Here is a 72,089-nt window from a genome sequence, read left to right on the forward strand (position 1 = left end):
ATTGAAGTGATTCGAACAGCGACTAAAATGATCGAACGCGAAATCAACTCTGTGAATGATAATCCATTGATTGATGTCTCCAGGAATATTGCTTTACATGGAGGCAATTTCCAGGGGACCCCAATTGGTGTTTCAATGGATAACACTCGTTTAGCCATTGCTTCAATTGGTAAACTCATGTTTGCTCAATTCTCTGAGCTTGTTAATGATTTTTACAACAATGGGTTGCCTTCAAATCTCACTGGTGGACGCAATCCAAGCTTGGATTATGGCTTCAAAGGAGCTGAAATTGCCATGGCATCTTACTGCTCAGAGCTCCAATTTCTTGCCAATCCTGTAACTAATCATGTCCAAAGTGCAGAGCAGCACAACCAAGATGTTAACTCACTAGGCTTGATTTCTTCAAGGAAAACAGCTGAAGCTGTTGACATATTGAAGCTCATGTCTTCTACATACTTAGTTGCTCTATGTCAAGCCATTGACTTGAGACACTTGGAGGAGAACTTGAAGCAAACAGTCAAGAACACAGTAAGTCAAGTTGCAAAGAGAGTCTTGACAATGGGCATCAACGGCGAGCTCCACCCGTCGAGATTCTGCGAAAAAGACCTTCTCAAAGTCGTCGACAGGGAATACGTTTATGCATATGTTGATGATCCTTGCAGTGCAACATACCCATTAATGCAAAAGCTGAGACAAGTACTAGTTGATCATGCCATGATGAATGGTGAAAAGGAGAAGAATTCAAGCACTTCCATTTTCCAAAAAATTGGAGCCTTTGAAGAAGAACTCAAGACCCTTTTGCCTAAAGAAGTAGAAAGTGCAAGAACTGAATATGAGAATGGTAATCCAGCTATTTCTAACAAGATCAAAGAATGTAGGTCATATCCACTATACAAGTTTGTGAGGGAAGAACTCGGTTGTAGTTTACTGACCGGCGAGAAGATTCGATCGCCCGGCGAAGAGTTTGATAAGGTTTTCTCAGCAATTTGTGCAGGGAAGCTGATTGATCCCATGCTTGAATGCCTCAAGGAGTGGAATGGTGCTCCTCTTCCAATCTGCTAAGTTTTTTTTTTTTGTTTGTTTGCTCATAAAGTCTACACATGCCATTGTTGATTTGTAACTTTCTGTACTTTTTGATTTCAGTACAAATGTAAAATAAATTTGATAAGTGTTTATGATGTATCACACGCCTAGAATTGTCTAATTTTATCCTCCCAATCGAATAAACAAATTTTTATTTCATAAAATTATAAAAAAATTTTATTATTTAGTCTATGAGTTTTATTAATAATATGTATTAGTCTCTATATTTTAAAAATTAAACTATTTAGTCCTTCAATTTTGCTTCGTTCACATATTTTAAAACTTTCCATCCATCTTTCTTTTAATTTTAAAATTAAATTATTATCTAATCCTTGAATATTATAATTATTTATAATTACATTTCTCAATTTTGTAATTAGTTACAATTTCATCCTTCATCTTTATACCTACATCTCTCTTGTTCTCTGTCTCTCTCCTTTTATATATCTCTCTTTCCCCTATTAGAGAGGAGAAATAAAAGAAATAAAATTAATAGATTAAATTATAAATAATTACAAATTGAGATTATATAATAATTTAAATTTAAAATTAATAGAAATATGAGTATAACAACTTAAAATGTATAAAGGAAGCCAAAATAAAACAAACCAAATAATTTAATATCTAAAATATAAGGACCAAATTATTATTAGAGCTAAAATTCATAGACTAAATTGTAAATTTCAAAAATTATAGTTATCTTTCTTTTCTCATAAAGCCAAATAAGACAGAAAAATCAAGAAATGATATCCTAATATATAATGAATAAATACAAACTAATGCTATTTTTGTAGTGATATTTTCAATAATAGAAGCAGTGTGATCAGTATTCGGTTCAAATTAAAAAAATTGATCGAACTGAATTAATTTTAAAATTTGGTTCGAGTTTTTATTCAATTCGGTTTGGTTTGATTTTTAATTTTAAAAATTTCGGTTATTTCAGTTCGGTTCAGTTTTGATAAAAAAAATCGAAATAACCGAACCGAACCGATTAGTGATAATAATATGTTATTTTCAATAATATAGAAAAATTAAATTATATTAAGATTAAAATATTTTAATTAAATTTTAAAATATTAAAAATAAAGTGTAAAAAATAAAAAATTTATTAAAAATCGAAACCGATTAAACCCGAACCGAATCGAACCGAATCAGACTGGTTCGATTCGATTCGGTTTCTGATCAAAATCGATTCGGTTCAATTTTTATAAATACTAAAATTTCAATTTTCAGTTTATTCGGTTCGGTTCGATTTTAAACCAAACCGACCGAACGCTCACCCCTCTGAAAGTACAATGAAGCTTAGCTTAATATCTCTTAAATCCCTAGATCTTGAAATTTTGCCCAATTTTCTTTTAGCCTTTGTTTATTATACAATTTTTCTAATAAAAAAATTGAATTCTATCAATAGAATTCAATTCATATCTATTCATAAAAAATTATTTATTTAGAATCAATTTAAATGTAATAAAATTCAATAGAAATCTTTTATATTAAATAAATTAATAATAAAATTTAAATTAATTTAATTTATTCATATTTTTATTATTTTTGAACTACACATAAATATTTATTCTTATAAATAATAATTATTTTTATTTCGGTGAAAAAACATTATTAATATTTTTATAACATTTAAGATTTAAATTTTACATAACTTTTTATTATTAAAAAATATAAAATTATATTTTTTTAAATTAATAAAATAATATAATAAATTTTTAATATTAATTATAAATGTATTAAGTATATATTAATAGTCACTATTAAATTAAAATAATTTTTATAAAATGCAGTTAAAAATAAAAAATGAATTTAAAATTAAAACAAAAATATAAAGAATTACAAAAAAATTAAAAGTTAATTAAATAATTTTAAGTAAAATTATTTTTTTGTAAAATTTTAATAATTTTAATTCATGAACCTGGCATTGCAAATATCAAGGCTTCCTGTGCTGTGTTTACAGAAGATGAAAGATGACGATGATGATCTATTAAATGAATCTGATTTTTGAAAGTAGGGGAGAGCATAAATCGATCTGAATCAAAAAATCGAATCGAACCGATCAATTTCGGTTTAATGGTTCGATTAATTAGAAGGTTCAGTTCAATTCGATTAATATTTTTCAATTTATTCGGTTTTCGATTCGGTTCGGTTTAAACGTGTTAAATAACTGAAAAACTGAAAAATCGATTTTATACATAAAAATACTGATTTTATATATATTTTTAAATTTTATATGGATTTTTTAAATATTATTATTATGTATTCAAACAATATTTATTGATAAATTTATGTGAAATATTTATTAAATTATTCTATTGAAATTAAAAGTAAAAAATTAAAAAAAAATTACAGATTTCGATTTGAATCAAACCGAACCGAATCGATTTTTATCGGTTCGATTCGATTCAGTTATATTTTTATAATCAATTTTTTTAGTTTTTAATATTTTTATAATTCGATTTTCAATTTTTCGGTTCGGTTCGAAACCGAACCGACCGATTGCATAGCCCTGTTTGAAAGAGCCACCACTCTGCATAAACCTGAATATCTTCTGATCAATTAATGTCATCATCGACAACTCATGAAATTTTATTTTAAAGGAGATATTTTTTTTTATCGCATAAATTTTTTTCAATTTAAATTATAAATTACCTTATTTTTTGAAATTATAATTTATTTATTAATTTACTAGCTCTTATTTAAAATCCATTGAAAAGTAAAATTTCTTAATTTTAAGATTAATTTGATTTTTAGTAAAGTAATATATATATATTATGAAACACCAAATAATATTAAAAATGGTATTATTTTTGCTTGAATTATTTTATTATTATTTTAATTAAAATAATATTTAAAAAATTATAAATATTTTATTTATTATTAAAAAAATAAAAATTTAATATTTTAATATAATAAGATCTTTTCGACCTTTAATATAAAATTATGACCTTATTTCACAAGAAAAATTAAAATGGATGTATTTGACGATGAATTTAAACTTATTTTCAATAATATATATTATTTTTAACTATATTAATTTATTTTTTAAACATTGTAAAAGTAAACCTATTTTGATGAAAAATATTTTTTTTTATAAAAATAAAAAAATTATAGCATAAAGAATTAATAAATTAATATCAAATATTTACAGTTCTATGAATTTCTATGCATTAATAACTTAAAATTGTATTTTTTTTTTGTTAATCTTATGAAAGACATCTTTTTTAATATATGTAATAAAACAATATTTAATGAATTATTAATAATAATTTTATTACATTACAGTTATTCAGTATTTTCATAAAATAAAATGGGTTTTCAATGAATATAGTTATCGTAGATAAGATTAAATATTAAAATTATAACTTATAAATTAAGATATATAAAATATATTTGTAGTTAGAAATAATTAGGATTCAATTAAAAAAAAGCGGGCTGAGATTATGGGGAGTATTTGGTCGGTTTGGTTCAAAATTGAATCGAATCGAATAAATTGAAAATTAAAATTTTAGTATTTATGAAAATCAAATCGAATTGGTTTTAGTTAGAAATTAAATCGAACCGAATCGGTTTGATTCAGTTTGATTCAATTTGATTTGATCAATTTCAATTTTTAATAAATTTTTTATTTTTTACACTTTATTTTTAGTATTTTAATATTTAATTAAAATATTTTTATTTTAATATAATCTAATTTCTCTATATTATTATTGAAAATAACATATTACTATCACTAATCGGTTCGGTTTGATTTTTAAATTTTTTTCTAATTAAAACTGAATCGAATCAAAATAATTAAAAATTTTAAAATTATAAATCGAATAGAACCGAAATAAATAAAAAATCAAACTAAAATTTTAAATTAATTTAGTTCAGATAATTTTTTCCGTTTGAATCAAATGCCGATAACTAATTTTAAGAAAAGAAGTTAATGGTAGGATATAATTAATTCAATTAGTATTATTAAATACATATATTTTTATTAAAAAGTTCCTTTTACTTGACAAAATAAAATTTAGGCATTTTTTCTCTACAAATATATATGGATAAAGTTATTGCCAACTATAGATTTCGTATTTGCAAAATAGCAACGCAATTGATTTCCTTGGTATTTAATTTAACAACGAAGGTTTTATTTTCTATTCTACTATAGATTTTTTTGTTATTTAGCAATGAAATTTATCATCTCTAATTTAAAATTCTTGCAGTGATAATTGGCTAAAATAATAAAAGAAGTGACTTATTCAGTTATTTTATTCAAAACAAAATAAAAACTACCCTTGTAATAAAATCTAATTAATTGAATTTTATGAAAATTTTTATTTTATTTTAAATTTTTCAGTATAATAAATTTGTTTTTATAATTATTATATTATATAAAATATATAATATTAAAAAAAATAATAACTCAAAAGAACTGAGGTTACATAACGATTGCTTAAAATGAATCATGAGTTGTTATTATAAGATAAGACTATATGACAAGAGTGTAATACCCGGCTAGACTCCGGTATCGGAATTCCTACCGTCCGGTGGAATCTCGGATGTCGGAAACCTCTAGAAGGGTAAAAGTATGTTTTTATGATATGTTTTCATGTTTTTAATAATTTTAAGTATGTTTTTAAATGAGTTTTTGTATGAAAAGTCTTTGGAGGAAAACCCAGGTTCGACCGCCGAAAGTCAAGTTCGGCCGCCGAACATGCATGCTTTTTGGAGGCACGTTAGGCCCCCGAAAACATGAGAAAAGGGGAGTCCAGGTTCGACCGCCGAAACTGAAGTTCGGCCGCCGAACATGGCATGCATGCGGAGGCACATTCGGCCCCCGAACGTGGCCTGGCCAGCCACCTATAAAAGGGGCACTTAGCCGAAATGGGCGAGTTTTCTCCCATTTTCGGCCACGGCTAGCTTCCGACCTCCCTCTCCCCAAATGTTGTGTTCTTTCTTCAAATCTCCTCCATTTTTCTTGAGTTTTAACCTCACATTGCAAGTTTTGAGCTTTTAAAACAAGTTTTGGAGCTTTGGAAACTCAGGAGCTCATTTGCTTGGATCTCCGGGTTTAGGTCGTCTCTCTCTCGATCTTCAAGAGGTAAGAGCCGATCTTAAGCTCATAGTATGTTTTAAGTAAGTTTTATGAAGTTTTATGGGGTAGAAATGCATGTTTAAGTTAGTTGAGCTATGTTAGGTTTTATGTGATTTTTGAGCAATGTGGCATGTTTGAGTATGTTTGAAATGTTGTAGTTGGGGTATATGTTTGTTTGAGGCCCCTAGGAGCTTGTATGCATGTTTTGGTTGAGTGGTATGCATGATTTGAGCTTGGGAGGCGAAATGCGCATAGGAGAGCTGAGTTTCTGCCATTCGGGAGAAGCTCAGGTTCGGCCGCCGAAGGGACTTTCGGCCGCCGAACCCCCTTTGTGGAGGCAGCATTCGGCTGCCGAAGCTTGCCCCCGAAAGAGGACTTTCGGATCTGTCTGGGACTTTCGGCCGCCGAAGGTGCCGTCGAAAGTGCCTGACTTTCGGCTCTGGAGGGACTTTCGGCCGCCGAACCTGCCGCCGAAAGTGCCCTGTTCAGCCATTTCATGCATGTATTTCTATGATTATTTCATTATGTTTTAGGGGGTTTTTGGGGAGTATATTAGAGTTATGTTTATGTATGTTTGGTCCCTCATTGGAGTCCACCTGTGTAGGTTCGGACCCGAGGAACCGAGGACCCCCGCAGTGAGCCAGCTGCTATAGAGTTTGTCTGAGCTAGCCAGAGGTGAGTGGAATAAACCTTAAGTTTAAATCAATGAAATATGAATTTTGAGCATGACCCATGCATCATGAATGCCATGTGATATTTTAGGTTGTTTGCATTAGATTCCACGAATATGTTGCATTGCATACTTGATGATGTTGTGGATGGGCATTGAATGATCCTTTAGTCCTTGATATGTTATGATGAGGCATGTTATGGTATGGTTGCCGGTTGTACCCATTCTACGTCCCGGCCAGAGTAAGAGAAAGACCAGGTTGTACCCATTCTACGTCCCTGGCATATTGGAATGTTATGTTATGTTATAGTAAGATGAAGTCCGGTTGTACCCATTCTACGTCCCGGCATTTTGGAATGTAGAGGACTAGAGGTGACAATACCATCCTTATGTGATATGTTTGTGATGTGTTGCATTTCATGTAAGCACGAAATTTTAATATATGTTTTCTCTATTCTGCTCACTGGGCTTTGTAGCTCACCCCTCTCCCCTAACCCCAGATGTGCAGGTACAGGGTAGACCAGGAGGTTAGCCAGAGTCTTGAAGGATGTTTGTGTAATAGTTAGGTTGTGGACATGACAATTGTACTATGATGTAATGTAAAAGATTATAGCATGTTATGTAATGAGATATATTGAGGTTATAGTTGTGCTTGACCCTATGGGTATTGTTGTCCCTTTTGATACATGATCTATAGATATGTTTATGATGTTCATGACGGTCGAAGCTCAATGTATGATGAGATACCCCATTGGAGCATTGATGAGGACTCCAGTGGTGGTTTATGTTTATGATTATGTAATGAACAGGTTGAGCTTGGTTGATATATGAGAAGGTTTACAGATTCTTTTGAGTTTGTTTGATCATGTATGGGTTTTACAGGTTTACAGGTTTTATGTCAGGCTTGCTACGGGTCCCGGCGGCCTTACGCCGACCTGAATCCTAGCGTCGGTAGCAGTCCGGATTTTCGGGCTGTTACAGAATGGTATCAGAGCAGCCTAGGTTCATATGGTCGGACCTAGAGTGTTGGGCTCATAGAGGTTATAGGAGGTCAAGCACAATAGGAAGGATCATGTCCACTAGGATAGGATGTAGAGTCCTGTCTTGTATGATGACGTGAAATGCCATGATTATATACATGTGCATTGATGCTATGATATGTATGCTATGTTTATGATGCAAGTTCATGTGTTTTCACATGAACCATACGATGCTAATGTTTGTGCCATGTGTGCTGTCTTTCAGAAAACAGGATGAGAGGAACTCGTCGATCCGCAAGATTGACTGGAGTGCCACCTCAGGACGAGGGCACTGATGCCCGTCCTCCAGCATTGCCTAGGGCAATGTCTAGTAGGTCTAGCAGAGAAAGAGCAGTGAGAGACCCTAGAAGGTCTTTGGATCTGGGTAGAAGCAGATCAGTAAGAGGAACAGTACAGGGCGGTATGTCAGAGGAGTTGGGGGATCAGATGGATGTGGATCAGAGGAGGGACATCAGTCTTGGAGTGAGTATGTCGGAAGAGGGAGTGGGAGAGTCCCAAGGAGGCACTCAGGCCTCGGGATTTGTTCAGCCACCTTACTACCCACCCTTTTCTCATAGCCCCGGGTATTCGATGGGAGGTACATCGGATTACCCCAGTTTTAACCCTTATCACTCTCAGATGCCATACCCACCATACTCACAGTACCCTATGTACCCACCTCCACCATATTACCCAGGTACAGCACATCCTACCCCGGGGGATGCTGCACCTTCTCCACCACCAGCAGCACCTACTGTCCCAGAAACCCAAATACCTCAACCTAGCTCATCTGGAGGGGGCAAGGTTAAGATGACCGACTACATGAAGTTGGGTGCCCCGCAGTTTGAAACTGGTGATGACCCGTTTGTTTATCTTGAGAGAGTCAAGGTGATAACAGATGAGATAGGGGCGGATGACAGTAGAGCCATTCAGATGGATGGGTTCACATTAAAATGTAAGAAGGCCCGTGAATGGTTCAAGAACTATGTGAACCCTAGGGTGGACAGTATGTCTTGGGAGGAGTTTGCCAACGAGTTTGCGGGATGGGCTTTCCCTGAAAGCTCCAGAGAGCTGAAGATGATTGAATTTGAACAATTGAGGCAAACAGATGAAATGAGTGTAGATGAATATACTGACAAGTTTATGGAGTTGCTGCCATTTGCTGGGCAGAACTTGGACACAGACCAGAAGAAGTCAAGGAGGTATATCATGAAGCTCCATTCCAGGTATTCCTCCTTGATACAGTCAGCAGATAGAGAGAGTTTCCACGCCATAGTGGATATGGCCAGGAGAATGGAGGCTAGTGCTATCATCGAGGGAAAAGTCAAACAGTCAGTGGCACAACCTTCTGGGTTCAAGACCCCAAGTGGGGGAAAGATAGACCCCTCTTCTCTGAGTTCAAGCAGTAAGAAGTGGAGTAACACCACCAGGAAATCAAAGAAGAATAAGTTTTGGAGCAAGATTAAATCAGGTTTGGGACTAGGAAGTGGTTCGAGCTCTGGTGCAGATAACGCTGTTTGTACAAAATGTGGTAGGCAACACTGGGGGGTGTGCCGGTTTGGGACAACAGCCTGCTACAGATGTGGGCGAGAGGGACATATGTCACGGGAGTGTCCTAAGGCAGTTCATACAGCACAGCCTCAGCAAACAGCATCAGGTAGTGTGGTGCAGCCAGTAGCTCCAGCTGCTACACAGGCCAGTGGCAGAGGCAGAGGGAGAGGACCAGCCTCTTCTTCAGCAGGGTTCAGAGGTGAGGGTCCGTCAGCTCTAGCAAGGATCTTCACCATGACACAGCAGGAGGCTAACACATCCAACACCGTGGTGTGAGGTAATCTCGTCATTGGGTGTTCTGATGTGTATGCATTAATGGACCCGGGTGCATCTCATTCTTTTATTGCTCCGAGAGCCATTCAGAGGTTAGGGTTGATGGTCTCTGAGTTAGAGTGTCCCCTATGGGTCAGTGGACCCAAGTGTGACCCGTCAATTGCAGAGTCAGTCTGCCAGTGTAGTCCAATTTTTGTAGAGGGAAGATGCTTGTCCGCCGACCTTGTGGTTCTAGATTTGACAGACTTTGACGTCATTCTAGGGATGGATTGGCTATCTACCCATGGTGCTACCTTGGACTGCAGGGACAAGGTAGTTAAGTTCAGATGTCAGGATGGGTCAGAGGTTGTCTTCAGAGGAGACAAAAGGGGCACACCTAGAGGTCTGATATCAGCTCTTCAGGCTCATAGGTTGCTTAGGAGGGGATGTCAGGGTTTTCTAGCTCATGTCAGAGAGCTAGACAGTCAGGTTAGAGAGCCCGCCTCAGTGCCAGTGGTCAGAGAATTCTTAGATGTTTTCCCAGACGAACTGCCAGGTTTACCACCTGCCAGGGAGATAGAGTTCGAGATTGAATTGATGCCTGGAACTAGACCGATCTCTATCCCTCCCTACAGGATGGCCCCAGCTGAGTTGAAAGAGTTGAAAGAGCAGTTGCAAGAGCTGGTAGACAAGGGCTTCATCCGACTGAGTACCTCACCTTGGGGTGCTCCAGTGCTATTTGTGAGAAAGAAGGATGGATCCCTTAGACTTTGTATCGACTACAGGCAGTTGAACAAAGTCACTACCAAGAACAAGTACCCTTTGCCAAGGATCGACGATCTATTCGACCAGCTAGCAGGAGCGGGTTGTTTCTCCAAAATAGATCTGAGATCTGGGTACCATCAGCTGAGGATCAGAGATGAGGATGTGCCAAAGACGGCTTTCAGGACCAGATATGGGCATTTTGAGTTCCTTGTAATGCCGTTCGGGTAAACCAACGCCCCTGCAGCATTCATGGATCTCATGAACAGAGTGTTTAGCCAGTACCTGGATCACTTCGTTATTGTCTTCATAGACGATATCTTAGTGTATTCCAGGAATGCAGAGGAGCATGCCCATCATCTGAGGATAGTTCTACAGACCTTGAGGGAACATGGCTTGTATGCCAAGTTCTCCAAGTGTGAGTTCTGGTTGAGGAGCATCTCGTTCTTGGGGCATGTAGTGTCAGAGAATGGAATTGAAGTAGACCCCAAGAATATAGAGGCTGTGACTAACTGGCCTAGACCCACCTCAGTGACAGAGATCAGAAGTTTCTTGGGTTTGGCTGGTTATTACAGGAGGTTCGTTCAGGACTTCTCCAAAATTGCAGCTCCTTTGACCAGATTGACCAGGAAGAATCAGAGGTTCGTATGGACCGACCAATGTGAGGAAAGCTTTGAGGAGCTCAAGAAGAGGTTGACTTCAGCACCAGTTTTAGCTCTGCCATCTAGTGATGAGGACTTTACAGTCTTTTGTGATGCGTCCCGTGTGGGACTGGGTTGTGTACTGATGCAGAACGAGAGGGTGATTGCTTATGCTTCTAGGCAACTGAAGAAGCATGAGTTGAATTACCCCACACATGACCTTGAGATGGCAGCAGTTGTAACGACCCGAAAATCGGACCGCTACCGGCGCTAGGATCCAGATCGGCTTAAGGCCGCCGGAACCCGTAGCAAGCCTGACATATAACCTGTAAACCTGTACAATCCCATACATGATCAACAACATGTATAAAAATTTAAAACTTTTCCTTAAAAACATCCAACTCAACCTGAACATACATGAACACAGTCCTAGTGACTTCCGGCTTAGGGCGTCTGCCACGACATTCGCCTTACCCGGATGATACTGAATCTTGCAATCATAGTCACTCAGCAACTCCACCCATCTCCTCTGTCTCAAGTTCAAATCTCTTTGACTCAGGATGTACTGCAGGCTCTTATGATCTGTAAAGATCTCACATTTTACCCCGTAGAGGTAGTGCCTCCACATCTTGAGTGCAAAGATTACTGCTGCCATCTCCAGGTCGTGTGTGGGGTAATTCAACTCATGCTTCTTCAGCTGCCTAGAAGCATAAGCAATCACCCTCTCATTCTGCATCAGTACACAACCCAGTCCCACACGGGACGCATCACAAAAGACTGTAAAGTCCTCCTCACTAGATGGCAGAGCTAAAACTGGTGTTGAAGTCAACCTCTTCTTAAGCTCTTCAAAACTCTCTTCGCACAGGTCGGTCCACAGAAACTTCTGATTCTTCCTGGTTAGTCTGGTCAGAGGAGCTGCTATCTTTGAGAAGTCCTGAACGAACCTCCTGTAGTAACCTGCCAAACCCAAGAAACTTCTAATCTCTGTCACTGAAGTGGGTCTAGGCCAGTTAGCCACAGTTTCTGTCTTCTTGGGGTCCACCTCAATCCCATTCTCTGACACTACATGCCCCAAGAACGAAATGCTCCTCAGCCAGAACTCACACTTAGAGAACTTGGCATACAAGCCATGTTCCCTTAAGGTCTGCAAGACCAACCGCAGATGATGGGCATGCTCCTCTGCATTCCTGGAATACACTAAGATATCATCTATGAAGACAATAACAAAGTGATCCAGGTATTGACTAAACACTCTGTTCATGAGATCCATGAATGCTGCAGGGGCGTTGGTCAACCCGAACGGCATTACAAGGAACTCAAAATGCCCATATCTGGTCCTGAAAGCTGTCTTCGGCACATCTTCATCCCTTATCCTTAGCTGATGGTACCCCGATCTCAGATCTATTTTGGAGAAACAACCCGCTCCTGCTAGCTGGTCGAATAGATCATCGATCCTTGGCAGAGGGTACCTATTCTTGGTAGTGACTTTGTTCAACTGCCTGTAGTCGATACAAAGTCTGAGGGATCCATCCTTCTTTCTCACGAACAAGACCGGAGCACCCCAAGGTGAGGTACTCTGTCGGATGAAACCCTTTTCTACCAGCTCTTGCAACTGCTCTTTCAATTCCTTCAACTCGGCTGGGGCCATCCTGTAGGGAGGGATAGAGATCGGTCTAGTTCCAGGCATCAACTCTATCTCGAACTCTATCTCCCTAGCAGGTGGTAAACCTGGAAGCTCATCAGGAAAGACATCCTGAAACTCTCTGACAACTGGCACTGAGGCTGGCTCCCTGACCTGACTGCCTAGCTCTCTCACATGAGCTAAGTACCCCTGACATCCCTTCCTAAGCAACCTACGAGCCTGAAGAGCTGATATCAGACCTCTAGGCGTGCCCCTCTTGTCTCCTCTAAAGACGACCTCTGACCCGTTCTGATCTCTGAACCTGACTACCTTGTCCCTGCAGTCCAAGGTAGCACCATGGGTAGATAGCCAATCCATCCCTAGAATGACGTCAAAGTCTGTCAAATCTAGAACCACAAGGTCGGCGGAGAGGCATCTTCCCTCAATAAAAACTGGACTGTACTGGCAGACTGACACTGCCACTGACGGGTCACACTTGGGTCCACTGACCCATAGGGGACACTCTAACCCAGAGACGATCAGACCCAACCTCTCAACGGCTCTCGGAGCAATAAATGAATGAGATGCACCCGGGTCCATTAACGCATACACATCAGAACACCCAATGACGAGATTACCTGACACCACGGTGTTGGATGTGTTAGCCTCCTGCTGAGTCATGGTGAAGATCCTGGCTGGAGCTGATGGACCTTCACCTCGGGAACCAGAAGAAGAGGCTGCCCCTCTCCCTCTACCTCTGCCACTGCCCTGAGTTGTGGCTGGAACTGCTGGCTGTGCCACACTACCAGAAGCTGTCTGCTGGGGCTGGCCCATAAAAGGCGCTCTAGGACACTCCCGAGCTATGTGTCCCTCCTGTCCACATCTCTGGCATTCTGTACCATCTGAGCCTGAGCTCGAGCCACCGCCAAATCCCAGACCGGATTTCAACTTGTTCCAAAACTTATTCTTCTTCGGCTTCCTGGTGGTGTTATCCCACCTCTTCTTACCTGAGCTCTGAGAAGAGAACCCTGGTCCTCCTTTGCCTGGGGTCTTAACCCCTGAAGACTGGGTCACTGATTGCTTCACTGACCCCTCAACTATAGCACTTGCTTCCATTCTTCGAGCCATATCCACCACAGTGTGGAAACTTTCTCTCTCAGCTGACTGAACCAACGAGGAGTACCTGGAATGCAGCTTCATAACATATTTTTTGGCTTTCTTCGTATCTGTATCTAGAGCTTGCCCTGAAAAAGGCAATAGCTCCAAGAATTTATCCGTGAACTCCTCTACACCCATGTGCTCTGACTGCCTTAGTTGCTCAAACTCAATCATCTTCAGTTCTCTAGAACTGTCTGGAAAAGCCCATCCAGCGAACTCATTCGCAAATTCTTCCCATGTCATACCGTCTAGTCTCGGGTCCACATAACACTTGAACCATTCCCGTGCCTTCTTGCACTTTAAAGTGAACCCTGCCATCTGAATGGCCCTGCTGTCACTTGCCCCTAGCTCATCAGTTATTGTCTTCACCACTCTCAGATACTCAAAGGGGTCATCCCCTGACTTGTATTTGGGAGCATCTAGCTTGAGGTAATCTGTCATCTTTACCTTGCTCCCATCAGCTGAGCTAGGTCTAGGAGGTTGAGTAACTGGGGCTGCTGGTTCTGTAGGTGGTGGAGGTGGAGGTGCAGCATTCCCCGAGGTGGGGTTTGCCGGGTTTGGATAGAAAGGTGAGGGTGGATAAGCTGGGTACTGTGTGTAAGGCGGATAGAAAGGTGGATAGGGCATGTAGGTAGGGTAGGGGTTAAAGCTGGAGTAATCCGATGTACCTCCCATCGGATACCCTGAACCCTGTGGGAAGGGTGGATAATGGGGTGGAAAACCATACCCCGAGGCCTGAACGCCTCCCTGAGACTCCCCTGTCCCTTCTTCCTCCATGCTCACATCCAGGTTCCCATCCCTCCTCTGATCCTCTTCCATAACCTCCCTCACATCTGAAGAATTTCCTCCTCTATCAGTCCCCCTTCTGCTAGCATCAAAAGACCTTCTAGGGTCCCTTGACACTCTTTCTCTGTTGGCTCTACAAGACATTGCCCTAGGCAATGTGGGAGGACGGGCGCTCATGCCCTCATCCTCAGGTAGCACTCCAGTCAATCTTGCCGATCGACGAGTTCCCCTCATCCTATTTTCTGAAAAACAGTACACATCAAGCAAGCATTAGCATCATATGGTTCATGTGGGCACACATGAACCCTCATCACATAGCATAGCATATCATTAATGCACATGCACAAAGTCATGGCAATACACATCATCATACAAGACAGGACTCCACATCCTATCCTAGTGGACATGATCTTCCTATTCTGCTTGACCTTCTAGAACATCTATGAGCCCGACACTCTAGGTCCGACCATATGAACCTAGGGCTCTGATACCATTCTGTAACGACCCGAAAATCGGACCGCTACCGGCGCTAGGATCCAGATCGGCTTAAGGCCGCCGGGACCCGTAGCAAGCCTGACATATAACCTGTAAACCTGTATAATCCCATACATGATCAACAACATGCATAAAAATTTAAAACTTTTCCTTAAAAACATCCAACTCAACCTGAACATACATGAACACAGTCCTGATCATAATCGTGATCCCTCTGTGGGATCTCATCAATGCCCCAACGGGCGATACAATCATGAGATGAGTTGGCTAACATCTGTATCATCAAATAACTAAGATCATGCATCAACAAGGGATTACAATACACATAGGGTCAAGCACATCTATAACCTCAATATACCTCATTACATAACATACTGCAATCTCTTACATTACATCATATTACAATTGTCATGTCCACCATCTAACTATTACATACACATACTTCAAAACTCTGGCTAACCTCCTGGTCTACCCTGTACCTGCACATCTGGGGTTAGGGGAGAGGGGTGAGCTACAAAGCCCAGTGAGCAGAATAGTGAAATCACATATTAAAATTTTCATGCCATTATGTAATGCAACACATCACAATTAATCACATCTCGGATGGTATTGTCACCAATAGTCCTCTACATAGTCCAACTGTGCCAGGACGTAGAATGGGTACAACCGGTCTTTCCCTTATCATAACATATCATAACATACCAATGTGCCAGGGACGTAGAATGGGTACAACCTGGACTTTCTCTTACATCGTGCCAGGGACGTAGAATGGGTACAACCTGGACTTCCATACCATCTCATGCCGTAGCATCATCATATCATATGAGGACTAAAGGGTCATCCAATAACAAATCCACATCAACATCATAAATGCAATGCAACATATTCGTGAATACTAATGCAAACAACCTACTATATCTCATGGCATTCATGATGCATGGATCATGCTCAAAATTCATATTTCATTTATTTTAAAACTTAAGGTTTATTCCACTCACCTCTGGCTAGCTCTGATAAATTCTGTAGTAGCTGGCTCACTGCTGGGGTCCTCGGTTCCTCGGGTCCGAACCTACACAGGTGGACTCCAATGAGGGACCAAACATACATAAACATAACTCTAATATACTCCCCCAAAACCCCCCAAAACATCATGAAACAATCATAGAAAAACATGCAAGAAATGGCTGGACAGGGCACTTTCGGCGGCACCTTCGGCGGCCGAAAGTCCCTCCAGAGCCGAAAGTCAGGCAGGTTCGGCGGCACCTTCGGCGGCCGAAAGTCCCAGACAGAGACGAAAGTCTCTTTTCGGGGGCAACTTCGGCAGCCGAAAGGCCTGCCTCCCCAGCCATGTTCGGCGGCCGAAAGTGCCTTCGGCTGCCGAACCTGGTTTCTGCCAAAGGGCAGAAACTTGGCTCCTTTATGCACATTTGCCTCCTAACTCTTCCAACATGCATATAACTCAACCAAATCATGCAAAAATACATACAATGGTTCCTAGGGGCCTCAAACTAACTTAAACCCCAACTACAACACACAAGAACAACACAAATCAACATACATTGCTCAAAAACACATATAAACCCATAACCCTAATTATGAGCTAAACATGCATTCTACCCCATAAAACAACTTAAAACTTCCTTAAAACATATATTGAGCTTAAGATCGGCTCTTACCTCTTGAAGATCGAGAGGGAGACGACCTAAACTCGGAGATCCAAGCAAAAGAGCTCCTGAGTTCCCAAAGCTCCAAAACTTGACTTAAATGCTCAAAACTTGCAATGAGAGGTGAAAACTCAAGAAAAATGGAGGAGATTTGAAGAAAGAACACAAGATCTGGGGAGAGGGAGGTCGGAAGCTAGCTATGGCCGAAAATGGGAGAAAGCTCGCCCATTTCGGCTAAGTGACCCTTTTATAGTGGCTGGCCAGGCCACGTTCGGGGGCCGAAAGTGCTTCCGCATGCATGCCATGTTCGGCGGCCGAACTTGACTTTCGGCGGCCGAACCTGAACTTCCCTCACTCATGCTTTCGGGGGCCTAACGTGCCTCCAAAACGCATGCATGTTCGGCGGCCGAACTTGACTTTCGGCGGCCGAACCTGGGTTTTCCTCCAAAGACTTTTCATGCAAAAACTCATTTAATTTTCTTACTTAAACCATGAAATACCTTAAAACATTTTATGAAAACATGTTCCTACCCTACTAGAGGCTTCCGACATCCGAGATTCCACCGGACGGTAGGAATTTCGATACCGGAGTCTAGCCGGGTATTACAGCAGTAATCTTTGCACTCAAGATGTGGAGGCACTACCTCTATGGGGTAAAATGTGAGATCTTTACAGATCATAAGAGCCTGCAGTACATCCTGAGTCAAAGAGATTTGAATTTGAGACAGAGGAGATGGGTAGAGCTGCTGAGTGACTATGATTGCAAGATTCAGTATCATCCGGGTAAGGCGAATGTCGTGGCGGACGCCCTAAGCCGGAAGTCACTAGGCAGTCTATCCCACATCACGGCAGAGAGGAGACCAGTGGTGAAGGAGTTTTACAAGCTCATTGATGAGGGTCTATAGTTAGAGTTGTCTGGTACAGGTGCGTTAGTGGCACAGATGAAAGTGACACCCGTGTTTCTGGAGCAGGTGGCTCAGAAACAGCATGAGGACCCAGAGTTAGTGAAGATTGCCAGGACTGTTCAGTCAGGCAAAGACAGTGAGTTCAGATTTGACAGTAAGGGGATCCTCCGCTATGGGAGTCGATTTTGTGTACCAGATGACATAGGGCTAAAAGGAGACATTATGAGAGAGGCTCATAATGCAAGATACAGCATTCACCCCGGAGCCACCAAGATGTACCAAGATCTGAAGAAAGTTTATTGGTGGCCAGCAATGAAGAAAGAAGTGGCACAGTTCGTGTCAGCCTGCGAAGTGTGTCAGAGGGTGAAGCTAGAACATCAGAAGCCGGCTGGAATGCTTAACCCGCTACCTATTCTAGAGTGGAAATGGGAGAATATAGCTATGGACTTCGTAGTGGGGTTACCGGCGATGTCCAACAGATTGGACTCCATATGGGTGATTGTGGACAGACTCACCAAATCTGCTCACTTCATCCCTGTCAGGAGTGGCTATTCTGTGGACAAGTTGGCGCAGGTGTACGTTGATGAGATAGTCAGACTGCATGGGGTTCCTGTTTCTATAGTGTCAGATAGAGGACCCCAGTTCACCTCCAGGTTTTGGCGGAGTCTGCAAAGTGCCATGGGTACCAGGTTAGATTTCAGTACTGCCTTCCACCCCCAGACTGATGGACAGTCAGAAAGGACCATCCAGACTATCGAGGATATGCTCAGAATGTGTGTGCTGGACTTTGGCGGTTCTTGGAGGCAACATCTACCCTTGGTGGAGTTCGCCTACAATAACAGCCATCATGCTAGATCGGGATGGCTCCATATGAAGCTTTATATGGGAGGAAGTGCAGGTCACCTGTTTGCTGGGAGGAAGTTGGAGAAAAGGCCTTGGCAGGGCCTGAGCTAGTAGAGATCACCAGCAGGGTGGTGCCCATTATCAGAGAGAGAATCAAGACTGCTACGAGCAGGCAGAAGAGTTATGCAGACATCTGCAGGAAACAGGTAGAGTTTCAGGAGGGGGATCTAGTATTGCTCAAGGTGTCTCCAATGAAAGGGGTGGTTCGGTTCGGGAAGAAAGGTAAGCTAGCTCCACGATACATCGGACCCTTCGAAATATTGCAAAAGGTCGGGAATGTGTCGTACAAGCTGGATTTACCTGCTTCAATGCAAAGAATCCATCCGGTTTTTCATGTTTCCATGTTGAGGAAGTTTGTGTCAGATCCGGGCAAGGTTCTTAGTGAGCCTGATGTGGAGATCCAAGAGGATCTCACCTATGTTGAGCAGCCAGTACAGATCATAGACACCCAGATCAGAAAGCTAAGAAACAAGGAAATCCCGATGGTGAAAGTCCTTTGGAACCACCACAAAATAGAAGAATGCACCTGGGAGACACGGAAGTCCATGCTCCAGCAATATCCCCATCTCTTTTAGAGGTTAGTATCCTTGTGTGCTATGTGTTATGTATGTATGTTATGTTGTTTTGCTATGCATGTACTAGTTGAGGAACATTCGGGGACGAATGTTCTTAAGGGGGGGAGAATGTAATACCCGGCTAGACTCCGGTATCGAAATTCCTACCGTCCGGTGGAATCTCGGATGTCGAAAACCTCTAGAAGGGTAAAAGTATGTTTTTATGATATGTTTTCATGTTTTTAATAATTTTAAGTATGTTTTTAAATGAGTTTTTGTATGAAAAGTCTTTGGAGGAAAACCCAGGTTCGGCCGCCGAAAGTCAAGTTCGGCCGCCGAACATGCATGCGTTTTGGAGGCACGTTAGGCCCCCGAAAATATGAGAAAAGGGGAGTCCAGGTTCGGCCGTCAAAACTGAAGTTCGGCCGCCGAACATGGTATGCATGCGGAGGCACATTCGGCCCCCGAACGTGGCCTGGCCAGCCACCTATAAAAGGGGCACTTAGCCGAAATAGGCGAGCTTTCTCCCATTTTCGGCCACAGCTAGCTTCCGACCTCCCTCTCCCCAAATCTTGTGTTCTTTCTTCAAATCTCCTCCATTTTTCTTGAGTTTTAACCTCACATTGCAAGTTTTGAACTTTTAAAATAAGTTTTGGAGCTTTGGAAACTCAGGAGCTCATTTGCTTGGATCTCCGGGTTTAGGTCGTCTCTCTCTCGATCTTCAAGAGGTAAGAGCCGATCTTAAGCTCATAGTATGTTTTAAGTAAGTTTTATGAAGTTTTATGGGGTAGAAATGCATGTTTAAGTTAGTTGAGCTATGTTAGGTTTTATGTGATTTGTGAGCAATGTGGCATGTTTGAGTATGTTTGAAATGTTGTAGTTGGGGTATATGTTTGTTTGAGGCCCCTAGGAGCTTGTATGCATGTTTTGGTTGAGTGGTATGCATGATTTGAGCTTGGGAGGCGAAATGCGCATAGGAGAGCTGAGTTTCTGCCATTCGGGAGAAGCTCAGGTTCGGCCGCCGAACCCCTTTGTGGAGGCAGCATTCGGCTGCCGAAGCTTGCCCCCGAAAGAGGACTTTCGGATCTGTCTGGGACTTTCGGCCGCCGAAGGTGCCGCCGAAAGTGCCTGACTTTCGGCTCTGGAGGGACTTTCGGCCGCCGAACCTGCCGCCGAAAGTGCCCTGTTCAGCCATTTCATGCATGTATTTCTATGATTATTTCATGATGTTTTAGGGGGTTTTTGGGGAGTATATTAGAGTTATGTTTATGTATGTTTGGTCCCTCATTGGAGTCCACCTGTGTAGGTTCGGACCCGAGGAACCGAGGACCCCCACAGTGAGCCAGCTGCTATAGAGTTTGTCTGAGCTAGCCAGAGGTGAGTGGAATAAACCTTAAGTTTAAATCAATGAAATATGAATTTTGAGCATGACCCATGCATCATGAATGCCATGTGATATTTTAGGTTGTTTGCATTAGATTCCACGAATATGTTGCATTGCATACTTGATGATGTTGTGGATGGGCATTGAATGATCCTTTAGTCCTTGATATGTTATGATGAGGCATGTTATGGTATGGTTGCCGGTTGTACCCATTCTACGTCCCGGCCAGAGTAAGAGAAAGACCAGGTTGTACCCATTCTACGTCCCTGACATATTGGAATGTTATGTTATGTTATAGTAAGAGGAAGTCCGGTTGTACCCATTCTACGTCCTGGCATTTTGGAATGTAGAGGACTAGAGGTGACAATACCATCCTTATGTGATATGTTTGTGATGTGTTGCATTTCATGTAAGCACGAAATTTTAATATATGTTTTCTCTATTCTGCTCACTGGGCTTTGTAGCTCACCCCTCTCCCCTAACCCCAGATGTGCAGGTACAGGGTAGACCAGGAGGTTAGCCAGAGTCTTGAAGGATGTTTATGTAATAGTTAGGTTGTGGACATGACAATTGTACTATGATGAATGTAAAAGATTATAGCATGTTATGTAATGAGATATATTGAGGTTATAGTTGTGCTTGACCCTATGGGTATTGTTGTCCCTTTTGATACATGATCTATAGATATGTTTATGATGTTCATGACGGTCCAAGCTCAATGTATGATGAGATACCCCATTGGAGCATTGATGAGGACTCCAGTGGTGGTTTATGTTTATGATTATGTAATGAACAAGTTGAGCTTGGTTGATATATGAGAAGGTTTACAGATTCTTTTGAGTTTGTTTGATCATGTATGGGTTTTACAGGTTTACAGGTTTTATGTCAGGCTTGCTACGGGTCCCGGCGGCCTTACGCCGACCTGGATCCTAGCGCCGGTAGCGGTCCGAATTTTCGGGCTGTTACAAAGAGTCTGACAAGTCGATACGCGGTTCCACCCGTAAAAAGAAATAGTCGAATACCATAATACTCGGTAATTCATTAAGATTCGCCCTTTAGAGATCGAGTTTTTGCAAAAAGTTATTGTTAGTAGGTACAGACCAATAGATTTTCGTTACACCTATAATCACAAAATCACCAATTAATTAACTGGTGGGATCTCTTATTAATTAGTTGGCACCAGCCAAATCTCTAGAAAATACTATAATTAACTCTATATTCTTACAGTATAAAAGTTAACGATCACAAAAATAAAAGTACGCAATTCTTACACAACTACTGAGTTTTAAGCAATTCCTATTGATTTGAATGTACGAGTGGCTGCCGTAGGCGTCAACTACCTCACATTCTCTTTCTTGTAGGATTGACCAATCACAGTACAACTCTATTTCGGCTACATCCTTTAGTTCCGATGTCGGGAAGATCCATTGAATTCTTTGTTCATTTGAATTAAAACCGGTCTCTTATTCCCTTTCTCTTAAAAGAAAATCTTTCTTTTCTCTCTCTCAAAATAGTCAGCACTTCACGAGCTGCTGCTAAGATTGCTATCAATAAGGATGTTATTATTTTTTCCATTCTTGGACAAAGCAGATCTAAACAATCTGAACAATGAGCAAATGCTCTAATACATCAAAATATTGCAGGCTACTCTCGAATAATACAAAGCTCAGGGGGAGGAGTCATTCATTGCTCCAGGGGAAGGGAGGAAGCCTCCGTTGATACCCTAAGGACTCAGAAAGAAATGATCCAGACACGGTCCAAAGAGAAGGCCGAGTTTGAAGAAGAAGAGTCATCAAATGATGCTATAAAGTATGTCGACTGAAAGCTGGTAATGGCTGTTCAAAGGTATCAGAAAGAGCAAGAGGAAGACTATGGTTTGGACAATACCTCGCCCCTATCAGAAGAGATCTTAACGGAGACTTTTTCAACTAAGTTCAAGCTGTCTAGCTTGGAAAAAATGATGGAACAACTGATCCCAGAAGTCACCTGACAATCTTTAGGACAACTATGTGGCTTCAAGATGTGAATGACTTCGTATTGTGCTGAGTGTTTCTATCCACACTCACAGGTTTGGCATAAAAATGGTATCAACATCTAAGTTTAGGTTTAATCAGAGCTTTATGCAATTTGCCATGTTATTTAAATTCAAGTTTATCACTTGTATACCTCCTAAAAAGCTCTCTTATGCTTGAAGAGGATTTGTCAAGAAGATGGCGAGTCTTTAAGGAGCTTTACCTCACGGTTTAATGCAGAAGCAATACAGGTGGAGGGGATAAATCATGAGATAGCATTTGAAGCATTGAAGAAAGGAATACATAATTCAAGTTCATGGATTCCTTAATCAAGAATCTAGCCGCTACGTACTAACAGCTGATGGATAAAGCTCAGAAGAATATCAGGCTGGATGACGAAATCCAAGTATTGAGAGAGGACAAAAGAGCGAGCCAAAAGCTAAGCTAAAAGCTGGAGATGTGAGGATATGACGGAGACCACAGAAGTTATCCAGTCTCCCGAAGGAGGGATGACCAAAGTCAGGTGGCCTTCCAGGTTCAACCCTGAGAGAGCCGAAAGGTGAGATAGGACTAAATACTGTCATTTTCATGAAGATCACATACATACAATGAAGGAGTGCCGGTAGCTGAAAGATGAGATTGAGAGGTTAATAAGAAATAACACACTTTGAAAGTTTGTCAGAAAGAATAAAGAAGAGAGGAGGCTTGAGACCATGGTAGCAACTCCTGAAACCACCCCTGAACCTGTAGGGTTTATTCATATAATTGTAGGAGGACCAAACATGATAATGGTCTAGAGAAGAAGAATGTTATAAATATTTAGCTCGAGTCAAACCCCGAAATTTATCGAGTTAGATGATCGAATCTTTAATTATTCTTGAAAGAATCTTTGTAATTTATGGAAATATTGTTAATAAAACTATGATGTATTCTTTTAAACTCTTTTGGTATTTCAATCAGAAACGATGAATGGATTGAAAGTGAAGACAAAAAGAAGGCCATAAGGTGAGTTCTGCCAGGTCATAATCCGAGTGTTAGTCCCGCTAAACAAGATATCTTATGCCAAGTCACAAGGCGAAAATTCACTAGGCACATAACCGGGTGTTAGTCCCGATAAACAAAAGTTTCAAGACCACAAGGCAGAAATCTGCCAGACACATGATCGGGTGTTAATCCCGATAAATAAAAGTTTCAAGGCTATAAGGTAGGAATCCGTCAGGCACATGATTGGGTGTTAATCCCGATAAATAAAAATTTCAAGGCCACAAAGCGGAAATTCACCAAGCATAGGATCGGGTGTTAGTCCCACAATAAGAATTTTTTCATACCAAAGCCATAAGGCCAGCCGAGCTACAAGGCGGGTATCCGCCAGTTACATGACCGGGCATTAATCCCGATAAATAAAAATTTTAAGCCACAAGGCGGGAATCCGCTAGACCCATGATTGAATGTTAGTCCCGACAAACAAAAGTTTCAAGGTTATAAGCCGGGTATCTACCATGGCACATGATCAAGTGTTAGTCCCGCTTCACAAGAAGTCTTTAAGGCATAAAGTTTCAAGACCACAAGGTAGGTATTCATTTGGCCACATGATCGAGTGTTAGTCCCGCTTCACAAAAAATTTCTAAAGCAATAAAGCGAGTTTAGCCAAGCCACGAGACGGTGTTAGTCCCGTTTCACAAAAAATTTCTAAAGCATTGCATGCACAGGCCATAAAAGTGGAAATCCATCAGGCAATGAGACTAAGTGTTAGTTCCGCTTAACAAAAAGTTTTTAAAGACATTTTATGCCTAATCCATAAGGCGAGTGTTAGTCTCGTTTCGTAAAAATTTTCTAAGGCATTTTATGTCTAACGCCATAAGGTGAGTATCCACTAGACAAATAATAAGACAGAAATCTACCAAGCACATGACCGAATATTAGTCCCGATAAATAAAAGTTTCAAGATATTTTTTATGCCAATGTCACAAGGCGAATATTTATCAAAGTAAAAAACTTGGTGTTAACCCATTAACAAAATTGATCAAGTCATTTATGTTTAATTTAGCCATTGACCAGTAAAAATACTGGACGAAGTGTTCTGGCTATAATCAAGTACCGATCATAATATATTTGGCAAAAAATAAGATAATCATCATTTATAATTAGACGAAGCAACACAAACATAAAGAGTCAATCCAGATATACCACGTGGCCAAGATCGTGAATAAACTTATTAATATGCCACGTGACCAAGATCTTAATTTAAATTCTGATACGACTCTTTATTATATGTATTATATAACACGATACAATTAATTTAATTAATATGGCATGGTATAATCCATCTAATATGATTTAACACGAATAAACTTAATAATATGATTTGACACGATAAATTTATTAATATAATTTGACACGACTCAATGCATTTAACATGTTTTTAAAATAATTCAGTATTATTTATTAGACATATTTTAATATAAATTTAATATTTTTAAAATAATATATTATATAAAATTTATATATTTATTTTTAAATACATACATTTAGTAAAGTATTAAAAATGAGAGTTTAATATTTAACCAATTAATATTTTATCAAAAAATTTAAAAGATAATATAATATTATATAAATACATATATTAGATAATTTTTTAATAATTAAAATAAAAATAATTTATAAAAAAATTAATATTTATATAGAATAATATGTAATTTTTAATCAAATAACTATATGGTGATGATTTTTAGATTTTCTTTTTCACGTTTCCTTGTTTAGCTTTAAGCACAAAACTTTATGACCTACGGTTTTTGTAGTTTTTAGTTATTTTTTTATTATTATCAAAAGTCAATTTAATTTATTAAATATTTTAATTCAAAGTTTAGATTTTAACTGTTAAGATTGCTTAAAAAAATAATAAACCAGCCCCTAATTTTATATGATTAAATCATGATAAAATAAATTATAATAATATATTTATAAAAAATATTTACTATATTTAATTTAAATTGTATGCATTTTTTTTATTTATCCAACGTCGATTTAAAGATATTTGACAAAATTAGAAATTAATTAAAGTGAAATAAGAGACATCAACTATGATTATTTATCATATAAAATGCAAGAAACTAAATACTTCTATATCGACATGTATAATTTCAATGTAATTCCCTTTTAATTATTTTTTAAATAAGAATTTAAACTATTCTGTAACCTATATTAATAATGATTTTATTATTTTAATACAATTTAATATTTTTATTTTACATTAAAAACTGATAAAATTGAAAAGATAATAATAATAATTTATTTTTTAATTAAAAATAATTATATTTTTAATATATATGAAATGGTAAAGTAAATAAAAATTATTATGAAAGTGATAATTTTTATAAAAGGATGAATGTAATTAACATGTATTTGAGCTTTAACTTACATGAAAATAGTGTAATTGTTTCTGTTTCTAAACAAAATTATTGTAATTGTTTCTAGATAATTATAATAAAAAAAAAAGGTAAAAAATTGGGAAAAAATATCATTCCCTAATCCTAATGATTAATTGAGTATTTTTAGTATTCGATTCAATCGAATTTTAATAGAATAAATTTAAATAATTTACGAGTTCAAATCAAATTTGAATTCAAACAGTTCGAATTCGTTTATATAAGTAATTAATTTAATATAAAAATATATTTTATAATAATATTTATAAATTTTTTTTATATATTTTCATTTTAAAAAATAAAAAATAAAATTAATTTAAATAATAATAATAATAAAATCTAAAACCAATTCAAATAATTTAAATTAATTTTTAATTAAATTTAAAATAAATTCACTAATATAAATTAGATTGGAGTTGAATAGATTAATTTTCACAATATCCTACACATTTACATCCTGCACCTAATCAAATGCCAAAATTAAAAGTTAAATAATCAAACCTAAAGACCAAAATGGGCCAATGCGACGTCGGGGGTTGGTATAACCATACCGACACCTTACCAACAACACCACACTTTCTCTATAAAACCCCACTGGCTCACTTCATTTTTCATCAAGATCTCATCATACTCAACCACCGCTACTGTCCTTCAGACTCACACAGACCTTTCTTCAAATGGCTTTCGATGGAATCCTCTTGGGCATGGGCAATCCTCTCCTCGACATTTCTGCTGTTGTCGATGAAGACTTCCTCAACAAGTTAGTCTTCTGCTCTGTTTTCTAGTTCAGAATTTCTTTTAGATTTTTCTCACTCTGGATCTCTGTTCGTGTGTTTTTATTTGCTTTATTTTCTTTGTTATATGCTGCTTGCGGAGATAAAAATGGGATAGATCTGAGTATATTATTCATTGTAGACTTGTTCCTGGCTCGGATCTGTAGCTTCCCCTATGAATGATTCTTTCTATCAGGGGCGGAGGGGGGGTGTTTGGTAGGTGGGGGCGCCTCCCCCTCTCTCCCTAACTTCATCCAATTATTTATTTACATATATTATTTTAAATTTCTTTACCTGGCCATTCAACTATTTTAGAAACTATTTTTAGTAAATATAATAAATTTTAACTTTTTTATTAAATCTATCACAATTTTTATTAGTCTCCCTAAATATTTATAAAAAGATTAAAATTTTAATTTTTGTCAAATTATAATCTATATATTATAATTTAATTAGAAGTATTAATTTTTTTTTATTCTCAAAAAAATACAAAGATATAATTAAAAATTAATTATTCAAACTTATATAATAATAAATTACAATTTGCTTGTAATTGTTATTTTAAAATTAAATGCAAATTAATTGAGTAACTTCTTAGACACTATTTAAATTTACATGTGCATTTTTTATTTTATGTTTTGCTCTCTAGTCTCTTCTTATTCTATGGTTATTGTTTTTTTTACCTTCCCATTTTGCTTTCTCTCTTTTATTTTATTAAAATTAAAAAAATAGTTGAAATATAAAATTAGTTATCCCAAATTCTCATATAAATTTTGGAAATTTTATATGTTCTTTATTCTTTTTCCATTCATGAAATTACAGTTCCTTCAGGTAGCTGCATAAGCAGATTCAGGGAATGATATATTGGATTGCTAACGGATATGCTTTATGTTTACTGTTATTTTTTTTATTATTAAATTTTCTTTAAAATCCCACAAGAGTGTGCTTTCTATTTTTAATTTTGTGACTTAATTTTTCTAACAGATATGAGATCAAGCTAAACAATGCTATCCTTGCTGAAGACAAGCACCTGCCAATGTAAGTTCCTTTGCTATACTTCTTTTATATTTTGTTGGGTTGTCATTATTAGTGATTATTGCTACCAGCATAAATATTAGATCGAAACAGAGTGGGTTCATGCGTTTGTTGGGAATTTTTATTAATCTTTTAATTAATTTTTTTTTAATCTTTTCCTGCATATGGTCTCAGTGTGTTGATTTAGCTCAATTTTTGTATTTTGGTAGGAGTGTGAAATGTTTTGTTGGTTCTTGAAACTTTTTTTAATGGAATTTTTGCAGGTATGAAGAAATGGCTAGCAAATTCAGTGTAGAATATATTGCTGGAGGTAAAAGTAGAAATTTATTTTGACTTGATGTTTAACGATGTCTTTTATTTAGATATTTGTTGTCCAAGTTATCAGATGACAAGGTCTGTTGATGTCTGTTAATTGATGCATGTTGCTTTGTCATTCTTCTTACAGGTGCTACCCAAAATTCAATAAAAGTTGCTCAGGTTTGCTTTTATTGTCATTTGACAGTGTATTTCTTTTCATTGTTCTTATATTTTATGTGATTCACTAGTTTGTTCTCTCCTGACCTGTTATATCTTTTGCAGTGGATGCTTCAAATTCCTGGTGCAACAAGTTATATGGGTTGTATTGGAAAGGATAAATTTGGAGAGGAGATGAAGAAAAACTCACGGCAAGCTGGTGTCAATGTAATTATTCTCATCTCTTATTTCCTGGTTTGACATTGTTTGTTGTGGTTAGTGTTTAATTAGAATGCACTATCAGGTTCATTATTATGAGGACGAGACTGCTCCAACAGGGACATGTGCGGTTTGTGTTGTTGGCGGTGAGAGGTTAGTTTTACATTATTAACTAATATTTCTAATTTGCATTTCTAAATCTTGTGCATTTGTTGGGAATTCTTTTCTTGCCATGAGGTGCTGTTACTATCTGACATGAGCATACCACTGGTTATACTTCCAGTTGTCCGTTATATATTGTTTTTTGTCCTTATAGTAACAATAGTTCTAATTATTTAACTAAAACATGGAACCACTGTTGTGAGAATTGGAAAAAGAGCTCTAATTATTCAACTTAAATGTGGAACCACTGTTATTAAAATCTTACGATTCTCGATTGAAATCTTTTTCCCACTTCATCAATTTGAATCTATGGGATGAATCTTAAATGTACTTGAATTTTACGAATTCTCGGATTGTTTTACATTCTAGCAATTTGAACCTATGTAGCAAATCACAAATGTACTTGAATTGTGATCAAGTCGAATGAATCAGTAGTGAATCTGGTGAAACAAAATGAATCAATCTTGCGTTTACTTGATTCAAGGGATTAATTTCTAAAGGGTTTTTAGTTTAAGATTCATTCATTTTTGCCATGAAAAGTGTGCATAAGATCTTTCTTTAGTTATTTTCCTTCCATCACCCATTCTTTTCGCTCTCCCTCATCCTTTTCTTTTAGTTCATTTACTTCTCTAATTGTAGTTGTCTAAGTTATGATATTTTATATTAATAAATTTTCATATTTTATTATAACTTGCTATACTTTTTTTTATTTAATTATTTGATCAAATTTAAGTGAGAGTTTCAACACATATGAAATGATAATCATTATGTATAATTCAAGAGTTTTGATTTATAATATAAAACTATATAACATAATAATAACAATAATATATTATTCTAAAAAGTATAAGAATATCATAATCACATAATAAATATAGAATTATCTTTGATCTAATTAAAAATATGCTCTATTATATATTATTTTTAATTAAATTTTAAAATTTTTTATCAAAGCTTATTATTCGATACGATTCTTGATTCCTGGTTCACAAAATGAAGATTTCGATTATCGATTTGGCAACTATGCATGGAACTTTTTGTTGATTAATATACCTTCCATAGTAATTTACTCTTCTTCCCAAGGACTTCATTAACTATTCAAAATGTTCATTTGTTGCAAAGTTGCAATGAGTTACAAAGTTGTTTCATCTCTAATTCTGAGGTTTTGTCAAGTAAGGTTGATTGGGATTTTCAATTGTTCATTAGTTGATTTGGTGTTCAGTTAACCTAAAGAACAAATAAATCAGTTGTCTTTGTGAATGATGAGTTGCTTCATTGATTTCATGAGAGTTGCGTTGCCCACTTCTTGACATCGTCTCCTAAACATATGTGGTTCATTTGTAGCTTTGTACCAGTGTCTATTCTTTCTTGCTTCCTGTGTATACACTTCAGGGTTGTTGATTACAGCTGTAATACTATTCCAGTTACTAAAATTAGAGGTATTGCTAAGATCTTAAAAACTCAAGTTGTCAGAAAATGAAAGAAGAAAGAAGTTTCATTCTGGTGGTTCCCTAGTACTGGATCTGACCATGTGCATTACATCCAGTTCATTTGCAAGGTTCTGGGAATCTTGGGCGTATGCGAGTTGGAGTTGGTACAATTTTTATCTAGTTTTCCATTTGGAGATGGCCCACAAGGCAGTGTTCTCTTAAGCGTTTCATTGTAAATTGTGGAACAAAAGAAGACTTGCATATTGGCATCAGGACTTTCTCCTGTGGTTATTTCTTTGCTGTTATTTTCTGGGTAAAAGTTGAATGTTTTTTTTTGCAGATCTCTTATTGCAAATTTGTCAGCTGCAAATTGTTACAAATCTGAGCATTTGAAGAGACCAGAAAATTGGGCACTAGGTAATTCTCAGTTCTTTCTTCTTCTACCTAGTTGCTTTCTTGTTTCCTGTTTGTCTAATCTGTATAAAAAAAATCTGCTTAAACAGTTGAGAAAGCAAAATATTTCTACATTGCTGGATTTTTCCTTACTGTCTCTCCTGAGTCCATTCAACTTGTTGCTGAACATGCAGCTGCACACAACAAGGTATAGCTTGTCAGTCATTTTTCTTTTAATTATTTGCAATTTTAGAAGGCTCAATGATTTTAGTTGTGCATTTGCAGGTCTTCTCAATGAACCTTTCTGCTCCATTTATTTGTGAGTTCTTCAAGGACGCCCAGGAGAAAGTTCTACCGTAAGGTTTCTTGTCTCCGTCTTTGCTCATGGTGTCTGTTAGTAGTCAACACTCATATGCCTTTTAATTGCAGGTATATGGACTATGTATTTGGAAATGAGACTGAAGCCAGAACCTTTGCAAAGGTTCATGATTGGAAGGTAACTTCCCCCCACTCCTCATCTTTCTTTATGTTTGCATTGATTAATTAGAGAACTCCATGCTGTTATTACCCCATGGAATTACCTCATTGGTTTGTCTCTGTTTCTCAGACTGATAATGTCGAGGAGATTGCTATAAAGATCTCTCAGTGGCACAAAGCTTCAGGGACACATAAGAGAATTACTGTTATTACACAAGGTGCTGATCCTGTTGTGGTTGCTGAGGATGGGAAAGTGAAATTATTCCCTGTGATATTGTTACCCAAGGAAAAGCTAGTAGATACAAATGGAGCAGGTATGCGTTCTCCATCTTTGAGTAATCTGGTAAAAATCAGGTGGAAAAGGAAATTTTTGAAATGCTAGCTTTGACTGAATTTTATAGTATCTACAGTGAGTTCCTGTCATGCATTTATGCTGCTTGCTGCTTTGTGTTTACATGTGGATAATCCTAGGTGCACTTTTCAGCTACAAGAAATGTCTAAAAGTAAACATCATTATCTGTGGTTAATTTACACAGATGGTACACTAACTTTGAATCTGTAACAGTAAGGTACATGGATTTCATTTTGTAACATACAACCCTCAACATATATTTAAGTAACATATAGTATTATTTCACCTATAATACTAGGTTTTTAGGTTACTTTGTTGATCTGACACTTGTTAAATTAAAAATATTGATACGTCGGCAAAGCAACTTAGAGATCTGTTATTGTAAGTGAAATGAGATTTTATGATACTTAAATGGAAGTTGAAGGGGTTTATGTCTCAAAATGAAGTTTATGTTTTATTGTTATTACACCTAAGTTGGTGTACCGTCCTTGTAAATTATCCCATTATCAGCAGTAATCTAGGTTGCCGTTTGTTTCACTATTGCAGCAGTGAACTATCTTGCACAAGGACAATAAATTGATTAAGTACTCATATAGTAGGTCATAATAACTCTTTCCCCTCCCAACAAATCATGGAAAAAAAAAATCGTTTTGCAGGTGATGCATTTGTGGGAGGATTTTTGTCACAGCTGGTGCAAGAGAAGCCGATTGAAGACTGCGTGAGAGCTGGATGCTATGCAGCAAATGTGATTATCCAGAGGTCAGGCTGCACATACCCGGAGAAGCCTGATTTCAGTTAAGCTCATGTTTCACTGGCCTCTCCTTTGCAATTTTTATATTTGGCTTAAAAGAGAATGGTCTTTTTTATAAACTTCATTGCAGCGGCTCTCATTATTTGCTCCTGAACCCATTTACTTTGGTATAGGAGACGCTTGTTTTCTTTTGATATTTGTATTGTATCTGCTAGTCACATAACTGCGTGGATGAATACACAGACTTTTCTCCATTCGCTTCTGAATGGAGAATTACTGTTGGTTTGGATGAGGATGATTTTTATAAGTGGAATTCAGCTATTTAGGTTATATTAGACTTATTTTTTCTCTTGTTAGGCTCATCGAAAATATTTTACAGGGAAACACTTTTTTTTATCTTTTGACGATTGGGGTATTCAAAAAATTTATTCAACTAAAAATATTTTTCACAGCCACTCTCTTTGAGATCTTGTATATGTATATAAATTTATTAATATATTTTATTTTTAGGATGAAAAATATTTTTTAATAAGATAATTTATTTTTTTAATTTTAATTTAAAAAAAATTATTAATAAATTTATATATATAGATGTCTTAACAAATATAAAAATAATTTTTTAAAAAAATATTTTTTAAATGATTTATTTATTTTTAATTAGAAAGATATTTTTTATTGATTAAATTTTAAAACGTTTTATTACACACTCTTAAAAAGCGAAATTAATTATCCCTCAATTACACAAGACAATGTCAAGAGCAGAGAGAATTTAACTAATACTGACTTGAAAAAAGAAAAAAAAAAAGAATATAAGCTCTTTGTCAGATATCCATATTTCCCTCATCTATCCATTAATACCAATGTCTCTTCTTTTCTCTCATTGACTCTGTCCGATTAGAATTTATTTCTATTCATTCATTTTCACTCGAATAAATCGACATTTCCTTTAAAACTATAAAAAAGATTCAATCAAGACATGCATCTCCTTTCACTAAGCTCACGCCTTGTTATCTCACCTCCATTAAATTTGAAACACAACTTCAATCTCACATCTTGTTACAAGTCCCTTCATCAAAGCTCTTTTATCTCACCTCCATTGAAATCTGTAACACAACTTCAATCTCACGTCTCCTTGTCACAAGTCCCTTCGCTAAAGCTCACCAACCATCAGCTCATTTTTTTTTGCAAATTGCATTTGACAAAATTTTGATTTTGTTATCCTCCGTTGACTAATGCTCAGGCTTCGACAACCCACGACCCACCAGAGCTTTCTGCACGACTTCATTTTCCTAATTGATTTGAGTTTTTTGTTTAGGGCATTATCATTTTAAATTTCAGAGTATTTCTTTTAGAGTCTGGTAATTGTGAATTCAATTGAAACCTTTAGTTTTGTGTTAATAATGTTTTGGGTTAGGGAATCGGTGGATTTATGGGTTGATGTTGCATAATTTTTTAGTTTTGTTACTTTTTAGTGTTTTGTTTATTTTTTCTTTAATAAAGAAAAAAAAGTAATATAAACTCTTTATTAATAAATAATTTTATTACATGTCAATATTTGTGTATTTATGCGAGAAGCGATTGTGCAACTGAGAGTTAATTAATTTTACTTTTAAAAATATGGGTTTAATAAAATGTTTTATAAATTAAGAGTGATACGATATTTTTCTTGTAAAATTTATCTGTCTATATATATACTGGGCTTATAAATTTTAGTATACGTGATAAAAGAACAAGGCATATATAAAATGATATTATATTAACAAACTGGCCTAATAGCGCCAGCGAATAACTTTTATACAGTATCCTAGTCGAAAGTCGAATGATAAAAATTTGCTATCCAAGTGGAAATTTTTCATGAAATTTGGACTTCGGCTCGGCTCCAGTTTAACACGCATTTGCTTTTACCATTATTGGGGAAACAATTAATCAATATGTTGAAATGTACGTAAAGTTGGTAATGTATATGTCGCTGTCACGAGTTCTTTGGTGATTAGATCTGCAAAGTGAAAGAGGTTAATCGATCTCTGGCAGTAGCAAATACTTCAATCATGTCTGTTTGAAATAAAAAAATTTATATTTTTCTATCAATATTTCTTCTTGAAAAGAAAATAACCACACTTTTCTTTTTCTAAAGATATAAACCTTCATAGAAGAGTTTAAAATAGGCTCATAGGCTCAAAGAATACATGAGAGGCCCAAAGGCTACAACATAATCAGCACAAAGCAACCTGCACGTGGTGTGAGGATCGGCACATGGACTCGATAAGTCTGTGGTGCCAGTTGGGTCCAGTCCTCATTAGTGATCAACTAATTATTCTATCCTAAAGAGTTTTAGAAATAAGTTGAACTATGGCAGATGTAGGAGAAGACATTAATATGTCTAAGGTGCATTCCTCAATAATTACATGAAAATGAATTATAAAAAATTAACACGACTATTTTAATACTACTATTTTATATTAATTTTTATCCACCCCGTTTTTAAAAAATTTCATATTGAAAAAATTACATTTTAATCCCTTAAGATTTTAGACCCCTAACACTAAAAAACTAAAGCCCATAAACATTGCAACCCAAATGAACACCCATACCCTAAGACCCTACAAATAATATGATTTGATCTAGATTCGGTTTACATCTCAGTAGACCGTCGTTCTTCATCTCCAAAAGTACCAATTAGCATTGCCATTGACAGAGAAATAAGACTTCTGCTTGAAAAATGGCTAAGCCTTAAGAAAACCATTGACGCAACAAAGGAGAAACTCATCAAATTCACAAATCAGAACCTCTAGAGGAAGAGAAAACGATAATCTAGTTACTCAAACAGTAGACTGGCTAGAGACAATGAAGAGATGACGACATAGAAATTGAGGAAGAGATACTCCATAATAGCGATCGAATCCTCATTGATTGGGCCAAGAAAGCGACTTCCAGACACAAAAGAGGGAGAGAGCATCGAATGATCATCGACACTAGATCCACAAGCCATTGATGCATTTTTAAATAAATTAAATTAAATTAAATTAATTTTTAAATAAAAATATATGGCTTTAATTAAACTTATTTCTATATCAATTTTATTGTTTAATCATTTAATTTTTAGTTTGGTTCAGTTTTCTATTGAGGCGACCCAAATTACGTCCGGATGCCGGTGATGCATTTTCTTCCTTCGGCAATTGACCGACTCGACCAAATGGTCCATTATGCCCCCTAGGTGGGTGATGGGCTTGTTCCTAGAATGTCCATACAAATATGGACCAACGATTTAGCTACGGGTTGGAATAAAAATTTTGTAAGAATTTTATTCGATAAAGAATTTTTATTTACAAAATATAAATTTTACACCATTTTATAAAAAAATATTAAAATTTTTTATTTCACAAAAAATAAAGGTTAGGTTTTTAATGAGTCATCTCAATATGAATTTACGTTATGTAAATCAAAGTATTATGTAAAATTTTCGGAGCTATGATTATGTATGCAATAGAAAAAACTTACATAAAATCAATTTTATATATTAAAATTTTCACAATTGAACTTATATTTAGTACCATGGTAAAATTATTTCTTAACATTTTTTTTCTGTAAACTACAAATTAAATCTTAACCATATATTAACTTAGAATTAATTATATATATAATTAATTATGTAAGATTTTCTTGATTAATTTTTTAATTGAAATTAAAAATTTTATAAGAATTTAATTTAATTTATTTTTTATTATTTTTTATTGTTTAAATCTAATATAAATTTGGTACTGTTTAATTTAGCTAAAAAATTTCAAACCGTTTTTATTTAAGAACGAACTAAAATTTTAAATTATATCGGTTTAGTAAATTTTTTAATTTGAATCGAATAATATATTTTTTTTCTATATTTAAAACAGTAAAATTTCATTCCATAATATGAAAGAAATACAAGGTTAGGTCCTACTAAAATAAACTACGATCTCAAAAACAAATTAAACCCAAAAGATAGGGAGCCTGGTAGATCTGAGTACCCACACCACCAGCATATTCATCCTCTTCCTCTTTTAGCCATGGGAAATAGCAGTGGACAAACCAACATTACCACCAAGAAGGAGATCTCCATTAAGAGAAACTCAAAAGACTGTATTTTGGTAGACAGAGAAGAGGGAACGATTTCGTAGATAGATTTTAGGGAGCATTGAATATATTAAAATGCTAATTAATAAATTATTAATAAAAACAAGTTTATTTTTGTGAAAGGAGATAATACATTATTAATCACACCATGCATAGGAATTCATCAAGATCATATAAATGCTTGATTGTATTAGGCATTGAGAGGCATAACAGGAACATAAACAAGATTATCTCCTCTAAAGAAATGACACACAGGAGAAGTTCCTGGTTCAATCCCAAGCACACGGAACGATGCATGATTTGAACTCCATTGAGAAGTATCCATATGACAAACAGCAACTCCTTCAACTCTTCCTCCATTCTCACCACCTAATGAAACCACAAATACTTTGTTTTCAGTTTTCTGGCTATGACAATAGAAGACTTTGTATGGATATGGCATCGTATGACATGCCACCATCTTTGGAACTGGTATTTCCTTAGGCTCTTCAAGTATAGTGTAATTATCCAAAAGAGTACTTAATTTTGTGAGATGGGTAGTGCTTATAACCTTGAATTGGGTCTCTAATCCAAAGGTTTCACGTGCGAAATCTAGCATGGATTCTAATGAAGTAGCACAGATTTTAGTCTCGCCATTGATGGGTTTGATCTCACATTCTCTCAGGGTATGTTCCATGGCTTTGGCTTGTGGTGAGCTTGGAGAGAAAGAGAAGAAGCGAAGGAGATAAGGAAGATCTTGGGATGAGAAGGGAATGGAATTTGCTTCATCTCTCGACAGCAATGGAGGAGAAGATGAAGAATCCTTTTTTGGAAAATATACGGGCATTTTCTTGCCGATCTTGAGATCATTTACGGTGAAGAACACCATCCATGAAGGGTCCATATGATCCATATTAGCATGAACGTGATGATCTCTGTGCATAGTTTTATCTGGAGCACCATCCTCGACGTCCATACTATGAAGTCTCAGAACACCGTTCATCATCTCCTTCGCTTCTCCATGGCTTCCATGAGCGCACTGCAACACGTTTTGATCATTAACAAGATTATAGAATCAAGTAAAGGAGCAGTGTATGCGCAGAGATAATTACCAGAAGAAGCAGAAGATGGAGGAGGAAGATCTCCCATGCAAATTTGAAGCCTATCATTAAAGCTTAATTGTTTTGCAGTATTCTAAGCGTAATTTCTTGCTGGAAATTAAGAAAGAAGCAGAGAAAATTATCAGTTGATATATAGTGAAAGTTTCATTTAAAATTAATAATCCATGCAATTTTTATCAAATTATATATTATATATTCTTTTTAATAATTATTTTGTCTTTTTTTGAAATAATTGTTGAACTATACAAAAATATTTCAGAGCAGGTAGGCTCATGGGAACCTGAAGAAATCAGGCGCACATGATAAACTCGTGCCCGGGCACAGCATATCAAAGCAATGTGGATACGTATCTAATATTTTATTTTATCCTGTATTAATAATTTTATTATTTTTATCCTGTATTGATAATTTTATATTGTGGCAAAAATTATGAAATTTTATTTTTTTAGTTAAAAAGATCTCAAGATTATTATTAAAAATTCAAGGGTAATTACATTTTAATATTTAATTTTAATATAATTAACAAATCAGTCCTTAACACTTAAATCTTTATATAATTAATCCGTTCAAATTGAATGTCTTTTCATCCATAAATATATCAAATATAGACTTAAATCCTTTCTAATATAGATGAAAAATGTTATATTGTATAAACTACACTTTGATCCCTAAACGGATCAATCCTTCTATTTTTAAAACTAAATCTTTAAATCTCTATATTTAATCCATCTAAAATTATAAATCTTTTCAATCATTATAGATATTAGTTCAAAATTAGTGGATAATCAAATTTTTTCTAAAAGTATAATTTCTTACTAAAATACCATTTATAAAAATTTATAACGTACTTAAAAGTTAATTGATACCACTTAAAAATAGCTGAAATTGTAAATATTTTTTGAAAGTTTAGAAGTTATAAGTATTGAAATATTTGAATAAATGGAAATTGAATAACAAAAAATGTTAAAATTAGTTAAATGAGATATTATAGATAAAAGTTAACGGGAGATTTAAGTGTTTTTTCAAACAAAAAATAAAGAATTAAAATGTTTAAATATATAATAGATAAGAACGCACTCTATTTTGAAAAATACAGGTATCGATTCATTAATTATATTAAAACTCAAGAATTCAAGTATAGTTTATCAATTTAAAAAAGTAATAAAGATATTTTCATACTTTTAACTGTAAAAATGGATAGCAGAAACTCTAATTGGACGGATTATAAAAAGATTTAAGTGATTGGTTTTAAAAATATAGAATTTCATCTGTTAATTATTTTAAAATCTAAAAATTAAATTATAATTTATTTAAAATTTAAATATTTTTAAATAAGCCAAATAAATTGAATGGAGTACTCATACTTTAAAATTTTGATAAGTATGACCTTATTTGGTCTTTAATAATAATTCATGAGTAAATTTAAAAAAAGAAATTAAAATTTTTATCCTAACTATAGTTCAGGAGTAAAAAATTTAAACCATTAGCCAATTTTTTTAGGGGAAAACCAATTTCAATACTTCGGAGAGACATATATGCCATTTTCCTGTACAATTGAGCTTTCGAGCTATTCCTTCTTTGGATGCCTTCATTTGCCCTCCTATCATAATTTTATTATTATTATTTTGGATTGCATTAACAATTCAAACATATCTGTTTTGTTTTGAAATTGTAATTTGGATAATTTATGGTAACCATCCCAATTCTGAAAATTATATAAAAATCTCCTAAATCATTTTTCGTGTATTTTTTTTCAATATAACTGATATTTAGCATTACCACGATGCAAAAAAAAAAAAAAAGTTAATAATATTATACCATTTATAAATAACGATAATTTTTAGATTTTATATTAATGTGGAGCTTATATCATAAACTACTATTTTAATATTGAAAAATCGATAAAATTACATAATATTTATTTTAAAATGTTTTTTCCTTTATTTTTAAAGATAGAAAACATTAAGATCAATCACTGAAATATAATGAGAGAAATTGTTTGAATAAACAGTTAATTTGGGCATCTGGTTTCCTATGTTTAGTATGGGAAAGAAACTGAAGAAGATTAAGTTCATTACAACTTAAGTTTGCTGCTTATTTCACAAGTTTAGACTGATAAGAGTAAGGATTTGCATGATTTACAAGGAAATTGGAAATGTCAAAAGCCCAAATTTGCCATTGACATCTCATCTGTTTATTTTTAAAGAATAATATGACCTTTGGAATAATTAATGAGGCTACGTACTTGATCCTCCTCTGATAACACAGGTTGATGAGATGTCAAAATCAGAAATTGACCTATTAGCAATTCCAACTTCGGAAAAATTTATAATATTACAAGAAAAAGATGACATGCAACTGATAAACTTAAAAATAAAAAATAAAAAAAATCAAGAGATAACATTCTTAAATTTTTATTTGATATTTTGCTTTTTTATTTTAAAATCAATGCTCAGAGTGCATTAAAACAAGGACCATTATTAATAGATAATCATACATGAAATTAATGCTTTGAGTTAAATTAATTAATAAAGCAAAGCTATAATTGAAACCCCAACCACTTGTTTTTTAATTTTTATTTGTGCCCCATTATTTTATTAGTGATGCATTTTTTAGTAAAAAAATTAATTAAATGTTATAAAAAATAAATTTTTATAAATTATTTTTTAATTATTAAATAATATCATTTTAATAGCTAATAATCAGCTTAATATATTTATATATTTGTACTCTTATGGAGCAATCCACAGTTATATTAGTTAAAAATATATCATCAACATCTCATAGGCTGATATTCAATTCTTCAATTATCTAATTTTAGTTTATGTGAAAAATAACTTCTATATATAAAATATTTTCTGTAAAAAAATATTTTCTCTGGAAACTACAAAGTAACTTATTTTTTATTATTTAATTTTAATTTTAAAAAAATATACTAATAAATTTATATATGAAATTATTAATAAATTTTTTTATTAATAATCACAACAAGTAGAATGTTTTAATATTCTATTTGATTTCATCCTAATAAAATAAATTCAAATAATACATTATCAAATTAAAAAAAAAATAAGTTAATTATTAGTTTGAATTATATATGCTTGTGTTGAGTTTACAAACTAATGAAGGTGAATATGCGGTGTATTATGAACCATACGGAGTTAGAGTGTGTATTGGTGCATCGTGGTAGAATGACGATTTATGTATTTTCATACGTAATTAAAAAAATATAAGTAGAATTATTTCACCTATAACTTTTAAATGACGGTCGTTATTTTTGCATTAAAGTTTTGAAGGTATTAATTTTATGGAGTGAGATATTCACAAACCATAAAAGTTTGAAGCATAACTTTCATTAGTTTGAAGCATAACTTTCGGTAGCGGAACCTAAATTTGAGACAAATAATATAGATAAATTTTGAAGAGTTATGATTGCAGTATTATTCTAGCAAAGCTAATATGGTGACAGATGGTCTGAATAGAAAATCACTGGGCATTCTTGCACATATCATAGTATAGAGGTCTTTGATATAGAAATTACATGAAATGTTGGACCATGGTTCGCTACTTGACATATATGATTTCGGTGCCAATTTAGCACACATTAGAGTATGACTAAAGCTTGGAGACAAATCAGAGTTTCCCAACACAAGGACCAACAAATGCTGCATATTATAGAAATAGTTTTTTTTTTTTTAGCTTTGTATGAATACTGAAATGTAGCCAACGTGTTTTTTTTCTGCGGGATATACAGTGGAGTATAAGGGCGACAGTAGTAACCATTCTAAGACTGATTCACTGTTTTAGAGGGTGGCAGTTTAAATATGTCAGAAGAAAAGAAAATGCAGCAGCTCACTGTCTAGTGAAATTAGCTTATGATAATACTTTGCCTTGTAACTCTGATTGCATAGTATTTTTGCTAGCCTCAAGACTCTTTGTAATAGTGATACAAGTTAATGAAATTTTTTTAAAAAAATATTGGTTTAAATTAATAGATTTTTTATATATAATTTTTTTTAAAATTTCATCGCTTTATGTTTAGAGGAGAATCTGATCTTGTCCAATAATGAGGTTGCTTGATCCTCTTTTGATTTTCTTTGACACAGGTAGATGGGATGTCAAACTCAGAAAATGACCTATTAATAATTCCAACTTAACATAAATAGAAAATTTTAGAATATTAAAATAGGAAGATTGACATGAGAAAATTATAAATCTTAATTTTTTTAGGGTTGAAATTGTTAAATTTAAATCAGATTTAATTTATTTTAAAAATTAAAATATATATAAAAGTTATATTATCTGTATTCTAAATTAATGTAGAATTTTACACAATTCAATATATTCATAAACTTTCACTTGATATCATGCTTTTACTTGATAATAAAATCTATAATGTTAATTACACATGAATTTAATCAATGATTTGAGTTAAATTAATTAATAAAGAAAAAAAAACTTTGATTGATTTGGACTCTAGCTATAATTGAATCCCCCACCATTTTTTTTTTCATTTGTGCTCCATTATTTTATTGGTACTGTATTTTTTATTACACAATCACATGACCCAACTTTTTAAATTATATAAAAAAAATAATTTTATTTTAATATAATTTTCTATATATTGAAATTCGAATTTACACTATTTTAATTTCTAATAAAAAAAAAGCATCAATAATATTATATTAACATCAGCTGTATAACATTTCCACTAAAAAAAAATTCACTAATATAATATTTATATTTAGAGGATTAAATATACATTTAATAAATTTAAATTTAATATAATTATATTAAATTAATTTTAATTTAACCAAAATTAAATTTTAATAAAAATATTATTAAAATTTGTTAAAAAAATTAACTTTTAATTTTTTTAATAATATAAAAATTAGCTAAATATGATAGTGTATTAAAAACATTATATTCAATTTCTTCTCACTTGAAATTAAATTGCTATAACCATTAAATATTTTTTTTTGAATTAAAAATTAGAGAATAGAACGTAAGATCTTTTAGATTTATTCAGATATATTTACTATCAAATTAAGTTTGTAAATTCATATAATCATTAACTATTTAATAGCCAAATTAAATTCTTACACATTGGTTATTGTGAATTTGGATTCTGAATTGATTAAGATTACTAATTATTATATTAGAATAATTTCAAATGAATTTATAAATCATGAATAATTTAATTTAAAATTTTTTAATATATTCATGGTGAAATCGTAATAATATATTATATAATATATATATATATATATATTATATTTATTCAGAAATTAGGTAGCTTGAATTTCACTTGACTTACACATATGATTAAATTGAGTATGAAAATTACTAATAGACCCTTGTGGTTTTATACTTGATAAGATCAAATGCATAATTATTTCATTATAATTTAAAATAGATTGAATTATAAATTATAATCATGTACATCATTAAAATTTTATTTTATTTTATTTTATTTTATTTTATCCATGGTTTTTAGCTGTATATACATGTTATTTATTTATTTTAAAATTAAAATTCAATTGGCCTATAAATAGAAAGAGGGTATATGCAATCCTTACAATTCATAATTCACTACTTCTCTTGTGAAGCAAAACATGAAATCTTTATTTGCTTTGGTAGTCCCTCTTTTCTTGCTTCTCTCGGTAAGCTTCTCTCCATACATCAGTTCTAAGTAAAATTAATTTGTATTTGAAAATTATTTTTATTATAAATCTTTTTAAGAAAATAATTTTTTTTTTCAATTTATAATTAAAAAATAAAATATATTAATAAATTTATATATAAAAATATTAATAAAATTATCCAAATTTAAAAATAACTTTTTAAAATAAATTATTTTTTCTTTGATAAAAAAATATTTTCTATTCATACATTTTTCTAAGTGATTTTAAAATTAAAAAAAATATAGAAAGCAAATGTGAGTTGGAGTTTCCCTGTTAATCATCTATCTTGAATTTTGAATACATTTTTTTATGGATCAAATTGTGACATAACTTAGAATAATTTCGGGTCATGAGAAAAAATTGAAATCAATATTAAGAATAATTATATTTTTTCTATCCTATATTATATGAAATTTTTAGATTGTTTAGCAACATGCGGAGGTTATGATTCGAGAATTTTAAGAGATTATATTATTATTTTTTTATTATAATAGAACTTAATTTATCTTTACCTTTATCTGTATACATAAATTTTATGGATAAATTACGTTAAATTTTTTATATATATATATTTTTTTAATATTGCGATCGTAAGTATGTATTTCTAATACGGTATGTTTTAAATAGTTTATTAGTTATTCCTATTTATTTTAGTTTTGTATGAAAAGTGTGATTGGTTCTTATTCAAGACTTTGTTCAGATTTTGAGCAGCATCAATGCAAGAAAAGATTTGGATGAATATTGGAAAGGTGTCACTAAAGATCAACCTGTGCCAGAAGCAATGCAAAAGCTTCTTCAAGCCTCAGATGAGAAAACCAATTGTCACACAACTAAAACTCTTGAGCCAAATGCAGACCTTAAAATCTACCACAATGATGACTTTCTTAAAGAAGGTAAGAGTTCATTTCTTCAACAATTTGAGCCAAGACCTGACGTCTCTATTTATCATAATGATATTGGTCTCAAAACAAGAATATCACTAGAATATCACTAGATGAAAGCCCATTTGTTAAAGAGTTTGAGCCGAGACCTGATGTCTCCATTTACCATAACGATATTGGTCTCAAAACAAAAATATCACTAGATGAGAGCCCATTTGGTAAAGAGTTCGAGTTGAAACCTGATGTCTCCATTTACCATAACCATATTGGTCTCAAAACAGAAAAACTGCCAAATAAGAATCCATTTGTTAAAGAGTTTGAGCCGAGACCTGATGTCTCCATTTACCATAATGATATTGGTCTCAAAACAGAAAAGTTGCTAAATAAGAACCCATTTGTTAAAGAGTTTGAGCCCAGACCGAATGTCTCCATTTACCACAATAATATTGGTCTCAAAACAAAAAAGCCGTTAGATGATAGTGCATTCAATAAAGAGTTTGAATCAAAACCTGATGTTTCTATTTACCATAACAATATTGATCTCAAACTAAAAAATTCACCAGATGAGAGTTCATATAATAAAGAGTTTGAGCCGACACTTGCTGTCACTATCTACCATAACGATATTGATCTTCAAGCAAAAGAGCAATCAGATGAGAGGTTAGTTGGTAAAGAGTTTGAGGCGAAACCTGATGTTACCATCTACCATAATGATAAAAATTTCACCGAAGCCTGATATCACTGTTTATCACAACTATATTGATCTCAAAGCAGAAAGTTAACGTGATGCAATATCCATGCACAGATTGTGAAACATCTGTGTCTTATGTATTCAAAAATAAGAATTTTCAAGTTTTTATTTGATATTGTGCTTTTCTTTTAAAGAGCTTGATCTTTGTAAAAGTGCAGTTCTTCTTCTCAATGTAATCCCATCCTATGTATTTAATAAATTTCATTGATGGATAATTGTGAGCATATATCTGGTGAGTACCTTATAAAGAAGAAATTAAGATCAATTATATCCTTAAATTTTCATTCTACGTCTAAATAAATTCAAAATTATTATTATTTATTTAAATTAAATCAAAGCTTTTTATATAATATTAGTCCATTTTGAAAATGGGCGTAGATGCGAGCAGTATTCTGTTTAAACCGAAAAAATCAATCAAATCAAATTAATTTAAAATTTTAGTTTGATTTTTAATTTCAAAAATTTTAGTTATTTTAATTCGGTTGGTTTTAATTAGAAAAAAAATTAAAAAACTAAATCAAATCAAATCGATATTATTTTCAATAATATAGATAGATTAAGTTATATTAAAATTAAAATATTTCAATTAAAATTTAAAATACTAAAAATAAAGGGTAAAAAATAAAAAATTTATTAAAAATTCAAATCCATCAAATTGAATCGAATTGAATTGAATTAGACCGATTCGATTCGGCTCAATTTCTGATCAAAATATGTTCGATTCAATTTTTATAAATATTAAAATTTTGATTTTTAATTTATTTGATTCGATTCGATTTAAATTGAATCGAACGAATGCTCAAAACCTCTTTTTAAAATCGCATCACATGCATTTCTTAAATTAAAAAATATATATATACGGTTGAAAGAAATAAATAAAAAAAAGGGCAAATTAACCACAACCCCCACACTCTCTTTTCAAATTCTATGAACAAGGAGAACAATAAATATTTATAAATTGTATTAACAGCCTTAAATTATAATTTATATTAAAACTTTTATTTCTTAGATAATAAAGTCAAAATGTTGATATTAATTACAATTTTAGCTAATAAATTAAATTGCGGTTTAAAAATTAGTAATAAATTGTAATATGTCTCTTAATGTTTTATTTGATTAATAAAATAATTTTTTAAATATTTTTATTTTAATTATATACCTCTATTAAATTCAACAATCCCCTTTCTTATTATAACATTTAGAAATTAAGTTTAAATTAAATTTAACATATCTTTAATTTTTCACTAACACATATTAGAATAATAAAATAATATTTTTAAGTTAATTTTAACAATATTTAAAACTTCCTTTAGCTCTGAACTCGTATACTTTTTTAATAATTTTTGTATGGAATATTGATCATAAATATTTTTGATGGATTATCTTGTTAATATTTAATAATATTGAGATGTTTGAAATTATACTATTACATTAAATGAAAAGCACTATTTAATTATTTTAGTATTTATTATTTTCAAAAAAAAAATTATTTTAGTATTTATTAATAAAAATTTAAAATATGTGAAAACTTAATTTAAAGTTTAATTTTTACAAGAGAAAATAATATAATTAATAAAATGAAATAAATCTTTCTTTAGATATCTAATCTCTATCTAATTGTTGGAATCATAGTGTTAATTCTAATGAGAGTGATAAAGGACTATTTAGACCCGCTAAAAATTTTAATAAATATTGTCTTTATAGGGAGTGATAAAGGACTATTTAAACCCGCTAGAAATTTTAATCAATATCGTTTGATTAAGACGATATAAGAGAAAAATATGTTAAAATACGAATTATTAAAATTCTTGAAAAATTAAAATGTTAGTATTTAATAAGCTATTTATAATGAAAAAAAACTCTAATATGTAAAATTATAAAAATATTTTAAAAAAAATAATTAAAATGCAAAATTGATTCTTAAATGATCAACAATTATTAAAATTTTTGAAAAATTGAAATGTTAGTTTTTAATAAGCTATTTATAATGGAAAAAAAACTCTAATGTGTAAAATTATAAAAATTGTTGGACCTAAATATTTTAATCCTTATTTTGATGATTAATAAATAATTGGTGTGCTACTAATTATTTTCAAAAGTGTTTGTGTTGAGTTTGTAGGTCTCTTACTAAAATGAATGAAATTGTTTCGGTCTCAAAAGTGAAAACGCCAATTTTGGAAGCATACTACAAGAAAGGGATCATAAAGTATTTTTTATTTATGCATTGTCAATTTATGCCTTGTGAATTTCAATTAATTAATTGTGATGGCTCAATGTTTCTTTCACTTCTAAGACTTTCACAAATACGGTCAAGTCTTAAATAATTGACTTTGAGAGACCAAAATGAAATTTTTCAAAAGAAGTGATTTCAAAAATTTTTTTTATCCAAACAAAAGATAAAAAAATATAGGTTATAAAAATTTTAACGGATTGAAAATTAGAATTTTATAGCCTAAGTTATGATTTTTCAAAGATTTAAAAAATTATTTTTGTGCTCCCTAAAGTAAAACTTTCGGCTTCCAAAAGTGAAGGACAGAGGCAAAAGTCTCACATGTTCGGCCGCCGAACATTGACTTTAGGCCGCCGAAAGTCTGTTTTCAACTTGCCCCCTAAAGTGTAACTTTCGGCTTCCGAAAGTGAGGGACAGAGACGAAAGTCTCATATGTTCGGCCGCCGAGCATTGACTTTCGGCCGCCGAACATTGACTTTCGGCCGCCGAAGGTGAGATGCCCCCTAAGCTAAATGTTTGGCTTCCGAAAGTGAGGGACAGAGACGAAAGTCCCATTTGTTTGGCCGCCGAACATTGACTTTCAACCGCCGAAAGTGTTTTTATAAGGAGGATGTTCTTCACCTCAAATGGTTCGACTACCGAACTTTAAACTTAGGCTGCCGAACCTGAGTTTTTCTGAGCACGATATAACGGTTATTTCTGTACACAAACAGCTCTATTTGCATTTAATGCAATCCCAACGGCCATATTTATAACTGAACTATAAATATAATGTGTTTTTGATATTAAAAGGTGACAACAACCATCTAAGCAAATACTTATTGAGATTAAAGCATTTTTCACTCCCTCTCTCTCAAAACCTTGAGGCAAAACATTAATTTCTTGAAAGTCTTGAGTTGTAATTGATTGGTTTTTTTAAGAGTGAGTGAAGGTTGTTGATTGTTTCTATTGTAGTGTGTGTGGTATTGAGCAAATGATTGATCTTAAGTGAAAAAGAGAATTGTTAAGAGCAAAGGTTTGCTCTAAGATTGTAAGGGGTTTTAATCTTCACTCAAAAAAGATTTAATAGTGGAGATGAACTCTCAAGGAGGGCATTGAGGCGAGGACGTAGGCTTGAGATGGCTGAACCTCTATAAATCCTTGTGTTGATTATCTTCTTTATTATTGCCTTCTAATTTGTCTTTTTGCCTTAAATTTTTTATAAATCCAATTCACCCCCTCTTGGGTTGCTTCAAGGGACAATAAAAATATTTAAAAAAAATAATTAAAATGTAAAATTGATTCTTAAATGATGAATTTTTCATATCAAACTTAGTGATAAACCTACAATCCTTATCGTACTTTTGAAAGTAGGCTAGTTGCTCCATATAATACATATATATATATATATATATATATATATATATATATATATATATATATATATATATATTTATACCTCTTATTTAGTTTATAATGTATATATATTTTTAAATTGGAAATTAAGAAAGTAGAAGGTGAGATCTCTCAGATTTACTTAAATGCATTTATCCAGACTAAGCTGTAAGCGCACATATATATATTTTTTAAAAGCTTAATTTTCTTTAAAAATCATTACATTTTGTTATTATAAAAAAATAGAGATTTTTAGCTTCATAAGTTTTAGAAGAGTTTAGTTTTAACTATACCAAAACTTAATAAATTTATATATCTAACTATTTTTAATTGTTTAAAAGATTAAAGTAAAGTTTTTAAATATCGATGAATAAGGAAAGCACTTAAAAAAAAAAAAATTCTGAAGATATCTTAATATAAATTAAATAAAGAAAATAAAGATAAGTGTATCTTTATGGTTCATTGTAGAAGAGTGAGTGAGTTTGATATGTTAATTTTAAGTCATATAATTTTTATTTTCATTCAATTTAAATAATTTTTAAAAAATAAAATTTAATTCTTAAATATTTATTGAAATTAGTTTATCTAAAATTTTTAAAGGTTATAATTAAGTATCTAATATGTTTTTAATCACTAAACCAAACTAAATTAACATTTTAATTCTTAAAATATTATATAAAGGCCAAATCCTCTAAACATTTTGCTAAATTCTAAATACGACCAATTTTTTTTTCTTAAATAAACCTTTAATAAGTCCTAACCATATAAAATACTAATTTTAGATTAACAAAATATTATTTTTTATAGTGCATAAAATTAGTCAATAATTTTTTACTATTTGAAATTAAAATTATTTTTATTATTAAAAATAATATTGATCTATCCAACTCAAAACTATATAAAATACTAATTTTATATTAACAAAATATTATTTTTATAATGCATAAAATTAGTCAATAATTTTTTACTATTTGAAATTAAAATTATTTTTATTATTAAAAATAATATTTATCTATCCAACTCAAATCTTTACGTTTAATAATAATAACAGTCAAAACTTTCTATTTTGAAAGATAAAATCTCAACTTTAAGATTTATTATAATTATAATCAATTTCTAAAATAATTTATTCGAACATGATGTAAATCCTGAAATTTTATGTTTAATTATAATTATAATAAAAAATTTTAATATTATACAAAACTTTTAATTTTATACAATTATAGTCGAATTTTAAAATAATTTTGATTAATTTATATTATATCATGTATTATTTATTTATTTTTAAATATTAATTAAATTTACGTAAATAATAATTTAACTCTAATTAAACACATTTTCTAAAAGTATGAGAATTATTATTTTAGTACTTAATTTAAACTCTAAAATTTTAGTTTAAAACTTGATTTAGAGATTCATTCAAAATGGAGATTTTGGATTTATATTAGAAATTAAAATAATAAGAGTTAAGTGATTTAGGGTATATGATTAATTAAAGCCAAAAAAGTAATTAATTAATATTTAAAAAAGTAAATAAATAATTACATATACACTAATTTAAATTTGATAAAAATTATTTTAAAAATTAACTATAATTAAAATAAAATAAAATATTTGAATAAAATATTAAAATTTTTTACCATAATCATGATTAAACCTAATGTTTTAAATTTTTATATTTAATTAAATAAATTATTTGAAAAATTAATTATAATTGCAATAAATTTAAAAATTGACATTTTATCGTTCAAAATTATAAATTTTAATTATAATTATGATTAAATATAAAATTTTGTCTAATAAGTTAATAATATTTTATTATTAGAAAATAGCACCTTGTTAGCTAGATTAATTAGGACTTATATTTAGAATTTTATTTATCTTTAAAAAATTGAATTAATCTTATTTGAAGGTTTTTAAAATGTGATTGATTTGGACTTAAACGGGTTAAAATATTATTACGGGTGAGTATTCAGTCGATTTGATTTAAAATCGAATCGAACTGAATAAAATAAAAATCAAAATTTTAATATTTATGAAAATTGAACCGAATTGATTTTGATCAGAAATCAAATTGAATCGAATTAGTTCGATTCGGTTTGGTTTGATAAGTTTAAATTTTTAATAAATTTTTTTATTTGTTTACACTTTATTTTTAATATTTTAAAATTTAATTAAAATATTTTAATTTTAATATGATCTAATCTTTTTAAATTATTGAAAATAATATATTATTATCACTAATTCAGTTTTTTCAATTTTTTTAGATTAAAATCAAATCGAACTGAAATAATTAAAAATTTTAAAATTAAAAATTGAACCGAACTCAAATAAATAAAAAATTAAATTAAAATTTTAAATTAATTCATTCAATTTTTTATATTTGAACCGAATACCGCTAGGTGTAAGCATGCATGGGTAGGGAGGAATTGATGCTGATGGTGAGGTTAGATGAATTTTCTTGTTTAATAATAATAATAATAATAGAAATGGATATTTCTGGGTTAATTTTCCAGTAGCTGATTTTTCTAACAAAGTTGGAAACTTCAACCATCATGCATTTCCCTTGTTTTATTCCTAACCAGTCATAAAACAAGTGGCTTTCCATAATAATTTCAACCCTTTAATTCTTTAATTTCCCTTCATATATAAATAGGCATTAAAACAATATCACTCATTAAAAACCCAAAAAAAGAAAAATCAAAACCCTAAAATGAATAACATGGGCATGAAGATGAAGGCCATAGGAATATTAATGTTGATAATGGCATGCACAAGAGGAAGTGCAGATCTCACAGATTGTGCAAAGCAGTGCATGCCTTCATGTCTTCAACAAACAGCTGCATCACAAGATTCTTGTGCTAAAGCTTGCTCAGAATACTGCGATACAGTTAAAGGCAGGACTAGTTTCGGTGGTTGGATTGACAGTGCCCATCCCACAGGCAATGTCAATGCCAAAGGAGATGCAACGCCGAATAATGAAAGCCCTCAACCTCAGTGATGGATGCAGAACTTCAGTTTAGGAATTCAATTTAAACAAATATATTCTGTTTTATTATTTTATTCATTTTTTAATTATTATTTTAAAATTATTATTCATTTTCTTTTATTATAATAATATATAATTGACTATTATAATCCTATTTAATTTTATATTATTTCTAAATCAATCTATTAATTATTATTTTTTAAATAAATATTCAAAATATTTCTTAATATTTAATAAAATTTAATATTTTAAAGATAATATATTAAATTATTTTTTTAATATGTATAAAAAATTAAAATGAATAAAAAATATAGAATAAAGATAATATAAAATAAATATACATTGAGAAAATAAATTTTTATAAAAATAATAAACTATTATAATTAAATTATAATTATTTTCATCCATTTTTTATTTATTAAAATATATTTTTAATAATATTATTATCGGCATTTATAAATATATCTTTCACTATAACTTATCAATCAATGATATTTATTGTAAAAATTTTTTTTTTCATTATTATTGTAATAGTTAAATGTATAAAAAATTTATTAAAATAATATAATATTTTAATACATAGTTTATTATTGAAATATAATTAAAATGATTAAAATATAATTAAAAACTAATAACTTTTAATTCATGGATATGTCTTTTTATTTTTGTTTTAAAAAACTATCATCCTATTTTGAATTTATTAAACTAAAACAATACATTGTTTTCAACTATTAGCAAAAGACTTTAATTTAATGAAATCAACATATAAAAGAAATAATTCAATTATTTCAAAATTAATATACATTTCATTCGATTTTTAAAAGTAATTATTATATTTATATATTTTGACTCCATCAAATTATAGATATTTCTTTCTCAAAAAAAATTATCAAAAAAATTTTTTATCAAAATTTTTTTTTCTTTTTGAAAAGAAATATGTGTCAAACTTACAATATTTATTGATTTTCTTAGTAAAGTGTCTTGCATATTATGCATCTACTGATTTAATATATATATATATATATACGGCATGTTTTAATTAATATCATTTGACTAAGATAAAATACGAAAAATAATAGGTGAAAAGATAAAAACAAAACGCAAAATTAGAAAAATATCCAAAAAATTAAAAAAAATAATTAAAATGTAAACTTCACCTCTTAAATGATAAAATTTTTATATCAAATTTTATGATAGGTCTGCGGCCTTCGTTACACTTTTGAAAGTGCGTGCATTTTGAAAATCTCTTTTCAAAAAAACTATAATTAATCTCCATTAGACGTCTGCCGCAAAAGTTAAATTCGGTCTAAATCTACTGTAAAATTTAAAATTTAAAATTAGTTGCTCCATATTATATATATATTTTATAATAAATATTATTATAATACATAGAATTTGGTGATTTACTCATAGTAACAATATAATATCTTTATAAGAATTTATTCTTAGCTAATTTTTTTTTATCTGTTATTTTTCTTCTCCATAAGACTTAGCCACGGTTGCGTAGCGTTTGAGCAAGAAGGTCTCTCAACTCTAAGGCAACTAATATATGGTCATCAATGGTTCAAGGAATCAAATGATCATTTAGTGTGCATATATACGTTGAAATTTCTTTTGTTTTTTTATGGTATGTGTTGAAATTTCTTGTGATTTTGTTTTTCTGCTTGTATTTAATTGTAAGTTCCTATTGAGACATGGGTTATTAAACTATTACTTGCTTGAATTTTGTTTGATAGTGATCAGCTAGAATTTATTTACTCACATTGTAATGGCTTGATGAACATTTTGCTATGGTTAATTTGATGGGAATGTATACATATCAACTAGGTTTGGGGTTGGGTTGTGATATGCTGAGCATAGTTTTTTGGATTTAGTTGCGACATTACTAGGCTTCTGATAAAGAACTAGAACTGATTAGACTCCGTTAGGAGTTTTAACCAATATCATTTGGCTAAGTTGATATAAAACAATGATAGGTTAGAAGCCAAAAAGTCTTATTAAAATTCTTCAAAAATTGAAAAACGAGTTTCAAATAGGTAAGGAAAGACTATTTATAATAGGGAAAAAAAACTTAATATGTAAACTTATAAAAATATCTAAAAAAATAATTAAAATGCAAAATTGATTCCCTAATCGATGGAATTTTCATCTCAAATTTTGTGACAGACCGACTGCCTTTGTCACACTTTTGAAAGTTGTGCGTCTCGAAATTTTCTTTCCGAAAAGTTATCGTGTGTCTCCATCAAATGTCGACAATAAAAGTTAGATTCGGTCTAAATCTGTTGTAAAGTTGAAGGCTGGTTGCTCCGTGTCATATTCTTGGAGAAAGTGTAATAAGAAAGGTTTGGACAACGAGAGGTTTGGTTTACTCTAAATCAAGCTGATGAAGTTGAGAGCCAAGGGTAAAATAAGATGGCAACATGTGGATCAGATTAAATGTTTAGGGCAGTAAATGAACTTGACTTGGTAAATGAGGTTAGTAATGGAGCTGGGTAAATTTTTTTGAGCCGTTAAGGTTGGAGTTGTAGAGAAAGTTAAGAAGTTAGAAAAGACAAAATCCAATCCTTTTTTTGAGAATGGAAGGGGTATTTATATCCATATTCATACAGGATACGTTCAGGACAATGCCTTTAAGAGTGGATAATTGTACACACATTAAAGACTTTTCATTCGGCTCACTAATAGTGAGCAATTGGCTAATTAGTTAAACTAGTTAAGGTCATGTTACCTCTGACACACTATGTCAGGTAATCAGAACATGCATATTTAAAATTTTGTATGGATGTTTGAAAAGGCATAAACATGTGCATTCTTTTTTCGGGTACCATGATAGTGGAACCATTTAGGATTTCTTTCAAGCCCTAAAAATGAGGTTTCAACATTTGAGAAATGAACATAATTTGATAAGAGGTAAGTTATAAAATAAAATTTCTTTTAGCATAAAATTGAAAGCAAACATTGATTTCTTAGCTTGGAAATTAAATTTTGCTTCAAAAGGGGAAGCCTATTTTTATATTGAAAAAAAAAAAATCTTAACATTTTCATACCAAAAGATGTACAAAATTTAATTAAATAAAATGATAAAAGTCAATTTTTTATGGAAATATTTGTACGCTATTTTTATTATATAGGTGAAAATTTGGTTTTTCATTTATTAATTTTTTTTATGTTTTTAAAGAGAGTGTTAAGGTTTAAGAATCAGAAGAATAAACAGAAAAAAAAAAAAAGAAAGAAAGAAAGAAGAGAAGAAAAGGGGAATAACACATAGGTGGCATCATTATTTCCCTATTCTATATCTTGATAGAAAGAAGATAAAATATTTATATACAAACACTCCTAAAATCAGTCTAATTAATTTTTAAAATTATGCTCTATTATATAAATATGAATAGCGAATAGTATTCGATTTAAATCGATTGAATCAAATTAATTTAAAATTTCAGTTCAATTTTTTATTTATTTTAGTTCGATTTAATTTTTAATTTCACAAATTTCAATTATTACAGTTCAATTCGATTTTAATGAGAAAAAATTTTAAAAAATCGAACTGAACCTTTTAATGATAATAGTATATTATTATGAATAGTATAGAGAAATTAAACCATAATCAATATTGAAATATTTTAATTAAATTTTAAAATATTAAAAATAAAGTGTATAAGATAAAAAGTCCAATAAAAAGTTTAGCCGATCAAAACGAACCGAATGGAACTGAATCAGATAAATTTGATTCAAATCAATTTTTATCTAAAATCGATTTGATTTAATTTTTACAAATATTAAAATTTTAATTTTCAGTTTATTTGATTCAATTCGGTTCAACAATGCATGATTAGCAACTCTTTGTAACACTTCTCTTTAAGTTGGAATCTTATTAATTACAATGCTCTTTCTTGATGAGATTTTTCTTGAACTAATAGTTCCTTAAGAAATTGGTAATCGTAACATAAACAAATGCAAACCACCCTAATATTAGTTGAAATATTGTTAGAAATAACCCAAACTGTTGTAGTTATTTGAATTTCTTATAGTACATTCATATATATGGAATCAACTCTCCTTATGAAGTTTCTTGAGAAGAAAATAAAGGTTTGAATAAAACGAAGAAGAAGAAAATAAAGGTTTGAATAAAACGAATGCTTATATTATTTTCTTAATGTTTTTCACTTGATACAGAAATGAGCTCTAGCCTAAGTTTAAATAAACTAGGCTTGCAACAAATATTCAAAACGTAAGGCAATAATCACGGACTGCAACTGACTATATTTACGTAAGCTAGCTAATTACTCAAAGAACCCTTATCACTAAATCATCCAAATATATTTACAGAAAAAAAAATACTCTAGCCTCAACTAACCAACCTTATTACTCCAGGGGAATAAAACTAATCAACCTTATCACTCCACCTTATCACATCACTCCACCTTATCACTCCACAACATATTCGTTATTATCCCCCCTCAAACTATGGCGAGGTTGAAGACATAGTTTGGTACGAAATTGAGCGAGGCGAGCTTTAGTCATGATCTTTGTAAATATATCAGCAAGTTGATGAAATGTCGAAACATGTTTAGTCACAAGAGCTCCTTGAGCAACACGCTCCCTTACATAATGATAGTCGAGTTCTATGTGTTTACTACGAGCATGAAACACTGGTTTTACAGTCAAATACAAAGCACTAAGATTATCGCCATAGAGAACTGGAGTTCGAGAAATAGGAATATGAAGGTCTGCCAGAATATAACTTAACCAAGTAAGCTCAGCAGCGGTATGCGCCATAGCCCGATATTCAGCCTCAGTACTGGACCGGGCCACAGTTGATTGTTTTTTGGCACACCAAGAGATTATATTAGAACCAAGAAATGTGCAGTAGCCAGTGGTAGAACGCCTAGTAGTTGGACAACCTGCCCAATCTGCATCTGAAAAAGCACATAAATCAAGTGAAGTATTTGCGGTAAGTGATAAACCAAAATGAATAGTCCCTTTCAAATATCGTAAAATGCGACGAACACATTTAAAATGTGCCATAGTTGGAGAATGCATAAATTGAGAAATGAAATTAACACTGTAAGAAAGATCTGGTCGAGTTAAAGTTAGATATTGCAAGGCACCAACAAGCCCGCGAAAAAAACTCGGATCAGCTACTGGAGTGTCATCTGACGTCAAATCCAACTTTTGAGCCATAGGCGTCGGCATGGGCTGACAATCTGTCATGAGAGCACGTTCTAAAATTGTATAGGCATAGTGTGTTTGAGATAGATGCATGCCGTCAGCCATAGTTTGAACCTCAATGCCCAAAAAATGATGAAGAGGTCCAAGATCTTTCATGGAAAACTCAGAACCGAGAACCTGTATAAATGATTGAACAAGAGCTAGAGAGGAACCAGTGAGCAGCATATCATCAACATAAACTAATAAAACTAAAATCCCAGCAGATGAATGCAAAACAAAAAGTTCGGCGGCCGAAAGTCCCTTCGGCTGCCGAACCTAGTTTCTCCCAAAGGGCAGAAACTTGGTTCAAACATGCACAAATGCCTCCAAACTCAAACCAACATGCATTTAGCTCAACCAAAACAAGCATACAAGCTCCTAGGGGTCTCAAACTACCTTAAACCCCTACTACAACACATCAAACACACATTACAAGCCACATTGCTCAAAAACTCATCAAAAACCCATAAACATAACTATAACCTAAACATGCATTCTACTCCCATAGATCTACTTAAAACTTACTTAAAACATATAATGAGCTTAAGATCGGCTCTTACCTCTTGAAGATCGAGAGAGAGACGACCAAAAACTCGAAGGTGGGAGAGATTTGGTTCTTGAACCTCCAAGCTCCAAAACTTTGCTCAAAAGCTCAAATCTTCAAAACAAAGTTAAAACAAATGAAAAACTTGAAAGATCTAGAGGAAAAACATCAAAGATCGGTGAGGGACGGCGAAGAGCTCACCTTGGCCGAAAATGGGGAAAAAGCTCGCCCATTTTCGGCTAAGGGACCCTTTTATAGTGGCTGGCCAGGCCACGTTCGGGGGCCGAATGTGCCTCCGCATGCATTCCATGTTCGGCGGCCGAACCTGGACTTCCCTCACTTATGCTTTCGGGGGCCTAAAGCACACCCGCAACGCATGCATGTTCGGCGGCCGAACTTGAGATTCGGCGGCCGAACCTAGGTTTTCCTCCAAGGTCGTTTTCATTCAAAAACTCATTTCCTCTTTTACTTAAAATCATCAAAAACATTAAAACATTTCATGAAAACATGTTTTTACCCTTCTAGAGGTCTCCGACATCCGAGATTCCACCGGACGGTAGGAATTCCGATACCGGAGTCTAGCCGGGTATTACAATTATGGTTTACCTTGAATTCTTGTCAATAAAACTCATTCGTGTCATTCGGTACTGTCTTTCAATAGTATCTTTCCGCGACCAATCTTTCTTTTATTATCAGAGTGATTCTGGACTTTATGGCAGATTTGGACTGGGCCTAACTTTTGCTGCCGACGTCCGATGGAGACCCACGATAGCTTTTCAAAAAGGGACTTTCGAGACACACAACTTTCAAAAGTGTGACGAGAGTCGTAGGGCTGGTCACAAAGTTCGATATGAAAATTTCATCATTTAAATGGTCAATTTTGCATTTTAATTATTCTTTTGGATATTTTTATAATTTTTCACATTAGAGTTTTTTTTTCTATTATAAATAACCTTCATTGACTATTAGAAACTCACTTTTCAATCTTTATGAATTTCAATAAAATTTTTCGGCTTCTAACCTATCTTTCTCTTTTATATCATTTTAGCCAAACGATATTGGTTAAAACTTATGATGGAGTATAATCAGTCATTTATCCTACCCTTTATTTATAATATGACTATTTATTATTTACTATATGCATCTAATTCATTATCATCATCATCATTATTATCTATTTTTATTGCTGTTATTATTTCATCTACTTAATTTTCTTCACCATCATTAATTTTAATAGCTTTCTCAGTTGGATTAATTAATTCTAGTGCTGAATCATCGTTACCTCCACCAATAACAACATACTCCATTTCATCTTGTTGAAAAAGTTCATTACTAGTTGGTCTTTTTTATTCTTGGATGTTGAATTACATAATGTGCTTTAACTTTTACAATAACCAACCAATCTAACTTGTCGCACCTTAAGTTAGGATATAAAGTGTATATGACTTGTATTTTTAGCTTCTAGGTTTTACTTTGACTTATCCTCTTATCCTCTCTTAGTGCCTGGACTTCACCGTCTAACCATATATATGTTTGAGTCTTGTCCATCAGCTACTGATAAGTGGCCAATGCATTTTTTTATTAATGAATCCATGAACTTTATGATGTGAGTTCCATTCTTTAGTGCTTTACAGCCTATTTCATGATTTAATTCTTCAATCTATATTGTTTCAGCATTGAAATGTGAAATAAAACTCCTTAAAGACTTACCTCACCTTACTGGATTTTTTGCAAGTCCAATGAGAGCTTTTTAAGAGATATGCCGATAATAAATTTATATTTAAAAAGCATAACAAGTTGAGTAAAGCTATTAATAGAATATAGACTCAGATGTTGGTACCATTTATGGGCTAAACCTGTGAGGGTTGATGGAAAGACCCGGCACAGTATAAAGTTATTGACATGCTAAAGCTGCATTGTACTCCTGAAGATAGGCAGATAGTTCTTAAGGTATGCCGTCTCTTCATACTTGTCCAAACTGAGCAATTTGAACTTCGTGAGAAAGGTCTTTGCGAGGATTTCCTCTGACAGGAAGCGAGACATCATCCAGACCATAATCTTCCTCTTGTTCCTTTTGGTACCTTTGAACAGTTCGAGCCAATTTCCAGTCGACGTCTCTTGGTGTCTCGTTTGATGATTCATCATCCTCAACTTTGGCTTTACCTTTGAACTGCATGTGAATTGTCTCCTTCCGGGTCTTTGGAGTCTCGAAGGATACTTCATTCCTTATCCTAGGAGTCATGAATGAGGCCTCCTCCCGAGTTTTGTATTACTCAAGAGTTGCCTGCAGCTTCTTGATATATTGCACCATTTGCTTATTGTTTAGATTATTAAGATTTGTCTTGTTGACCATGAAAGGAGAGTCCTGTAATACCCGGCTAGACTCCGGTATCGGAATTCCTACCGTCCGGTGGAATCTCGGATGTCGAAAGCCTCTAGTAGGGTAGAAACATGTTTTCATAAAATGTTTTAAGGTATTTCATGGTTTTAAGTATGAAGATTTAATGAGTTTTTGCATGAAAAGTCTCTGGAGGAAAACCCAGGTTCGGCCGCCGAAAGTCAAGTTCGGCCGCCGAACATGCATGCATTTTGGAGGCACGTTAGGCCCCCGAAAGCATGAGCGAGGGAAGTCCAGGTTCGGCCGCCGAAAGTCAAGTTCGGCCGCCGAACATGGCATGCATGCGGAAGCACTTTCGGCCCCCGAACGTGGCCTGGCCAGCCACTATAAAAGGGTCACTTAGCCAAAATGGGCGAGCTTTCTCCCATTTTCGGCCATAGCTAGCTTCCGACCTCCCTCTCCCCAGATCTTGTGTTCTTTCTTCAAATCTCCTCCATTTTTCTTGAGTTTTCACCTCTCATTGCAAGTTTTGAGCATTTAAGACAAGTTTTGGAGCTTTGGGAACTCAGGAGCTCATTTGCTTGGATCTCCGAATTTAGGTCGTCTCTCTCTCGATCTTCAAGAGGTAAGAGCCGATCTTAAGCTCATTATATGTTTTAAGTAAGTTTTATGCAAGATCTATGGGGTAGAGATGCATGTGTAGGTTTTTAGTGAGTTATGGATGATTTTTGAGTTTATGCAAATGTGGCTTGCAAATGCTTGTGTATGTGTGTTGTAGTTGGGGTTTAAGGTAGTTTGAGATCCCTAGGAACTTGTATGCATGTTTTGGTTGAGTTTTATGCATGTTGGAAGAGTTAGGAGGCAAATGTGCATAAAGGAGCCAAGTTTCTGCCCTTTGGCAGAAACCAGGTTCGGCAGCCGAAGGCACTTTCGGCCGCCGAACATGGCTGGGGAGGCAGGCCTTTCGGCTGCCGAAGTTGCCCCCGAAAAGAGACTTTCGTCTCTGTCTAGGACTTTCGGCCGCCGAAGGCGCCGCCGAACATGCATGAGTTTCGCCTCTGTCTGGGAGTTTCGGCCGCCGAAGGTGCCGCCGAACCTGCCTGACTTTCGGCTCTGGAGGGACTTTCGGCCGCCGAAGGTGCCGCCGAAAGTGCCCTGTCCAGCCATTTCTTGCATGTTGTTATGTAGTTGTTTTATGATGTTTTAGGAGGTTTTTGGGGAGTATATTAGAGTTATGTTTATGTATGTTTGGTCCCTCATTGGAGTCCACCTGTGTAGGTTCGGACCCGAGGAACCGAGGACCCCAGCAGTGAGCCAGCTGCTACAGAGTTTGTCAGAGCTAGCCAGAGGTGAGTGGAATAAACCTTAAGTTTTAAAATAAATGAAATATAAATTTTGAGCATGATCCATGCATCATGAATGCCATGTGATATATTAGGTTGTTTGCATTAGTATTCACGAATATGTTGCATTGCATTTATAATGTTGATGTGGATTGGTTATTGGATGATCCTTTAGTCCTCATATGGCATGATGATGTTACGGCATGATATGGTATGGAAGTCCAGGTTGTACCCATTCTACGTCCCTGGCACGATGTAAGAGAAAGTCCAGGTTGTACCCATTCTACGTCCCTGGCACATTGGTATGTTATGATATGTTATGATAAGGGAAAGACCGGTTGTACCCATTCTACGTCCCGGCACAGTTGGACTATGTAGAGGACTATTGGTGACAATACCATCCGAGATGTGATTAGTTGTGATGTGTTGCATTACATAATGGCATGAAATTTTAATGTATGTTTTCACTATTCTGCTCACTGGGCTTTGTAGCTCACCCCTCTCCCCTAACCCCAGATGTGCAGGTACAGGGTAGACCAGGAGGTTAGCCAGAGTTTTGAAGTATGTGTATGTAATAGTTAGATGGTGGACATGACAATTGTGCTATGATGTAATGTAAGAGATTACAGTATGTTATGTAATGAGGTATATTGAGGTTATAGATGTGCTTGACCCTATGAGTATTGTAATCCCTTGTTGATGCATGATCTTAGATATTTGAGGATACAAATGTTAGCCAACTCAATGCATGTATATCGCCCATTGGGGCATTGATGAGATCCCACAGAGGGGTCAAAAGTATGATTATGTTTTTAGTGCATGCACAGGTTGAGTTGGTATATGAGAAACGAATGAAATAAAAGTTTAAAATTTTTATGCATGTTGTTGATCATGTATGGGATTATACAGGTTTACAGGTTATATGTCAGGCTTGCTACGGGTCCCGGCGGCCTTAAGCCGATCTGGATCCTAGCGCCGGTAGCAGTCCAATTTTCGGGTCGTTACAGAATGGTATCAGAGCCCTAGGTTCATATGGTCGGACCTAGAGTGTCGGGCTCATAGATGTTATAGAAGGTCAAGCACAATAGGAAGATCATGTCCACTAGGATAGGATGTGGAGTCCTGTCTTGCATGATGATGTGAATTGCCATGACTTTGTGCATGTGCACTAATGATATGCTATGCTATGTGATGTATGTGATGAGGGTTTATGTGTGCCCACATGAATCATATTATGCTAATGTTTCTATGATGTGTATTGTCTTTCAGAAAATAGGATGAGAGGAACTCGTCGATCTGCACGATTGACTGGAGTGCCACCTGAGGATGAGGGCACGAGCGCCCGTCCTCCCACATTGCCTAGGGCAATGTCTTGTAGAGCCAACAGAGAAAGAGTGTCAAGGGACCCTAGAAGGTCTTTTGATGCTAGCAGAAGGGGGACTGATAGAGGAGGAAGTTCTTCAGATGTGAGGGAGGTTATGGAAGAGGATCAGAGGAGGGATGGGAACCTGGATGTGAGCATGGAGGAAGAAGGGACAGGGGAGTCTCAGGGAGGCGTTCAGGCCTTGGGGTATGGTTTTCCACCCCATTATCCACCCTTCCCACAGGGTTCAGGGTATCCGATGGGAGGTACATCGGATTACTCCAGCTTTAACCCCTACCCTACCTACATGCCTTATCCACCTTTCTATCCACCTTACACACAGTACCCAGCTTATCCACCCTCACCCTTCTATCCAAACCCGGCAAACCCCACCTCGGGGAATGCTGCACCTCCACCTCCACCTCCACCACCTACAGAACCAGCAGCCCCAGTTACTCAACCTCCTAGACCTAGCTCAGTTGTTGGGAGCAAGGTAAAGATGACAGATTACCTCAAGCTAGATGCTCCCAAATACAAGTCAGGGGATGACCCCTTTGAGTATCTGAGAGTGGTGAAGACAATAACTGATGAGCTAGGGGCAAGTGACAGCAGGGCCATTCAGATGGCAGGGTTCACTTTAAAGTGCAAGAAGGCACGGGAATGGTTCAAGTGTTATGTGGACCCGAGACTAGACGGTATGACATGGGAAGAATTTGCGAATGAGTTCGCTGGATGGGCTTTTCCAGACAGTTCTAGAGAACTGAAGATGATTGAGTTTGAGCAACTGAGGCAGTCAGAGCACATGGGTGTAGAGGAGTTCACGGATAAATTCTTAGAGCTATTGCCTTTTTCAGGGCAAGCTCTAGATACAGATACGAAGAAAGCCAAGAGGTATGTTATGAAGCTGCATTCCAGATACTCCTCGTTGATTCAGTCAGCTGAGAGAGAAAGTTTCCACACTGTGGTGGATATGGCTCGAAGAATGGAAGCAAGTGCTATAGTTGAGGGGTCAGTGAAGCAGTCAGTGACCCAGTCTTCAGGGGTTAAGACCCCAGGCAGAGGAGGACCAGGTTTCTCTTCTCAGAGCTTAGGAAAGAAGAGGTGGGATAACACCACCAGGAAGCCGAAGAAGAATAAGTTTTGGAACAAGCTGAAATCCGGTCTGGGATTTGGAGGTGGCTCGAGCTCAGGCTCAGATGGTACAGAATGCCAGAGATGTGGAAGACCGCACAGGGGAGTGTGTCGAGCTGGGACTAATACATGTTTCAGATGTGGACAGGAGGGACACATAGCTCGGGAGTGTCCTAGAGCGCCTTTTATGGGCCAGCCCCAGCAGACAGCTTCTGGTAGTGTGGCACAGCCAGCAGTTCCAGCCACGACTCAGGGCAGTGGCAGAGGTAGAGGGAGAGGGCAGCCTCTTCTTCTGGTTCCCGAGGTGAAGGTCCATCAGCTCCAGCCAGGATCTTCACCATGACTCAGCAGGAGGCTAACACATCCAACACCGTGGTGTCAGGTAATCTCGTCATTGGGTGTTCTGATGTGTATGCATTAATGGACCCGGGTGCATCTCATTCATTTATTGCTCCGAGAGCCATTGAGAGGTTGGGTCTGATAGTCTCTGGGTTAGAGTGTCCCCTATGGGTCAGTGGACCCAAGTGTGACCCGTCAGTGGCAGTGTCAGTCTGCCAGTACAGTCCAGTTTTTATTGAGGGAAGATGCCTCTCCGCCGACCTTGTGGTTCTAGATTTGACAGACTTTGACGTCATTCTAGGGATGGATTGGCTATCTACCCATGGTGCTACCTTGGACTGCAGGAATAAGGTAGTCAGGTTCAGAGATCAGAACGGGTCAGAGGTCGTCTTCAGAGGAGACAAGAGGGGCACGCCCAGAGGTCTGATATCAGCTCTTTAGGCTCGTAGGTTGCTTAGGAAGGGATGTCAGGGGTACTTAGCTCATGTGAGAGAGCTAGACAGTCAGGTCAGGGAGCCGGCCTCGGTGCCAGTTGTCAGAGAGTTTCAGGATGTTTTTTCGGATGAGCTTCCAGGTTTACCACCTGCTAGGGAGATAGAGTTCGAGATAGAGTTGGTGCCTGGAAGTAGACCGATCTCTATCCCTCCCTACAGGATGGCTCCAGCCGAGTTAAAGGAGTTGAAAGAGCAGTTGCAAGAGCTGGTAGAAAAGGGTTTCATCCGACAGAGTACCTCACCTTGGGGTGCTCCGGTCTTGTTTGTGAGGAAGAAGGATGGATCCCTTAGACTTTGTATCGACTACAGGCAGTTGAACAAAGTCACTACCAAAAATAGGTACCCTCTGCCAAGGATCGATGATCTATTCGACCAGCTAGCAGGAGCGGGTTGTTTCTCCAAAATAGATCTAAGATCGGGGTACCATCAGCTAAGGATAAGAGAAGAAGATGTGCCAAAGACAGCTTTCAGGACCAGATATGGGCATTTTGAGTTCCTTGTAATGCCGTTCGGGTTGACCAACGCCCCTGCAGCATTCATGGATCTCATGAACAGAGTGTTTAGTCAATACCTGGATCACTTTGTTATTGTCTTCATAGATGATATCTTAGTGTATTCCAGGAATGCAGAGGAGCATGCCCATCATCTGCGGTTGGTCTTGCAGACCTTGAGGGAACATGGCTTGTATGCCAAGTTCTCTAAATGTGAGTTCTGGCTGAGGAGCATTTCGTTCTTGGGGCATGTAGTGTCAGAGAATGGTATTGAGGTGGACCCCAAGAAGACAGAAACTGTGGCTAACTGGCCTAGACCCACTTCAGTGACAGAGATTAGAAGTTTCTTGGGTTTGGCAGGTTACTACAGGAGGTTCGTTCAGGACTTCTCAAAGGTTGCAGCTCCTCTGACCAGACTAACCAGGAAGAATCAGAAATTTCTGTGGACTGACCAGTGCGAAGAGAGTTTTGAAGAGCTTAAGAAGAGGTTGACTTCAGCACCAGTTTTAGTTCTGCCATCTGGTGATGAAGACTTTACAGTCTTTTGTGATGCGTCCCGTGTGGGACTGGGTTGTGTACTGATGCAGAAGGAGAGGGTGATTGCTTATGCTTCTAGGCAGCTGAAGAAGCATGAGTTGAATTACCCCACACATGACCTTGAGATGGCAGCAGTAATCTTTGCACTCAAGATGTGGAGGCACTACCTCTATGGGGTAAAATGTGAGATCTTTACAGATCATAAGAGCCTGCAGTACATCCTGAGTCAAAGAGATTTGAATTTGAGACAGAGGAGATGGGTAGAGCTGCTGAGTGACTACGATTGCAAGATTCAGTATCATCCGGGTAAGGCGAATGTCGTGGCAGACGCCCTAAGCCGGAAGTCACTAGGCAGTTTATCCCACATATCGGCAGAAAGGAGGCCAGTGGTGAAGGAGTTCTACAAGCTCATTGAGGAAGGTCTACAGATGGAGTTGTCTGGTACAGGTGCCTTGGTGGCCCAAATGAGAGTAGCACCCGTGTTTCTGGAGCAGGTGGCTCAGAAACAGCATGAGGACCCGGAGTTAGTGAAGATTGCCAAGACTGTTCAGTCAGGCAATGTTAGTGAGTTCAGATTCGACAGTAAGGGGATCCTCCGCTATGGGAGTCGATTGTGTGTACCAGATGACATAGGGTTAAAAGGAGACATTATGAGAGAGGCTCATAATGCAAGATACAACATTCACCCCGAAGCCACCAAGATGTATCAAGATCTGAAGAAAGTTTATTGGTGGCCAGCGATGAAGAAAGAAGTGGCACAGTTTGTGTCAGCCTGCGAAGTGTGTCAGAGGGTGAAGCTGGAACATCAGAAGCCGGCTGGAATGCTTAACCCGCTACCTATTCCAGAATGGAAATGGGAAAACATAGCTATGGACTTCGTAGTGGGGTTACCGGCGGCGTCCAACAGAGTGGACTCCATATGGGTGATTGTGGACAGACTCACCAAATCTGCTCACTTCATTCCTGTCAGGAGTGGCTACTTTGTAGACAAGTTGGTGCAGGTATATGTGGATGAGATCGTCAGGCTGCATGGGGTTCCTGTTTCGATAGTGTCAGATAGAGGGCCCCAGTTCACCTCCAGGTTTTGGCGGAGTCTGCAGAACGCCATGGGTACCAGGTTGGATTTCAGTACTGCCTTCCACCCACAGACGGACGGACAGTCAGAAAGGACCATCCAGACTATCGAAGATATGCTCAGAATGTGTGTGCTGGACTTTGGCGGTTCTTGGAGGCAGCATCTACCTTTGGTGGAGTTTGCCTACAACAACAGCCATCATGCTAGCATCGGGATGGCTCCATATGAAGCTTTGTACGGGAGGAAGTGCAGATCACCTGTTTGCTGGGAAGAGGTTGGAGAAAAGGCCTTAGCAGGGCCTGAGCTAGTAGAGATCACCAGCAGGGTAGTACCCATAATCAGAGAGAGAATCAAGACTGCTGTCAGCAGACAGAAGAGCTATGCAGACGTCCGCAGGAGACAGTTAGAGTTTCAGGAGGGGGATCTGGTATTGCTCAAGGTGTCTCCAATGAAGGGAGTGGTTCGCTTCGGGAAGAAAGGTAAACTAGCCCCACGATACATTGGACCCTTTGAAATCTTGCAAAAGATTGGGAATGTGTCGTACAAGCTGGATTTACCTGCTTCGATGGAAAGAATCCATCCGGTTTTCCATGTTTCAATGTTGAGGAAGTTTGTGTCAGATCCGAGCAAGGTTCTTAGTGAGCCTGATGTGGAGGTCCAAGAGGATCTCACTTATGTTGAACAGCCAGTACGGATCCTAGACACCCAGATCAGAAAGTTAAGAAACAAGGAAATCCCGATGGTGAAAGTCCTGTGGAACCACCACAACTTGGAGGAATGCACTTGGGAGACACGGGAGTCTATGCTCCAGCAGTACCCTCATCTCTTTTAAGGTTAGATCTCTTTGTGTTTATGTGCTATGTATGTATGTTATGTTTTATGCCATGCTATGTGTGCTAGTTGAGGTACATTCGGGGACGAATGTTCTTAAGGGGGGGAGAATGTAATACCCGACTAGACTCCGGTATCGGAATTCCTACCGTCCGGTGGAATCTCGGATGTCGGAAGCCTCTAGTAGGGTAGAAACATGTTTTCATAAAATGTTTTAAGGTATTTCATGGTTTTAAGTATGAAGATTTAATGAGTTTTTGCATGAAAAGTCTCTGGAGGAAAACCCAGGTTCGGCCGCCGAAAGTCAAGTTCGACCGCCGAACATGCATGCGTTTTGGAGGCACGTTAGGCCCCCGAAAGCATGAGCGAGGGAAGTCCAGGTTCGGCCGCCGAAAGTCAAGTTCGGCCGCCGAACATGGCATGCATGCGGAAGCACTTTCGGCCCCCGAACGTGGCCTGGCCAGCCACTATAAAAGGGTCACTTAGCCGAAATGGGCGAGCTTTCTCCCATTTTCGGCCATAGCTAGCTTCCGACCTCCCTCTCCCCAGATCTTGTGTTCTTTCTTCAAATCTCCTCCATTTTTCTTGAGTTTTCACCTCTCATTGCAAGTTTTGAGCATTTAAGACAAGTTTTGGAGCTTTGGGAACTCAGGAGCTCATTTGCTTGGATCTCCGAGTTTAGGTCGTCTCTCTCTCGATCTTCAAGAGGTAAGAGCCGATCTTAAGCTCATTATATGTTTTAAGTAAGTTTTATGCAAGATCTATGGGGTAGAGATGCATGTGTAGGTTTTTAGTGAGTTATGGATGATTTTTGAGTTTATGCAAATGTGGCTTGCAAATGCTTGTGTATGTGTGTTGTAGTTGGGGTTTAAGGTAGTTTGAGACCCCTAGGAACTTGTATGCATGTTTTGGTTGAGTTTTATGCATGTTGGAAGAGTTAGGAGGCAAATGTGCATAAAGGAGCCAAGTTTCTGCCCTTTGGCAGAAACCAGGTTCGGCAGCCGAAGGCACTTTCGGCCGCCGAACATGGCTGGGGAGGCAGGCCTTTCGGCTGCCAAAGTTGCCCCCGAAAAGAGACTTTCGTCTCTGTCTGGGACTTTCGGCCGCCGAAGGTGCCGCCGAACATGCATGAGTTTCGCCTCTGTCTGGGAGTTTCGGCCGCCGAAGGTGCCGCCGAACCTGCCTGACTTTCGGCTCTGGAGGGACTTTCGGCCGCCGAAGGTGCCGCCGAAAGTGCCCTGTCCAGCCATTTCTTGCATGTTGTTATGTAGTTGTTTTATGATGTTTTAGGAGGTTTTTGGGGAGTATATTAGAGTTATGTTTATGTATGTTTGGTCCCTCATTGGAGTCCACCTGTGTAGGTTCGGACCCGAGGAACCGAGGACCCCAGCAGTGAGCCAGCTGCTACAGAGTTTGTCAGAGCTAGCCAGAGGTGAGTGGAATAAACCTTAAGTTTTAAAATAAATGAAATATAAATTTTGAGCATGATCCATGCATCATGAATGCCATGTGATATATTAGGTTGTTTGCACTAGTATTCACGAATATGTTGCATTGCATTTATAATGTTGATGTGGATTGGTTATTGGATGATCCTTTAGTCCTCATATGGCATGATGATGTTACGGCATGATATGGTATGGAAGTCCAGGTTGTACCCATTCTACGTCCCTGGCACGATGTAAGAGAAAGTCCAGGTTGTACCCATTCTACGTCCCTGGCACATTGGTATGTTATGATAAGGGAAAGACCGGTTGTACCCATTCTACGTCCCGGCACAGTTGGACTATGTAGAGGACTATTGGTGACAATACCATCCGAGATGTGATTAGTTGTGATGTGTTGCATTACATAATGGCATGAAATTTTAATGTATGTTTTCACTATTCTGCTCACTGGGCTTTGTAGCTCACCCCTCTCCCCTAACCCCAGATGTGCAGGTACAGGGTAGACCAGGAGGCTAGCCAGAGTTTTGAAGTATGTGTATGTAATAGTTAGATGGTGGACATGACAATTGTGCTATGATGTAATGTAAGAGATTACAGTATGTTATGTAATGAGGTATATTGAGGTTATAGATGTGCTTGACCCTATGAGTATTGTAATCCCTTGTTGATGCATGATCTTAGATATTTGAGGATACAGATGTTAGCCAACTCAATGCATGTATATCGCCCATTGGGGCATTGATGAGATCCCACAGAGGGGTCAAAAGTATGATTATGTTTTTAGTGCATGCACAGGTTGAGTTGGTGTATGAGAAACGAATGAAAGAAAAGTTTAAAATTTTTATGCATGTTGTTGATCATGTATGGGATTATACAGGTTTACAGGTTATATGTCAGGCTTGCTACGGGTCCCGGCGGCCTTAAGCCGATCTGGATCCTAGCGCCGGTAGCGGTCCGATTTTCGGGTCGTTACAAGTCCTGTCTACTGCAAGGGTGGAGGAGACCATGGCTCCCCTGTTGACAATAGACTTAGCAACAGTTTGTGAATTTTCAGTCATTTTAAGAGTGAGAGATGAAAAAAGAATTCTAAGTGAAGAGGTAAATGGAAAGGTTAGAATGGATTTATCTCAAATGAACAAGGGAATGCAATGAGATCTCGATAATGGAACCAAATGATGTGGTCGAAAATGTGTTGAGCATGACTTGTCAACCTACAAAAAGAGAATGTGAGGTGGTAGGTGCATAAAGACAACCACTCCGATATTCAAATCAATTAGTTTTTCAAGAAGAGCGAGTGTAAATATATAACTTGAACTTAAGGAAAGTGTGTAAAAATGTGTACATTGAACTTTGTGTATACTTTGTTTTTATACCATAATAAAATAAGGCTAATAAGTGACTTTCTTAAAAATTCGACTTGTATTAACTAGTAGATAAGATATCTCGTAATTATAGGTGTAATGAAAATCTATTGCATAATATCATTTAACAATAACTAGATGTTACTAGAGATTCGATCAGACATACGAGGCGAGCCTTCAATTATTTTGAGCCCAATCATCCTATTGAATGTGTCTTCTTTATTATGGGTGAGATATAAGTGATTGAGAATCACAGTTTATTAGGATTGAGGATCACAATTTATTAGGATTCACCACGTGGTCCATCGTATAATGACAACGCATAATATACTTTAAGTGGTTATTATGAATTATTATGTCATATCACAAAGTAAAAACACTAAAATGCTTTTAATTTTTCTGTTAATTAAAATATTAAAAATTTTGTTTTATTAAGAAAACATTCTTTTATTTAAATTTTATATTTAAATAGTTCTATATTTAAATTAACTGTTTAAGTGATATGAAATTTAAATATAAGAACATTTTTTTTAATGAAAATAAAATTTTACAAACTTAAAGATTTTAAGTTTAAAGTTAAAATATATGAAAGCTTAATTTATAGTTATAATCAATTGAATAAACTTAAATAAAAGAAGTAATTAATTTATTTTGACGAAAAAATAACATTTTAAATTGAAAATTACAATAATAAATTTCATAGTTCAGATTCTTTTTTATCAAAAAATTTTAAGAAATATATCAACATAATACTTAATTATATACCATTATCCAGCAATCCATTATTATAATACAAAAATATATATTACTTGATTCACTGTTCGGTTTAGTTTAATTTATCAAAAAAATTTTTTTACAATCCAAACAAACCAATGCCATCGAAATTCGTAAAAACAAAACTGAATTTAAAAAAAAATAAAATATAATCAAAATTTTTAATTAAATCAATTCGATCAATTATTTTAGTTTAAATCAAATAGTGTTTACTTATATTCAAAATGTACCCAATAGATTGAGGGTGAAATGAGTTCAAAATCAAATTCTAAGTTCAAATGTTAATCATCAATGAATCGATTTTCTACTTCAATCTACTTGATATAATGTATAAGCTTAACCATTCAAATCATGTTTAGGGTTCAAATCTTAGTTGATTTTTCGTAGGAGAGTGAGGGTAGAGATTCAAATCTAATTTTATTAGGCAAGTTATATGTTTTTAATCAAAGCTAAATTAACATTTTAGTTATTAAAATATTACAAAATGTTCAAATCAGCCTCTAAATATTTTGCTAAATTTTAAATACGATCATTTTTTTTTTAAAATAAACCTTTAAAATAAGTTTTGATAATCGTCGGACTTCACGCGCGTTCTAGTAGGACGCCGAACCCATGAAGATAATATTGGCCCAAAACCCATGAAACTTCCCTGACAGACTGGTCTAACATATTCAGCCCTGATCTAGACCCGCGGAGCGAATCGAGTCACTCACAAGCCCAGGTCCATTAGGAAAAAGCTCAGCTCAGAGACATGATATGAAGAAGGACAACAAGTCCAATCACCTTGCAGTCCTGTCCGCACACACGCCAGAGAAAATTAAATGATAGTCTGGCATCGAAAGGGCGTCTGACGCTTCCGTACGTACGTATCTGCATAACAGAGGCATGTGGCACTGTAGTAGAGAGGCCGGTAGACGTCACTAGCAGACAAAAGGGAATGGATAAAAGAAGAGGAACACCATCCTCTCCTACCAAAATTAGATAATAATTGTAAACCCTATTTTCTGAATTTCAGAACATCAATTTCTAACAGTATAAAATATTAATTTTATATTAACAAAATATTATTTTTATAATGCATAAAATTAGTCAATAATTTTTCACTATTTGAAATTAAATTATTTTTATTATTAAATAATATTTATCTATCCAACATAAGAAGTTAAAACTTTACGTTTAAGGATGACAATCAAAACTTTCTATTTTAAATCATAAAATTTCTGACTTTAAAATTTATTGTAATTATAATTAATTTCTAAAATAATTTATTCAACAAGATGTAAAATCTTAAAATTTTATGTTTAATTACGATTATAATAAAAAATTTTAATATTATACAAAATTTTTAATTTTATATAATTATAACTTAAAATTTAAAATAATTTTGATCAATTTTAAATGAATGTATATATCATATAATATTTTATTTATTTATTTTTAAATAGCAGTTAAATTTATGTAAATAATTATTTAACTCTAATTAAATATATTTTTTAAAAGCATGACAATTATTATTTTAATATCTAATTTAAACTCTAAAATTCTAGTTTAAAATTAGGTTTAGATATTCATTCAAAATAGAGATTTTGGATTTATATTGGAGATTAAAATAATAAGAGTTAAGTGATTTTAGGGCATCTGATTAATTAAAGTCAAAAAATCATTTATATGAATTTA

At 34.6% G+C, this 72,089-nt stretch overlaps 5 protein-coding genes across 5 annotated transcripts in view; 3 read left to right on the forward strand and 2 right to left on the reverse strand.

Annotated features, from left to right (window-relative positions):
* LOC110625014 (phenylalanine ammonia-lyase G4) overlaps positions 1-1,204 on the forward strand; it is a 2,823-nt gene extending 1,619 nt beyond the window's left edge. The window contains exon 2 of the mRNA XM_021770499.2: positions 1-1,204. This exon is cut by the window's left edge and continues 688 nt beyond it. Within this exon, the coding sequence (XP_021626191.1) occupies positions 1-1,062 (1,062 nt within the window). The 3' untranslated portion in view covers positions 1,063-1,204.
* Positions 1,205-26,555: 25,351 nt separating this feature from the next.
* Positions 26,556-32,346, forward strand: LOC110625074 (adenosine kinase 2). Its single transcript, XM_021770586.2, has 12 exons — positions 26,556-26,731; positions 27,729-27,782; positions 28,043-28,089; positions 28,225-28,256; positions 28,359-28,460; positions 28,537-28,604; positions 30,384-30,460; positions 30,547-30,644; positions 30,722-30,792; positions 30,866-30,932; positions 31,044-31,227; positions 31,922-32,346. The coding sequence occupies exons 1-12, from the start codon at positions 26,649-26,651 to the stop codon at positions 32,062-32,064; spliced, it is 1,026 nt and encodes a 341-aa protein (XP_021626278.1). The 5' UTR covers positions 26,556-26,648; the 3' UTR covers positions 32,065-32,346.
* Positions 32,347-36,213: 3,867 nt separating this feature from the next.
* LOC110625322 (BURP domain-containing protein BNM2A) lies at positions 36,214-37,363 on the reverse strand. The gene is made up of 2 exons (XM_021770938.2): positions 37,215-37,363; positions 36,214-37,141 (listed from the first exon to the last, which is right to left on the reverse strand). The coding sequence occupies exons 1-2, from the start codon at positions 37,269-37,271 to the stop codon at positions 36,314-36,316; spliced, it is 885 nt and encodes a 294-aa protein (XP_021626630.1). The 5' UTR covers positions 37,272-37,363; the 3' UTR covers positions 36,214-36,313.
* Positions 37,364-42,800: 5,437 nt separating this feature from the next.
* Positions 42,801-44,763, forward strand: LOC110625326 (organ-specific protein S2). The gene is given in 3 exon segments (XM_043961300.1): positions 42,801-42,886; positions 43,608-43,891; positions 43,894-44,763. Coding segments are annotated over 3 exon segments (963 nt in total). The 5' UTR covers positions 42,801-42,838; the 3' UTR covers positions 44,525-44,763.
* A 10,797-nt stretch (positions 44,764-55,560) lies between these two features.
* LOC122724922 (uncharacterized mitochondrial protein AtMg00810-like) lies at positions 55,561-59,129 on the reverse strand. Its single transcript, XM_043961151.1, has 2 exons — positions 58,857-59,129; positions 55,561-56,481 (listed from the first exon to the last, which is right to left on the reverse strand). The coding sequence occupies exons 1-2, from the start codon at positions 59,127-59,129 to the stop codon at positions 55,561-55,563; spliced, it is 1,194 nt and encodes a 397-aa protein (XP_043817086.1).
* Positions 59,130-72,089: the final 12,960 nt, after the last annotated feature.

The sequence above is a fragment of the Manihot esculenta genome, chromosome 10 (genome assembly GCF_001659605.2).
Source record: "Manihot esculenta cultivar AM560-2 chromosome 10, M.esculenta_v8, whole genome shotgun sequence".
Classification (NCBI taxonomy): Eukaryota; Viridiplantae; Streptophyta; class Magnoliopsida; order Malpighiales; family Euphorbiaceae; genus Manihot; species Manihot esculenta.

Coding starts and splice junctions, on each gene's coding strand:
- LOC110625322 (XM_021770938.2), bottom strand. CDS start 37,271: ATGATAGGCTTCAAATTTGCATGGGAGATCTTCCTCCTCCATCTTCTG. Junction 37,142..37,214: donor TCCATCTTCTGCTTCTTCTG/GTAATTATCTCT, acceptor AACGTGTTGCAG/TGCGCTCATGGAAGCCATGG.
- LOC122724922 (XM_043961151.1), bottom strand. CDS start 59,129: ATGACTCCTAGGATAAGGAATGAAGTATCCTTCGAGACTCCAAAGACC. Junction 56,482..58,856: donor AAATTGCTCAGTTTGGACAA/GTATGAAGAGAC, acceptor TCATTTATACAG/GTTCTCGGTTCTGAGTTTTC.
- LOC110625074 (XM_021770586.2), top strand. CDS start 26,649: ATGGCTTTCGATGGAATCCTCTTGGGCATGGGCAATCCTCTCCTCGAC. Junction 26,732..27,728: donor GATGAAGACTTCCTCAACAA/GTTAGTCTTCTG, acceptor TTTTTCTAACAG/ATATGAGATCAAGCTAAACA. Junction 31,228..31,921: donor AGTAGATACAAATGGAGCAG/GTATGCGTTCTC, acceptor ATCGTTTTGCAG/GTGATGCATTTGTGGGAGGA.